At 44.5% G+C, this 71,078-nt stretch overlaps 3 protein-coding genes across 3 annotated transcripts; 1 reads left to right on the top strand and 2 right to left on the bottom strand.

Moving 5' to 3' along the window:
• Positions 1–9,100: 9,100 nt before the first annotated feature.
• On the bottom strand, positions 9,101–14,851 carry SDF2L1 (stromal cell derived factor 2 like 1). Its single transcript, XM_032199271.1, has 3 exons — positions 14,680–14,851; positions 13,671–13,867; positions 9,101–11,734 (listed from the first exon to the last, which is right to left on the bottom strand). Exons 1-3 carry the CDS (start codon positions 14,846–14,848, stop codon positions 11,456–11,458), a joined length of 645 nt encoding a protein of 214 aa, XP_032055162.1. The 5' UTR covers positions 14,849–14,851; the 3' UTR covers positions 9,101–11,455.
• A 6,293-nt stretch (positions 14,852–21,144) lies between these two features.
• On the top strand, positions 21,145–36,199 carry YDJC (YdjC chitooligosaccharide deacetylase homolog). Its single transcript, XM_032198680.1, has 6 exons — positions 21,145–21,204; positions 21,566–21,738; positions 30,863–31,022; positions 31,580–31,679; positions 32,425–32,602; positions 34,752–36,199. Exons 2-6 carry the CDS (start codon positions 21,581–21,583, stop codon positions 35,080–35,082), a joined length of 927 nt encoding a protein of 308 aa, XP_032054571.1. The 5' UTR covers positions 21,145–21,204; positions 21,566–21,580; the 3' UTR covers positions 35,083–36,199.
• Positions 36,200–37,364: 1,165 nt separating this feature from the next.
• UBE2L3 (ubiquitin conjugating enzyme E2 L3) lies at positions 37,365–56,355 on the bottom strand. Its single transcript, XM_032198831.1, has 4 exons — positions 56,276–56,355; positions 47,505–47,600; positions 43,586–43,772; positions 37,365–40,181 (listed from the first exon to the last, which is right to left on the bottom strand). The coding sequence occupies exons 1-4, from the start codon at positions 56,300–56,302 to the stop codon at positions 40,027–40,029; spliced, it is 465 nt and encodes a 154-aa protein (XP_032054722.1). The 5' UTR covers positions 56,303–56,355; the 3' UTR covers positions 37,365–40,026.
• Between the last annotated feature and the right edge of the window lie 14,723 nt (positions 56,356–71,078).

Genomic DNA, 71,078 nt, shown 5'->3' with positions numbered 1-71,078 from the left:
ATTAATAAAGGAGAAATTCACACGCAAGAAGAAGGTGAGAACTGGGGACAGAGGTACAGAAACCTGGGTAAAATCCACACTGGTGTTACAGACGTCCTGGGAAAAAGGGATGGTGTCCCCGCACCGATTCTGCGGGGCCAGAGGTTTACTGCTGCTGCACCCTAGCCTCCCGGGAGCACAGGGTGCTGCGATGCACAGGGCAGTGCGCTGCTTTCTAACTTTTTACCCCTTCCCCATTTGCAGGCATGGAATGAAGCTCCCTCCAGTCACCTGCCGCAAGACACATTGTCCAGCTTCCTAACCTTAAGGATGAGACCCTATCAATATTGCCTCTGCTTTTGTGCTCAGGGTAGTAGTGCAATATTGCTTATAGGGTCTTTTCTTTTGGGGGTATTCTTCATGGAGAGAAGACAGCCACAGCAGGAAAAACTAATCCTATGTGCCCATCGAGTTAAGGGGAAAGTTGTGAAATATCGAGCCTTGTTAGATAGGCAAGTAATGGTGTGGAGACGTTACTTGTGACAAATAATTGTGCTATTGTGGTGACTCAGGTTGTGAGTAATGGGCGTATTTTTGATGCTATCGCACAGGATTCAAAATGGCCTTGTGTTTAAAAAGCTCACGCGGTGACTGAAACTGGAGAAACCCATCGTGTCTCCATTTTAAATAGCACGAGTCCCGAGAGGTTTGAAGGGTGCCTATTTTACATCACGCTGTAAACACCCACCGAGGGATGGGAGGAGATACATAGCCACACTTGCTGTTTCCGCGCCTGATCCCAGCCCGAAAACCAGCGCTGTGCGAAGCAGGGCGCCGCACAAAGGGGCCGGGGCTCTGCTCCCGCTGACCTCCCCACGGCAAAGCTCTTGCCTCTGCCCGGCGAGCGTGGCCGGGCCCGCGGCTCGCAGCGGGGTCGGGCGGTGGAGCGGGGCTGGGCACGGCCCCCGGCCCTTCCCCAGAGCCGTTCCCGGAGGTACGTGGGAAAGGAGCAAGGGACGGGGGCGTTAAATCTCTCCGCTTTGTGAGGGATCAGCTGGGGGCTGACAGCAGCCGGGATGGCCGAGTGGGTGGCCCTGCCTTCCATTTCAGGTGGTCCCCGCGGTCCCTTTCGGGACCTCTGGGGCCCAGGGAAAGGGGTGGTGGGAGGGGACTTTGGGGCCAGAGCGGGGCTCGGCGGAGCAGCCGCTGCCTCTGCAGGGCTTCACAAACCGCTCCCAGGGCGGTGTGGGGCTGCTGCAGCACAGCCAGGCTCGGGGTGCTGCCGGGGCTGCACTCGCTGCTTGGGGCTTCCCCCCCTCACACACCCACCCAGCATCGCTCCGGGGGAAGGCAGCCAGCTCGGGGACAAAGCCAGGAAATTCCTCCCCCCCCCTCCACCCCTAAACCCGGGCTCTCCCTCTGTGCCCCCAGCCCAGCAGCCGGGCCAGCGCTGGGACCACCGGGCGGGCTGCCCCTCTTTCCCTGTTGCACTACTGTCACGGTCGCAGCGAGCAGTGCAATAATGAAAGGGCGTCAGTGCGCCGGGGAGCGGCGAGAGCCGGGGCCGAGCTGGTGACAGCGAGCAGGGCCGGGCCCCCCACCCAAGAGCTGTCTGACGGGGGGCCAGGGGGAGCCGGGATGATGACCCATGGCCAGGGGGAGCTGGGCACAGGGGCAGGGCAAGGTGAGTGGCCCTGCACAAATAAAGTGACTTCCCATGTCCCTGTCGCTGCCTTTTCTTCCTCGGGGGGGTTTCTTGCAGGTCACCGGCCTCCCCAGCGGCGGCGCACAGATGCGGAGCCCCCGCAACGTGGTTTTGTGGGGCCGGCCAGGCCTGTGCTTTGTGGGGAGAGGCTGAAGGCACTAATAGGACCGGGGGTCTTCCTGCCCTGTGGAGCCCGAGAAGCGGGCGGGAGGCATGCCCTGGTGCTGGGCTCGGCGGTGGGGCGGGAGGGGAAGGGGCTGCAGTAAGGGAGAGCAGATTGGTGCTCTGCAGCTGGGAAGGCCAGGAAATAGCCCCGTGATTATTAGTGGCCATGGCGAAATGGATCCTTCTATAAAAGAGGGCCGGGGAGGGTTATTTCCTTTAGCAAAGGACCTTTCCACTCTGGCCTTTTGAACCCGCGCTTCTCCCTGGCACTGTTTCTGCTTCATCATGACTTTTTGCAGAGGAAGGTGAGTGCAGAAAGCGGACCGGCTCGAGGCGAGGGCTGCAATCTAATCCTGATGAAAAGGCTTTTACAGCCTATGCTTCATTTCCTATTTCTTTTGGATTCTCTCTTCCGCCTCTCACGTGCACAAGCAGATAGAAAAGCCGAATCCTTCCCTGCAGTCTCTCTCCCGGGGAAGAGTCAGCCCCCTCCCCAGCTTCACCTCCAGGCTGTGCACACACAAAATGGCTGCAGCAGCCTGTGGGTGGGCATGGAGAGCTCAGGAAGCCGCTTTTCTTTTTCCCACCCTGCCTGCCCAGGAAGCCCTTCTGCTTTTATTTTCTGTGGCATTTCGCTCTCGCATAGCTCTGTGCAAATCCAAGGGGGTCTCCTATGTGTAAGCTATGCATGGAATGGGAGCTGGGGAGGGAAACGGCCAGTTTGCATGAGAAGGGGACCTGTCGGGCCCCAGTGTTTATTTTTTTGCTGACCTTCTGGGGATATGGTCAGTGAGAGCTGTGACAGCTGCTGGAAGCGGCAGGGGCTTTGAAGATTGTGAAGGTTGTGACCTCGAGGCCCCTTTCCTCTCTCTGTCCCAGGAGCTGCTGAGTCAATCAGGGAAAAGGGGAGGTGAAACGGGGGCTGCTCTTTAGCCATTTTTCAATCGGTGAATGAAACAGGAAAGGACAAATGCAAGAAGAAAAAAGAGCGATTACTTCCACTTTGGTGCATTACTGAGAAGGGGGGATATCTCTTTGGCAAAAGATTATAACAATAATGGGAAACCACTGTGCTCCTGAGATCCAGCACCTTGAATAAAGGGGTTGACTGGGCAAGGAGCTGATGGCAGATCAATAACGCTAAATTAGGGGGAAAGCCTACAAACTCCTCGTGGTTCAAAGCGAGAGGAAATCCACCTCTCATTTCCACCTGATACCAGCTCTAGATGTAGGGGGGGAACCCGGGTACCACTATCCTCCACCCCCTCCTGGACTTCACAGGACCACGGCTTCACCTTCACTGAGCTCAGCTGAACGCTGTGGCTGTTGTAGGAGCCACCGAGGAGAGCTGCACCGCACACGCCAAAATAAAGGGACAAAGTACATTGTGCTGCATCCCTGGGGTGTGCATGCTTTCTAAGAGCACGGGCTTGCTTAGAAATCCACGCTCCGGGCAGCCCACGAGAGGGCTCTCAGCCCCCAAGTCCTCTCTAAGCCCAGAAAGTGGGGTTTAAGTCTTTTTCCCCTTTCTGGATAACATGATCCTATGGATCTATCCTTTAAAATAGTAATCAGAACAGCAAACACAGCGCCTGGCTTCGGTTGACCAATACACAACAGAGGCAAAGAAGGCAAACAGCAGGCTTTTCAGTTAGTTTACACAGGGGGCACTTAAATACTGTATTGGTTACATAATACCATTTGGGGGTTGGGGTTTTACACATTCTTCTACTAAATATATCTGTGAGATTTGTTTTAAAGTGATCAACATAAATCCAGCCACAGCTTTAAGGGGGAAAATTCCTGTGATTAGACTTAATACCACTAGGTAGCTCACAGTGTATTTACTGAAAACCAACACAATAGATTCTCCCCCCAGCCTCGTGCTTTGCTGCGGTGGAGGGTGTTGCTCTCCTCTAGAAGGGCTGCCATAGACAGCCACTTCCCCGCAGGAAGCACAGGCTGCTGGTTTTAGGGCCATATCCTGCTACTGTTCCACATCCAGCCCTCAGGATTCATCCCAGCGCGGGCTGAAGGCAGGATATGGTCTGGCAATCTTGACAAACTAAGTGCTAAGCGAGAGGGCGAGGCATATAAAAAATAAATATCTGAGAGCCTTCTTGGCTGCGACTGATTATAAAAGCACAATTCACTGTTAACTCCTCCTGAGAATCCCATTCACATGGGATACCTGAAGGTATTTTCCCTTCCTGATGAGCCTTCTAGTAGGCTCATGTTCCCATCCAAAGGGAGTAGCAGGTGGCCAAACTGCCCCACTGGAGGCTTGACAATGGCATTAGCTGAAGCCTGGCTCAATCTGTACACAACTCCTCAGACTCCAGCTAAGCCCTTCCTGGGAACAGCAAGCGTCCCCGGGCAAGGCCCGGATCTAGCAGCCCCGTGTCCTTGCGAGGCACCCTCTGCTCAGAAGCGAACAGATGGGAAGAAGCGTCTCAAAGCAGCACAGCTTTAAAACCGTGCTCTTCTCTTCAGCGTGTTGTCACCAGCACCTCCTCGGGCAGAGATCTCTGCCATAAGGAGCGAGCAGAACGGCGGGTGGGCGGCTAATTGAGAAGGGGAGTTCCCCGGGGGCAAACCTGAAGTCTTTGCGGGTGCACAGAACAAGGTACGCTGCCTGCGCTCAGCACCAAACTCCAGCTCAGTACAAATCCTGCTTACTGGCTCACCTGGGAGGTGGGTGCGCCTGGTCCTGTAAACCTCCTCAGCCACACAGTGACCGGGTGGTGGCAATAAGCTGCTGTGCACGGTATAAACTCAAACCTAACAGTCTGCAGGGGTGTAATAAGCCAGTTACCTTAAAAGTCACCCTGCTACTACTACACCAAATGGCAGACCTCTACCTCCCTCAAAAACTGATCTGCTGAGAAGCACCACCTTTGCCAGGAGGTGCTACTTCTTTACCAGCAATTTACCCAGTTACAACCAGTAGGGAGTGACACTGGGTACAAAGGCACACTGCGCTAGAAGACAAACTCTGCTTTGTCCCTCCTCTGTGAATCCCCATCACGTTTCAGGATAAGTTTGGGTTGACAACAGTCGGTTTTACATAGCCCACTAGCAATTCTGTTGCTTAATTTTCCCTTTACAGCAGTTACACCTTTAACATGATCTAAATAATTTAAAGAGGGAGGAAGAAAAAAAAAAAAAAAAAAAAAAGAAAGAAAAAAAAAAGGAAAGAAACAAAAGGCAGACTCTGCCCTGAGAAAAGCAGAAAATGAAAGACTTCCAGACCTGAAGGAAATGGGGATCTCTCAACAGCCCTGGAGAAGCAGGGGAGGCCACCTCATCTGTAAGCTGTTAAGAGACACCAAGCACCAGTAAAGGATTCCTCACTGCCAGCCCCCTACACCCCGACACCAAGCAATTCATTTAGGGCGTTTATGGCAGCGTTTGGAGCAAGTCAGAGGGCAGTTTTGGCGTTTCCCTGTTGAATCTCTGGTCAAATTCTCTGATCAAAATCAACTCCTTCCCCTCTTCACACACAGACATCCACCCCACTAACCTACAGAAAGGTGAACGCTTGAAAAAAAAACAAAAAAAAAAACAACAACAACAACCCGAACCAATACAAACAAGAACTCCCCCCAAAACCACTACAGACACACCAGCAGCAGGAGAGCTTTTAAATCGGGACGCGAGGCAGGTAGGGGTGGAAACCGGGTTAATCCCGAACCGGGGCTCCCGCACCGCTTGCCATTATCCTGTACGAGGCAGCACCGGAGCCCCGTGCAGGTGGGGCGCAGCCAAACCCCGCAGCATCCCCGCCGGCTGCCGCCGAGCCCCGCAGACCCCGGGGGGAGCGCAGAAAAGGGGCTCCTGTGGCTCTCGAAAGGAGCCCGCTGCCAGCCGGCCCCGGCGCTGGGTTCCTGCGGGGTTGCCCTAAGTGAAGGGGGCCAAGGCCGGGGACGGGGCGGTGCGGGGGGAGCTCCGGCCAAAGCCCCTCCTTGAGCCTTTTTGGATAACCCGGGGGCACGCAATAAAACGGGTGTGGGGAAGAGAGACCGCTCGCCAGGCGGTGCCGAGGCTAGGCACTGCCACGCTTCCAGGCATCCCTGCCCCAAACATCCCCGAAACCCACGCACATCCCTCCCTGCCCCTACGCTCCTGAACCCTAAACCCAGCGGGGCGTATCTGCTGGACCACCAGAGAGCAGAAAATCCGTCCTAGCGTCAAGGTGCCTTTCTGGCAAGAGCGGGCAACTTTCCTAGGGAGAAGGGCACTAGAAAGCAGCCCAGAAGGAGCGCAGTCGATACACATTATTTTTCCTCCCCAAACGCCCTTTATCGCAGCACCCCGCTCAGCACCAGCCCCCCCAGCGCCGCCGGGCAGCATCCCGGCCCGCAGCCGTCGGAAGCTCCGCGGCCGGGGCTCGGCGGCGGGGTCTCAGCCGGGGGGGGTAGGGAAGGGCTGGGGACACGGAGCTCCCCCCGCCCGGCCCCCTCCAGGTCCCTGCTGAGCCCCACCGGGCTCAGAAAGCCTCTCTCCCCGGGGTACGTTAGGAACACTTGTTCTCCACCCCTAAAAGCCGCACGGGGAAGCCTCACGCCTCGGGGAGGGTCGGGTTTTCCTCCTTTTGCCCCCTTGCCCAGAAGCCCTGCAGGGGCTGCTGCCCGGTGAAGGCAGCTCCCCAAGGGCCGACCCGAGGGGCTTTCCCCCCCCCAGGGGCTCCCAGCCCGGTGCCGGGGCACTGCTGGGACCTTTAAGCAAGGTCTCAGCTAACCGCAGGGAACAGCCTCCCGTCTCACAGGGAAACCCGCGGCCACGCAGGAGGCAGGTAGATTTTAACATTTTACCCCAGAGACTGAATTTGAAGCTCGACTGGGAGACCCCCTACCCACCCTGCTTCTTTTGTACACGGTGCACCACAAACAGGCGTTTTGCTGCGCAGCTTTAAGTAAAATTCCCCCCGGCTCGCCAGGAATCACCTCCGCACCCGCACCCAGGGAGGGCAGAGTTAATGCACGCAGCAGGATGATTTCTGCAGGAGAGACAGCAGATGGTGCTCCCTCGGGAGCAATTTCGGGAGGAGCCTCGCTTTCTGCGCTTCCCAGTTTCTGCTCGAGCCGCGCAGGTTTGACGCTGCAGCAGCCGTGTACAAAAAGCTGCTGGCACAAACCAAGAATCCGTCCTCTTTGAGCAGGAGGGGAAGATACAAGCGGAGCAGGTCGGCTGTTACACGAGTGCCTCACCACTTGGCACCCCGCGAGTCCTCCGCATCTAACCCAGTAACCGCCCCAGCCCAGTTTGGAACAAGCTGGGAACTGCTGGAAGCTCGCTACGGGGCGCTCCCCCGCAGTGCCAGCAGCCGGACAGGGCTGGAAACCCTCTCCCTGAAGCCCTCCAGCAGCAGCAGAACCCTTCAGGTGCGAGGTGAGCGCTGGGGGCGCCTGGCAGCGCCCCCCCGGGGGCTCCGGCCGGCTCTGTCGGGCGGGCACCGGCGGGGCGGAGGAGGGAGCCGGGCTTTGCCCGCAGGCAGGAGCCGAGGGGGGGGACACGGGGACCTCCGGCCACCCCCCGAGGACGGCGGTGGCGGGGCTGGCTCCAAGCGCTGCCGCCTGGGCTCGCAGGAGGCTCCCGATGAAGAGCGGCTTCGCGCTGGGTGCGGGGGAATAGCGGCGGGTGGCTGACGCTGGGAGAAGGCTGCCAGGGAGAGGCACAGAGGGAAGAAAAAAGGAAAGCACACCAAAACCCTACGTCCACCTGGCGAACGAGCCCCGGCTGCCCTCCAGACGCCGCCGGGCCCCGCACAGAACCGGGCTGGCTCCGGGGGGGAGAGCATCGCTGCTGCCGGGAGCCGGGGCGGGCACGGGAGCGCTCCGGCTTCGGCTTTTGCTTTCGGAAGCTCGGAAAGACGCCGCGGGATTGCTGCATGCACCCAGGGAGCTCTTTTCTCCTCCCTTCAGCCCCCCTACACCGAAACCGGCACCTCCTTTTATTACGCAGCTAACTGCCCTGAACCTCTACCTTAAGCAAGCGGACCTCAGCCTTGGCCGCGCTCCACGGGCAGCCAGAAACGCCCGGCGCATCCATCCCCTGCCAGCCTGAGCCCCCCGCTCGCTTCCCTCCCACGCCAGCCAGGCACGGCTGAGGGCAGCGACCCCCGGGGGCGGCAGGGACCACCAGTGCCCCCCCCGGCCCCGGCCGTGCCGGGGGTGCGGGCTCCGAGCCCCCGCTGCCTTTGCCCGGAGCCGGAGAGCCCGGCACCGGCGGGGCAGCAGCGCTCGCTAGCGGCAGCTCGCGTCCCGCAGCCTCTTGCGGCTCTCGCAAGGCTTTAGGGCTTTAAAAAGGGGTAAGAGAAAAGACCCAGGACCTGCCCGACCCCTTCTTTCCCCCCCCAGGCACAAGAGCCCTGCTCGCGTGCACGCCCCACGAGTTTGGTGTAGGTAATTTAAAGCGCTGTTTCCCACGCAGGACGGAGCAGTCACCTGGATTCTGGTGTCGAGAACAAACCCTGAAGCGTATAAAGGATCCTACGGGTCTCCATGGGGTGCCTGCAGACCCAGGAACGAGTGGAAGGTATTGGAGGAAAGTAACAACATCAAATACCGCTGATTAAGCATCACTGGAACAGGGGTTGGTCATTTTTTTTCCCCTTCTTTCAACTTTTTTTTTTTTTTTAAATACTGGTTTAACTTAATAAGAACAGATATACCCACTTAGCATTCCCAAACGTGACGAAATAAAAACGCTGGTTTATCTTTAGCTTTGTCATTCAGAATTAAGGATCAGCCCGCAGTAAGTCTCTTCTAGCAATTTAAAGCAGTGAAAGCAGTAACAGATCTCATTTATACTGACAAAGAAGGCAAAGTATGCGGCAAGTGTCCATATGCTGAGCAGTTAAGACAAACCTTTAAAAAAAAAAAAAAATGCAGGAAATAAGAGAGTAAGAGTGTTTGCAGTCACAAGTTTCCCTATCCCCAAATGAACATGCCTCCACAACTGCACCATCCCACACTGAATTAGGTATAGTCTATATACACACATTTACATGAAATAAATGCAGCATTTGTCAGAATTTTCAAAGTAGAGAACTTGAAGCAGATTTCTTTCGGCAAATATTCCCACTGAGAACAATTATGAAGATCCCTCTAATGCTTTTCCCCCCAAAGCTTTTCTAGCTTGTTAAAGGCAGCGTAACACTGGCACACCTTCTCACAGAGCTCCTGTAACAGCACAACGAGCAACAAATTGCAGAGCTCCTACCAGTTGTTTGAAAGCACTACATTCTGCTAGCATCAGCAACCAAAATGTGTTTTTTTTACTTAACCTTAGAGCGCACACAGAGCTTTGGAAGGAGGTACTATAGAACTTACATTGCCACAGTAGAAAATAACAAAGGGAAAAAAGAGAAAGAAGCAAAACAGTGTTTCAAGCTTTCATATCTATATCTGAGTATTTCACGTTTTAGTCAAAGTCTCAACATCTTTAGGCAGATAAATAACACGGAAAACAAGCAAAACCAAAATCCAATAAAAGAATCTTCAGTTTCTGAAGTCTCTAGTCCTCAGCTGTGGAGGATGAACTGAAAACTTGAATTCTAAGCAGTCAGAGTAAATAAAAACACTTGAAAGAGATTCTGAAGTCTCAGTAATGCAGTTCAAAGCATAAAATACAACATTAAACAGATACTAATGGAGGTCTTGTAAGTCTAGGAGTTATATAAAAAGGGAAGCACATTAGCAGTTGTACAAGCCATCATTTTTTACAGCTACGAACCTCTGCATTTCCTACATTAACTCATGACTTTTATAGTCTGCATTTAGCACGTTACCAACGACAACAGTTATCTCAGCATTCCAATAGGCTTTTCCAAACTAAGAGGTACTTCAACTCGAGTTGTTTAACAGCATAACTTCTGTAGTGAAAAGAAGCAAAACAAACAAAGCTACCTGGCATGCAGACTGATGTGAGCCACACAGACCTACCCTTTCTCAGCTAAACCAGTATTCCATAAGTGCACCAACAAACACATATTTAACTCTTACTGACAGATAACTCATTGCCAAATTTATTTTTTCCTTATGTAAATGCAACACCTGCAATCCTTAAATAGCAACATTCAACTAAGATTCATAAGAAAACAAAATCTTACCTTATTTGAAGAATAATCAGGCATTGCAGAATGACAGCTACAGAGGAGTCTTGTTTTGTAGGATGTGAAGGGTCTTCCCTAGTATCAAAAACCCTTAACTAAAAACTGGAGCTAGCCTGTGAAGCACCACTGCATAAGGCACTAGATAAGAACCATACAAGTGTAGGTACAGCTAAAGTCTAAATGAAACCATGTTGGTGCGTTGCACCTCATCAACACAACTCTCTAACACAGCACCACATGACTGACAATTTAAAAGCAGCAAATCACTTTCCTGCTTCTTTAACTGATTGACTAATTCAAGACATAATTAGCAAGCTGTTTACACATGGAAACAAAACCACCTGGGTTTTCTGACTTTTCACACTCATTTAGCCAGCTTTCCTGTTTAAAACCAATAGAAAATGTATGGTACTTTAAATTTAAATCAGTGGTTCCAGCAACACTGTATAGCACATACTCAAGAGTTATTTTTTTATAGAAATAAAACACAGGAACACAGAAATTGATGCCTTATTCATTGTAGATTCCTTGCCAGCACTCTATAGCATACCTCTCTGATAAAAATCTAGAACCAAACCATTTCTAAAATTAATTATTTTTCTGGATTCACACAAAAGAACTCCACGTGGGTATAAGTCCCACTATTTATTCATCTGGATTCTCATACTGGTCTTGCGGTGACATGCAAGTACAATATAAATCAAATTCCTTCACATCAGTTTATAAAATTATAGTATTAATTAAACGAGAGTAGCTTCGTGCACCAGTTCTTAGAGCAAGACAGTCTTACCATTTGATAATTAGCAGTATCACCATTGCCAGAAAACCCGAACTTCTTGGGAGAAAGGAAACAAAAACTTTTGTCTTCTTATGCCAATATATACAACATTTTCAACTCTTTCATACATATACAACAGAACTCAAGAAAGACACTGGAAGCAATTTTCAGACAGGCTGTGATATTTTTCTGGAAGGCTGAGTAGCTGACTTCAAACCGTTCAAAAGATCCTACATTCCAAGCATTATATTCCCTTTCTAGACTTGCTCCAACTCCTCCAAAATAACATTCTCCCCATTAACAAGTAGAAGGAAGTTTCCAAATATTTAATGATAATTGGAAAAAGATTACAAAATACAAAGTTTTGCTGTATTTGGGACTACAGAAATGTATTACTTTTTTTTTTTTTTTCCATTTCCTTTGAATTTGAGAAAAAATAACAACCAAAACAAATGATAGTGAAAACTAACAGACGTATGAACTAGTTTCACCAAATAAGCTTGAAAATTTAGAAAGGATTTCTTAAATAAATCTCAGTGTCTGAACCCAGCAGATGTCATTCCCCACAGAAGTGCTGCATTCCTAGAGTGAACTAATGCCCTTCAGTAACACAGAAAGTCAGTCACTTAGGCAAGGCAGGATTTGTAAGAGACCAAGGGTTAGCATCTCCCAACACTGGAGTAAGCTGAAGCATTTTGGATCCTCTGTCAATTCAGAGCTCATCGTGTTTTGCAGGGTCCATACTGGGTTTGATGAAGACTCCTTCCATTGCTTTCCAATAGTTGTGGTGATTAGCGGTGGGCATGCCATGAACTTCCCGTTGGCCTCTAATCGGATGGCCATATTGCTCCCCCGTTATCGAAAGGAACACCTCAGTTCCTACGTGCTTGAAGCGCACCGCATCCTCCCGCTCCCAGTGTGTCCCACTGCATTGTACAATCCATATATCGAGGTCATCGCCTTCACCATCATCACCAAAGGCACTTACTTCCTGTTAGAGACACAAACTTCCTGAAGTGAAAATGTAAGCAAACACTCAACACGCACACAGAAGTATCAGCCACGGAGCCAGCAGAGTTTAAAGGCAGGGATGGAGAGGAAAGACAAATATGTTCAATTGCTTTGTCAACAGCGGTCAAATCCTGAAGCAGTAACTTTCTCACACTACAATCTGAAGATAAGATGCCAACAAACTCCAATGCACAATCTGAGCAAAGAGCCACCAAACCCCAACATATATTAGAAATTAAAGAGGACTTGAGCACAGAGATCAGAACAATCCTTCTGACAAAAAAAAAAAAAAATCAAAAGAAACACTAATGCTGATAGAAGTTTTCTCCACTAAAACAAGTTTGTAACTGTAAATATTTAGCATGACCACTTTCAGAGTTACCACTGCGACAGACTTTTTTCAGCATAATGTGTTTTTAATCACAACATTGCAACAATTTAGCCTAAATAATTGTATTCCTTTTTTACTTAATGACACCAAGATTACAACTGGGTTAACAATTATTTTGGTTTGCACTCTTACTTCAGACAGACAGTTGAAGGGCTCTTAAAAAAAAAATAATAAAAAAAAAAGATAAAGCAAATGAATTCCTGCTAACACAGAAATTAAAGATCAGATTTCATTACGCACCCCAAAATATTCCAAGAGTTTGCAGAAACACGGTAGGTCTCAGCTCAAACCATTTAAGACTCGCTACAGATTTTAATTCTTAAAAAATCTGATGACTAGAAGTGAATAACAACTTGAAAGTAGAACAGAAATAGTTTGTACCTAACAAGTTAATGTTTTAGGGTCATGTTATTCAAGTTTATGTAGTCCAAACAGTGTTAAAGGCAAGCTATTAATTGAAAAACAAACTTATTTGTTAAGAATATGAAATTAAAGTTTGTGCTCAGAACCACACCATGCTTCAGTAAGATAAGTCACAGTACTATCAATCTCAGGGAAGCCATGCAAAATCTCCTTTTGCTTAGAAATTATGCAAGCACATAGCTAATGCAAAGGGAAAAAAAAAAAAAGACAGTTGCTGAATATTTTTTACATTAATGACAGTGTTAAATTGTTAAATTAATTGTCTAAATTGACAAATGGTGGAAGTTTTAAAAAGTCCATCTGTTCTTTGAATAATTCTTCTGATATGTTATTTTTCCATCACTTCTTTTGTTTTGATAAATATGTAAACTAGATGTTCTAAACAAAACTAGACCTTATTTTTTCAGCCACCTTCAGACAAATCTGTTTCAAACAGAGTCTGGTCTTTCAACTTAGAATCGAATGGCCTAACAACTTGGCCTAAAGGAAAACTAAAATGACTGCCAATAACCAATAAATTTGGATTTTTATTTTTATATAGTGAGAAACAGTGTTCTAGAAAATTATAAAATGACAAATAAATGTGATTGTGAGATGATTTTTTTTTCTGGCAAAGTAGACAAATAAATAAGAATAGAGAACTAAAACAGGGACAGGGAGATGATTGAGACTAATGGATTGGAACTCCAAGAAACCTGGATGCAGAACAGCCTAGTGTCCTAACACCAGATTTGCTGTCTGGTTCTAGACCAGTCTTTATAATGCTCAGGAAGGTGCCCAATCTCCTGGACTGTAAAAGTCCTGAATACTTCAGAACAGCTTTCCCAGTATCAGTGGTGCAGAATAGAGAAACAAATACAGGTTTGTTAAAACTATTCTGGCAAACAAGTACTGGTAAATATTTCTCTTAGAATAACATATTAAAGTTCTTGACAGAGACAAAGATGCAGAGAAGAATCCATCTGGACTCAGCATATCCAGCGATACACTTTCTGGCAGTACACATGCCTGATTCTCCATTTTTCTTGTTTTTGAAGAGAGTTAGTGTCAAAAATCAGCCATGCACTGTTTACGCAAAAGCTTAAGATCTAGAACAACTTACCTGGTTATTGGAGAGCGGTGATGGGAAGTGATGAGTGTGTAAATTTTTTCCTGTGTTCACATGGGTAAGTCGTATTGCTTGCCCACATTTCACTGGTGTTCCACGTTGGCAACTGCCATCACTCTTCCCCCGAATCCGCCAGTAACTGTTAGCATCATCTGAAGCTTCAACTCCTGTCACTGACTGCTGCCCGCTTCCTGTTGGAATAGAATTAATGGCAAGAGACTTAACCCACTTCTCCAGTTCAGAAAGTCCTGAAAGAATTAGAGAAATCTGCTTTAATGTTCTCATGCCCTCATATTTAACAAATGCTTAGCTCCCACAGTCTGTTCACTTACTCCGGTGGGAATGCAGGTACCATACAATACTGCACATTGAGGCACTTCAACACGCTACATGTTAGCACATGCAAATTGCCAGAGCTCACAGTGAAGTTCTGACTCATGACAAAATTACTAAAAAGTTCTTCAACAAGGCACTCAGCAGCCTCAGTTTCGCCAGAGCAGGTGCTCCCCAGAAGGTGCTGCTGAGGCCCCAGACCCAGACCAGGGCTCTCCTCAAGGACCAGGCAGCACATCAGCACCCCAGGGCCCATGGGGTTCACCTCCAACGCCTTCCCGCGCCCAGGCCTCATTGTCCCCCTCTCCCTGCTGGGCTGCCAGGCCTCCAGCCCACCCCACAGCCCCACCTCCGGCCTGCTGCCCCCTCTGCCCCAGCGACAATCACCTCAGAGACCCCCAACTTCCCTCCCTGCTCCCCCTGCAACCTCCCTGTCCCCTCAGGACCCCCCCGGCCATCTCATTTCCCCTCAGCCCCCCCTCAGGATGCCCCCACCATTTCCCTGACCCCAAATCCCCCCCTCCCTGCCACTTCCCTGTCCCCTCAGGACCCCCCCTCACCTCCCTTCCCCTCAGGGCCTCCCCCATCCCCATTCCCCTCAGGACTACCCCCCCCATCCCCCCCCCCCCTTCCCTTTCCCCTTCCCCTCAGCGCCCCCCCCGCCGCTCACCGGAGCCGTACTTGACCTCGTGCGAGTGCAGCCGCACGCTGTGCCGGGTGTTGAGCAGCTTCAGCACCGAGCCGCAGGTAACAGCGCCCGGCGCCGGCTCCCTGCCGCGGCACGGCCCGCGCAGCAGCGCCAGCAGCAGCAGCGGGAGGAGGCGGCGGCCGCCCCGCATCGCGCCTCAGCCCGCCCGGCCCCGCTGCCCACAGCGCTTCCGCACCTCCCTCCCCCCTCCGCCGCCGCCGCCTCGGCCAATCGCCTCCCGCCAGCTCCGCGGCTGCCCAATCGCCGCCCGCCCTCCGCTCGGCTTCGCTCTCTCATTGGGCAGCGCCGCGGCGATCTCAAAGCCCGGGGACCCCCGGCACGGGGAGCTGATTGGGCCGAGGGGGAGAGGCGGCCAATCAGAGCGAGCGGCGTGGCGCCTCCCAGGGGAGGACGCGAAGGAGGACTGCGGCGCCGCGGGCGGGCGGGCGGGCGCGGGGGTTCCCTGGCTGCTGGGCAGCGCTGACGGGAGCGGGCGGGGCGGGCGCTGGGTGGCGGTCCCGGGCCCTCAGCGCCTCAGCATAAGTTTTCGGGAAAAACGAAGCCGGGTCTGGTCAGCGCCGGGCGGTACGCGCTGCCCGAGGAGCTAATGGAGACACTTAGCGTGTGGTGATTTCCTGGGGTTGCACCTGCCGCGGCTGTGTCTCTGAAAGACTTACACAGGTTGTCAGGAGCTGTCCTGTACAAAAGGGTCACCACACAGGTTAACACACGACCCTCACTGGTTTGGAGGCTGCAGGTTGGCAAAGGGCACGCAGCCCGTTAGTTTTGCCTCAGAAATCGCTCGTTGGGTTGCCCCGTGTATCGCATCACGGGCGGCCTGGTGTCAGCCTCAGGTAACACTCCCAAGAGTACAACAAATTTATACTTTATCAGGATTTTTATCTTAACAGCATGGAAACACTTAGGTAGGCACCTGCCTTGGGACTTCACTCTTTGTAACAACTGGATTCTGTGTGAGAACAGCACAGAACTGCAACACTGCACCATTACAGGATGGTTTAGAAAGTGCACACATGTCCCTGGCTAGGGGAAACATCATGCGATGCGCAGCTGACTCCTTATCACCTACACCGATCTGTGAGGCTTTTTCCTACCCATGTGATGCCGCCCCCTTGAATGGTTAGTCTTCATGCTGGCTCTGGCCTGGTTTTTGTATCTGTATCTCTGAAGAATCTCTGACTTAAATGTCAGGCCTGCATTAAACAAACGTGGCTCCTGAACCTAGTCACACAGGCGTACATGTGCACACGCATACACACAGGCTCAGTGTGTTTTTCTGAGGACTAAAAGTTCGTGGCCCCAGAAATGTTTTTATTTGCTCACAGAAACAAACACAAACCCCACAGATTCGATAGTCAAACGCCGTATTTCTTTGTCATTCTAAGAAACCTTGTTCCTAAAACTAAGACAAGAGCTCACATTTGCTGCCCTTGTTATAAACAGGGCAAAAACAGATGTCTGTAGTTGCCATTTTAGCCGTGGAAAATCAATAATATGGGGCTTTAGCTGGCACCTGTCTATCTTTCTGGGAGGTCACTCAGTCTCTGTGCATTTAGTGCCATTTACATGGTGCTCCCTACAATGCTTTTCAGTTGTACTTTAGAAACATAATTGGGTTAGAACGGTTGCCAACAAAGAACCCCATCAATGCCAAACACCCATGGCAATTAACAGCCACCTCACTGTGACAAAGCCCACTATTGTTTCTAGCAGGCTGCTGCAAGCTGCAGGTAAATTTTTTGTTGAAATTAAGCGATGGTGCAGGTTGGTAATGGAAACGACAGCTATTTATTTATTTATTTTAATAGGAATCTCATCATGACTCTTTTTTTATGCACACAAAATAATTGAACAACACTGTAAAAGGGGAGAATGCAGTATGTAACAAGGATGCCTTCTGCCTTCAGTCACTTAACCCTGCAGTCATTTTTCACATTTGGTTCTCAAGGACTGAATGCACCTACTATCCCCACTCAGGTGTGCTTCAAAGTGTGACCTGCCCCTCCCTGATAGGCAAGTTTTAGTGGATTTGGCAGGGCCAAACGCTTTCAGTGCACATGAACAGGAGACCTGAGGCACATGAAAACTGGCAAACTCAGAGAAGCACGTTACAGAAAAGGACATTCCTTCTTTTTACATTGACCTCTGTTAAACATGCTTTTGGTTTCTATTTATTTTGCATGACAAAAGCAGTGACCGACAACTAAGGTAGCATAGCAGGCATCTCCTGAGCTTGATCTACAACTGAAAAAGCGCTGGTGTATCTTTGGATAGAGACAGCCCCCAATTTATGAAGAACCTTGCAATAATATTGCCTGGATTCTCTTCCACAGACTGTCACTAATCTAAGACAAAATATATAGGGCACAGTTCTGACCTTCTTAAGACCTGATGCAAAAATAAATGTGTGAGCTTTTCCATCGACTTTTCTCTGCATCTAGTCCTTTCACTGATGTCAGTAAGGACATATTGTACTGAATTCAGGGAGTAACACTGGGGAATTAGGCCTGTAATCATTCTGTGGTTCTTTCTGTCTCCTTTCACCCCATGCTGATGAACTGACAATTATAACCTTACTTCAGATCAAGTATTTATATCCATTGGCATGCCTTACAACAGAGTTCTTCTAACTGTGACCTCTAAGCATGACCTAAATAGTAAGAAGTAGTAATAACAACAAAATGCTGTCACCCAGGGAGAAACCAAAATGGCAAAAAAAAAAAATAAAAAAAAAAATAATAATAATAATAAAAATATATGGCTTGCAAAAAAATTACATAATTACAGTTTATCATTTAGCCCATACTGTTTAAAGGATTAGAAACCCAAAATCAGATATCCAGAATTTTGCATCAGAAGATAAAAGTAGAATATAAGAATAAACAGAATGGAGGAGTAAGCAAAATAAGTAAGCAGAAGATATTTGGCAAAATATACAGATATTTAAAGTGAAGCATTTTTCATCTGGGGGAGTTTTTTGACTGCCATCTTCTGCTTCTAGACTGTGAAGAATTGAGGACTTCCTTAAAAGTTCTGCAGAGTCCTGGCAATCTGTGTGTGGTAACAGTCAGCATCTTTCATCTACTCTTCAGAACAATGCTTGTGCTTCAAGAAGATGGGATTTCTCCTCATAACTCCAAGGGAATTATTTTATGTGCCCATTCAATCAGCTGAGATTTTCCAGGATGCTTTCAGTGATGCTGAGAGATGACAACGCTTGCTCTAAGTGATCTGACGGATTCAATTCCATGTGTAGTAATGTTACTGAGAAGCAGGAATGAATGGGCTGACTTTACATTATCTCAAACTCAGTCAGAAATCACAGATGCTGTAGCTTAGGTCACACTCAAATATTAATTTCTACCCCACATTGGACACGCTGAAGGAAAATCAGCAACAGAGAGAAAATAACCCTCTGAAATAAATGGGAAGTGTCTCCCTACACCTCAACATGGTACCAAATGAGTACCAAAAACCTCCTGTCTGGGTCACAGAGGATTTGAGATTGGCACTTGAGCAGTACCCGATAATTTAATGCAAATGTAAAGTTTATAATAAGGTCGTGGGTCAAACCTCGCCTTTCACTTTGTGCCCCCATGCTAAAACTCTGCACGTTGAGGCATTGACTGAAGTTTGTATGTCTGTAAATTCAGAGGATTTCAGAAGGGAAGGTGACTGATACGCCACGTGTTATAGTGTAGGGAGATCTCTGAGCTCGTAGCAGACGTACCCTAGAACTTGGGGATTTCGCCCCTTTTGATGCGAGAACCCCCAGGGCTTTTCCCAGCGGAGGGGTGGCTGCGCACTGCTCCTCCCACTGGTTGGGGGGGGGTTGGCAGAGCACGAACTGGAGCAGAAGCGACCCTGCTTGGTCCTGCAGCAAGCCGAGGCCGAGGCCGAGGCCGAGCCCTCAGCCCCCTCAGCAGCCGCTCCTCGCCCCGCCGTGCCCGCTCCCCCCCAAAGCCCCGGCCCCTGGCCACAAAATGGCGCCCACGTGCCCGGGCCGCGTCTCCTCGCTGCCGGACCGGGGCACTACGCAAGCGCAGCGGCCGCCCCGCCGCGGAGCACGCCGGGAGTTGTAGTGCGGGATGGCACCACAGTGAGGCGGGAGGGGCCTCCCAGCAGCGGGGCTGGCGGCGGGGCGCGGCCCTCAGGGCGCAGAGATGTCCTCAAGGAGCGGGGAGAGGTGCTTTGCTGTCTCACCCAGCGCTGTGAATTCTATGAAGCCTGACCTGGAGTCCAGCTCTCCTCAGCACTATGTCCCTTTGCTCCTGGTCAGGTGTACTCAGCACAGATATTGCGAGTTACAGCTAACGAACACACGGCCCTACAAACACTCCTGCGTGCCCCATATCTCAGCCTTTCTGAGAGCCCACACCACCTCTTTCCCCTTCTGCATCTTTTTTTCCTCTGAAAACAGATCTCCTTAGAGGGATGAAAAGGCTTTAATTTAAAAATTAATTCACTGAGTTACAAGATTTTGTAAATATTCAAGACGGGGGAAGAGAAAAAAAAAAAAGTTAACATTCTTTCATTTAAAGAGTGGATTTTACTTCATCTCATTCAAACACCTTGTCTTTTACAATTCATACTTTCAACAAAATTTCACGCTCAAGGAAAAGACAAATGAAGTCCTACTGTGCTACCATTGTAATCCCAAATGAACTAACTCACTGCAGCTGAGGGAACAAGAAAAGCAGCATACATTTTCTATGTCAACAGCCAGTTTATTGGAAGCATTTGCTTTTAGGAAATGCTTTTGTGAAATACAGGAAACCTCTAAATCTGCTACTGAATAACTGGAAGTTCAGGAAAGAAATGCAAGCTGAAAACCGGTGAAGCCCTGTAACTTGAGGATGGAGAAAGTTCTTGCTGGCTTCTGTGACTAGGATAAGGTTGGTTGGGCTATGTTTTGTTTTTTTTTTTTTTTTTTTTTTTTTTTTTTTTTTTCAGAAAGCTGGAAGATGCAGCTTGTGCTTTGTACGTGCCCTGGCTCATGCAGTTCATCCAGAAATGCTGGCCAATATTCTCTTTTGTGACCTTAATGAAGAGGAGAGAGTAGCCAGATAAAACCTGCCTTGCCTTTCAGCTCTAGGTTGATTTTGTAAGCGGCTTTCCTCCAGACTACACAGAGGGTGGGATGCAAAGGCTATTTTGGCAGCCTGCAAGGGTGTGCAGGCTGCAGAGGAAACATGGTTCTGGGGTCTCAGGGAGATGTGGCACTGTGGCAAAATTTGCTTGCTGTGTTTGCTTCCAGTTACAGGAAGGAGAGCTAGATAAACAGGAATAAAATCAAAAAATAAAAGCCTCCAGGAATTGCATGCAATATTTAAGAAGGATGTTACTGTTAATAGCATTAAACACACACTAAGATTAAGAAGGCTGAGAAGCCAAGCTTTGTCTAAGATTCTTATGTAGCACCTCTCACCTGTGCAGAGGCAAGCAGCACTGTCGGTACTAGAAAGAGGCAAACCAAAACCCAAGTGGTTTGCATTGGCAAAGGCAGGATGTACTTGTTTTTCATTCATGACATTACTTCAGAGCCATGCTGACTTAATCTGTTATAGTAATAGCCTTCATCGGTAGATGAAGCCTTGAGGGAATGTGAGGTTCACGTCCCAGAAGAGGAAGCAAGCAGCAGTTGCACAAATATCCGCTCTGAAATGCCAAGGGCACTGGAAGCCCTTACAGAGCATCAAAAACTTGTCTGTAACAGAAACATACAATGTGAAATCATGGAAATACTCACAGGTATAGCCAGAACAGAGATTTAACAACTTCTCTAATGCATTTTAGCATGTTTCTGTTTGGTTTGGTTTTAATTTAATTCCGTGTAATTTTTTGATGAGAAAAAAGAGCCACTAAGGGGGCAGAAGGCTGTCTCCATCTGTGCCAGCAGCAGTGGCCAGGTACCTGGGGCTAACATTACAGCCCGAGAAGGGATGCGCTCTGCTTTGGTGGCACTTCAAGTTCTCCTTCCCCAGGCAAACCCGCAGGCTGGCATCTCCCCCACCCAATTCCTGAGGCGCTCAGCGCTTTCACTTCCACCCCGGCAGCCCGAGACCAGCTCCTGGGGACCCCGGGGGGCTGTGAGGGAACCCCTGGCTCAGGCCTCCCGCAGCCCCAGGCCTCGTTTTCCTCTCAGGAGCCTGAGGCAGCGCGGCCGGGTCCCCTCACACGGGGCAGGGCCGGGCCGGGCCGGGCAGCCTCGCCTCACCTCAGCGGGGCCGGGGGAGGCCGCGCTGCAGCCCGCGGCCGCCAGGGGCCGCCGGTGTGGCGGTGCTGCCGGCCGAGGGGGGGCCCGGCGGTAGCGGCCGGCTCCCCGCGGGGGCTGCCCGGCGGTGCCGGGGCTGTGAGGGGATGCGCGGCGGGGCGGCGCGGCCCGAGCTCCGCCGCCGGAGCCAGCGGCCCCCCGGGACGGCAGCGGAGGCGAGCGGGACCCGCACCTGGCGGCGGCCCCGGGCTCGGCAGCGGGCAGGAGGGGAGGTGAGCGGCGCCCCGCAGCGCCGGGGGGCGGCCGGGACCCGCGGACCCCGGGAAGGGCCCGAGCTCGGGGGCCGCGCCTCGCCTCTTGTACCCCGGGCACCGGCGAGGCGGCGCCCCGGGAGCTTTGCCCTCGGGCCCTGCAGGCCGGGAGGGAAGGGAATTTGCCCCCTGGGGCGTTCGGGCGGCCAGGTAGGGAGCGAGCACGGCCCGAGCACGCAGCTGCCGGCGGAGGTGAGGCAGGAGGGGTTGGCCACGAGCTGAGTCACGACGGGGCTGCCCCCGCCGAGCAGCGCCTGCTCCTGCTCGCCCCCGAGCTGCCGGCCGTGCTGATTGTGCCTCCTTTCCTTTTTTTTTCCGCCAGGGATGACCTCTAAGGATGGTTCAGGTGAAGCTCATAGTCACGGGAGATGACTTCGGCTATTGTCCTCGGAGAAACCAAGGCATTGTGGACTGTTTCCTGGCTGGAGCGGTGTCTAACGTGTCCCTGCTCGTCAACGGAAGTGCTGCAGCAGATGCAGCCAAGCTGGCAAGGAGGTAAGCTGCTTTCTTTAGCTCCTTTGTGGACAGCCTCCTCAGGCTACCCGAGGGAAGCCGAGCCTGTGAACTGTAGAATAGTGTAGCCCTAGTATAAACACTGTATCATAACCTGGATTGGTATAAGAAAACTGGATTATAGGCATCTTAACTAACTCCTCATATCAAAAACACCAACCTACAAGTCATACCCAAAGTGGCTTTTCCTCTGGTGTTAGCTCCTACACCGCTCATTTTGTTACGGTGATAGAAGGCCAGTTACACAATTTGACTGGTACGGTTTGGGTTGGTGGATTTTCTTTCCCCACACTTCTAAAAGATGTGCCATCAGAATGAAAGTCCACACTATCCTGCCAGACTAAACTGCCACCCCTAAAACTATTGAGGCATAAAAGCACTAATTTTTAAACCTAATCTGATTAATTTCAGCCAGACTGAACATGGAATTAACCAGATTGTTTTTGGAATCTGGAAGCAGGATTGTTCTGCAAAGGCTCACCTATAAAGCTGGGCAGTGGAAAACGCAACTTTTTCAACAACAAAAAAAATTTTTAAAAACACATCAGTATTTCTATTTATTCTAGACTTGATAAATCCATTCGTAAAACAAACAAACAAAAAACCTTCAAGCATAACAAGAGATGATACCTTATACCTGTCTTGTACCTATCACTTTTGCTCCTTCATGAACCTTTCAGAGGTTTCTGGCACGGTTTGCTCTGTAGCAAATCAAATGGCATGCATCATTCTGTTGGACTAGCCAAGCAAATCCTTTAACAGGAAGCATTACTTCAGTTTAGAAGGTAAAACCCAGCTAATACTATAGTTCCGGAGGGGAGGCACTTTGGAGCTGGAGCACATCCTGAAAAGAAGAAGAGCAGGGCTGAAAAAAGGGAGGAAACAAACTGTAATGGGACTAGATAAACGGAGACCTTATGCCTTATGTATATGGCTCCTGCAAGGGACAGTTTGATGGGAGTCATGCTGTCCTTGTTCTCCTGGAACACTTCTCCCTGATTTAATTGTACTTTTGGAGGTACTTAGAAATTGCCTGCAGCTTCCCTAGTGAAAATGAGTCTTGTGTAGTGCAGGAAAGTCAGGGTGCGGTGTTAGTGGCAAACTGGTCTTCTGTTAAAAGGGCTAGAAATGACACAAACACTGGGAGGGAACCACCTCTGGGCTGATAAGGGGAAAGGCAGCAGGGTAGGCACAACACTGCTGAGGTGTCTAAAAGCCTGTTAGTAAAACAAATGAAATGTAAAATGAAGAGGTAGAGGCAGCACTTCTCTCAGACTTGCAGGCACCATGAAACCCTTTAAGCCCAAAAGCTGCGGTAATGTTGTCTGCTATTTCAGCTGTGGTCTTTAGCAGGCTTTTAAATATAGAATCCACCTGGCCTCATTTCCATAGCCCGAAAGTAGGCTGTGCAGTCAGAGGTTTAAAAAGCATCTTTGAATCCAGGTCATGACACTTGTGCTGACAGCTGATAAGGGTATGAAAAGCCAGGTTGGAGGGCTGGTGACAGCAGAAGCTGCTCAACCTGCTGCTGCAATTTTCCTTTTTTAGGGGCGGTTTTGAATTGTATGTGTGAACAAAATGGATTAAAAATCTATTTCTGAGAATATAATCTGGGTGACTTCAGGAACATCTGTTAGCATCAGCAACCCACATTCTACAATTCCTCATTACTGAGTAACTCACTGCAGCTGTATTCAGGCCTACCCCTGCACTGGAGAAATATTTGCAGGTGTAGGACACAGGATTTGTCTAATGCAAAACCTCAATTCAGGTGCTGAATATACATGTACTAAATTGGCATCTGAACATGTAAACAAACTCGTGTCATCCCTCATATGTTCCCATCATGCAGAGATTTGCACAAAGTTTTGTGGACGCGGATGTCTAATAGGTTGGACTTACTAAAAACATCATTGAATCCTCATCTTGTGGTGCCATGATGAAAGGCAAACGGGAGTGGGAAAGTATCACTGTTGCTTTGCTGCCTTGCCACTGTATTGCCACTTCCCCCTGCTTGATGTTGTCTCCTATCCCACTGTGAATGATGATACCTTGCAGCATTTTATGTTTTAGGGGATGAAAATCTGCCCTGTTTTCCTATCCCATGTTCGTTTTCCCCTACAGCCACCCTGCTAAGCAAGTACCAAGCACACACACACACATATATACACACATGCTCAACTCCCCAGGAGTGCTTTCAGCCTGCAACTACACAGAGGTGTAAGCCGAGAGGCTGGATCTGTCACCAGTTGAAAAAAGGCTTGAAGCAAGCAGCTTCTGCTTTCTTGGGGTGCATCCCAGTGCTGTGGGATTTGAACTTCTGCACTCAGTGCCAGGATTGTCAGACTGCTGGCGTTTGTGACTTGTGGAAATCATCTGTGTGCTTCTTGGTTAACTATGTCCTGGTTGCTTGTCACTGAAGGTCTTGAGCTCTCCTCACCTGGTCTGCAGTTAATTGCATGCATGCAAAGCTAATTAGTAACAAAAAGGCTTTTCTTGCAGGATAGTCTTTTGTAAGCACCTTATGCTGTCCTGCAATGTTAGGACTCGCCATCCTTCAAAAACACAGTTCTGGAATTTCATTCTTCCCTTCATTTTCACAATAACTCTGTAGGCTTCTGGGTATGCCATCTGTTGTCCTGTGCTTTCATTAGAAGAGCTGGCAGAAATGTAACTGTAGTCAGCAGCTGTTTGTACCAGCTCTAACACAAACTAATTGCAAAGCAGCAGAACCAAGCAGTAAATAATATACCTTCCATCACATTCAGGCTCTGGATTTGGGGTTTTTCACACTCACTTTCACAACTGGGCTAAAAGAAAGGGCCCACTCACTTCAGGCAAGAGAGTAGTTTCAGCAGAGGTCTGATTCATCCTCAGATGACAAAACTATTGACAGCAATTGCTAGAGCAGTGTGTAACCAGAGCAGCAGAAGGGAGAACAGATTTCTATTGTTTTTTTTCCAGTAACTCAAAAGTTTTCTCTTTATGAGGCACAAGGCAACGTGATATCCTGGTTATCCAAAAAGGTAATCTTAATTGTGTATTTTATCAAGCCCCACCTTGAATTCTGGCAGTCATCTTGGTGCTTCTAGAGCCTTTCCCAGAGATGAGAAGAATTATTTTGTTAACTGAACAGGTCTCTTCATTTTTCCTTAGAAACAAATATGGAGATAGCAGAAATACAGAGACCTGTGAGTGTTTGCTGCCTTACTTCCCCCCCTTTTTATCACTCAGCTCAGTTGTGACTTTTAGGCCCATTTTCTAGATGATTATATCCAAACACTTAATAAAGAGTGGCATATTTTAGAACACAACCTCAGTTATCTTCTTCTTCCTTTCTGTTAAATGCTGAACATCAACTACACAAAAGCTGAAGCCCCCACATCTGGGTACATTTAACAGAAGAATCTAACAAAACCACATTTAATTGCTGTCTATGTTTTCACTTCCTTTCCCATCAACACTAATTGCAAAATGTGTGTGTAAATTGTGACTTAATTCTGACCCTCCCAGTTGACATCTGACTAATCTAGAAGTCTCTCATGCTTTCTCATCATCCTTTTATCTGACTGTTAATCACACAGCAGACAGCCCAACTGTGTTTGGATTAGGGTTAGCATGCTGAGACGTTAAACTAGAGACCTAGATCAAATTAACTCCACTGGAAACAGCACTTTTTGCTGATGTAAGGTTATGGATGTTAAACCTAAAGCCAATAAAGATGTAACTGAAAAGAAAGTCAGTTCTAAGCACTGTTATAGTACTGGTTCTTAATACAACAGAGGCTTTGGAGTGCTCCTCCCACCGAGAATAAATCCTTAGCAGTAATAGAGCAAGATACAGTTAGATAAACACATTTTGCTGTAGAGTGAAAGTGGGGGAAAAAAGTGTGCAAACATCCACCTGAAGAAACTGAGATGTGCCCTTCTTTGCGCAGAGCACAGCCTTGCTTTGACTGGACATTTACTGAAGCAGGATGTCTGCATAAAGATATTTACATGGGGCTCTTAATTGCATCACATGGGCTGAAACCCGGTGAGCCAGTAACTTCCCAGATAAGGATACAACCAGGATGTTGAAGGTGGGATCTATTTACCCAGCAAGGAAACGAGTAAGTGCCACGCTTATCCCAGAGTATGCAGCCTTGAGTGAAACAATTGGCAAGGTCTGGGCCTGGGGAAATCACACAATTTCCACAGCTATTGCAGCTGCTCGCAGGGACTGCACAGAGTCCTCTCTGTGGCCAGGCAGGGCACTGTAGTCATCCACCGAGCTCAGAAACGTGCAGCAATGCTGGCAGCATCATAAGGAGTGCCTCAGTACAGTGACACGGTCCCTGGGGACCCTTTACTGCTAAGGACATGAATGAGCAGGGATTGCAACTGCACAAAAGCCCATTGCCTCAGCTGGGCCATTTGTTCAGAGCACTCGTGTGGCAAAACAAGCAACTACTTGAAAAGGAAGCAGTTTAGCCGATTGTATTTCCTCTATTTGATAGCTGGGCTGGGCATGTTGACTGAGAAAGCTTTCCAGACTTAATTCCATGTTGCCTCTTGGAGCATTTGTTGCAAGGGTATCTTCTTTCTTCCCCCCCCTCTACAGGGGATGCAGAGCAGTGAGCTGCAGAGCTGGGCTCCCTTCAACAGCCAAATTGCTCTCAGTGGAAGCAGCTCGCCTTAGTGGCTGCAGAAGCTGCTGGCTTAAACTCCTCTCAGCAAGATCACAGACCCCAGCCCAACACTCCTGATGTAGAAGCAGGAACATGCATTTGTAGGCATTGTCCTTTGGGTTCATCAGGATGGAATTAAACCCTTGTGCGAAATTCACTTCACATCCGTGCATTCTCCAGGGCAGTGGGAGTGCAAACACCTAGACATGCACCCCTCCAAAGAGGGGGGTGGAAGGGTCATTGCTGCCTTAAAGAGCCACCAACAGGAGTTAAAAGAGACCAAGCCTCAGCATCGTGTTTTGGCAGTAGTAGCTGTTAACTGCAGCTCTTTTATTGCAGAGACCGGTGCTCAAACCTTGGTGCCAATTGTTTTGGATCAGATCTTGGGTTGAGCAGTTAGATTTGGCTGGTAAGGACCAGCAGGGCTCATCCTGTCCCATCTATAAGGGAAGCCTGAGGGCAAACCCACAACAGCTGAGCTCTGGTCCCAGTATGGCATCATGTGCCAAGCAGCTTGGGCTCTTGGTATCTGCTCCAATATTCTGTTAGCTTCAATATCTCAGTTAGTGCCTTTGGAAAGATCTCAGCAACTATCAAGCACATTGGTGTAGAGGAAGCAGTTACCTGCCCGCTGCTGAAAAAGGGCCCTTCCAGGGCGTTCCTCTAACTTCACTTTGCACCATGGCTTTCTTCCAGTGCCACGTGCCTTGGCATTGCCCTTTGGTTGCAGCAGCTACATTTCACTGGTGAGAGGCAGTTGAGAGAGTTAGTCCAGTGCTCACAGGAGTAGAGAAAAGCCTGTGGAATCAGTCTTAAAGGCCAAGCCTCCAGTCAGGACAGAGCATTACTGGAGCCCAGTTTCCTGGGGCACAGCCCAGCAGTTACCATAATGAAGTTTTGCTCATGTTTTCATCCTGTCACTTTGGGCTTCAGATACTTGTGCAGTGTCAGACTGTTAGGGACACTCAGCTGCAGGGCGTTTGGTGCTGATTAGGAGCAGCACCTGGCTCATTTCTTGTAGAGGACATGCACTGGCCTGGGTACAGGAAAATGCTAGCTAGCAGCAGAATGCTGCTGAGCCCACTGCGGTGTCCACCTTCACACGTCCTTAGAGCTCCTGGCATGCTTGCTTCTATGCATCTCCCACAGACAGATACTCACAAAGAAGTTTCTTGTGTGCTGTGTTTCGAGTTCTGGTTTCAGTACCTTTATCCCAGAGCTATTAAATGCTAACAGTTCCTCTTTAGATGCCTCAGTGTGGACAGTCTATCAGACCAGACCAGCCAAGACTAACTCCAGGAGAAAACTATTAAGATACTCAGCTGGTGTTAGCCCAAGCTCTGAAACACGCTCTAAAGTTACGGAGAGAGGCTCTCCTTACAGCGAGAACAAGGCCAGCTCTCTGCACTTCCACATTCTGCGCATTCCCCAGCTCCGGGGCTGGCTTCAGCTCAGGCAGAGGAGCGGCTCCAGTGTTCTGCAGTGCAGTGCTTGGCTCCTCGGTGTCCCACACCTGTCAGAGGGGCTTGCCTTTTCCTGGGGATCGCTTCACTCACAGCATTTGAGGCATCGCACAATTGGAGGCAGTTCATCTGATGCCCCTGGGAAGCCCAGCTGTTCATTTCTGGCTCTCCTGCAACACATGAGAAGGCAAGTGCTCCACAAGAGAAGTCATCCATCTGCTGATTCATGGTAGCACATGAATCCTTTTCTTGTTGACAGCAGTGGCTGTGATGCAAGTAGTGCTGTCAGCTGACGTAGTCAGAGCTTCCCAGAGACACGGTAACCAATCTGCAGTGGGTTTCCAGAAGAACAAGCTCCCCCTCTGCCTTTGGGCTCATGCAAGGTATGCATCAGGTGACAGGAGGGAAGGGATGCCCTCTGCCACAGCTCCTCTTCTGCACCGTAGCTGCCTCCTGCCCTGCCACCAGCTGCCTGTGAGCTCAGCAGAATGCCTCAGGGCCCCCGCTCCCAGTGGCAGCATCTTCCAGCGATAACTTGGACACGACCACGCTAACTCCTTCCATGTGCTCAGGCCCCTGGTGTGAAAACCAGATGGTCAATTATACAACCAGGTCCTGCTGCAGAATCACCAGATCAGAGGAGTCTGAGGACCTTTTCCTCCCTCCACAAGCTGTTTTGCTCCATGAAGCAGACATTCAAACTGCAGAGACATGGACTCGTTTTGTTTCACAGAGCTGTCCATACAGCTTAACACTTCTGTCTGCCAGGAGGAGGAGTACCTAGCAACAGACTACACCATCCACCTGGAGCACAAGACATGGAGGAGCCAGGAAGAAAATTTCAGTCCTTCAAGGACTAAAACCTTAAAACCTGGAGGAGCTAAATGGTTCTGATCCAGTCTAATCCATCCACAGTCCCTCTGCCCCCTGTAACTTGGTACTTCACTAACCAGCCTCAGGGCAGCAGACAGAAGGGGAGATCTGGTTTTCCACCAGCCCTTTGCTTGTCTTGGACAAAGTTCATGGCAGTCAATCTATCCTGGGGCACCTCTGTAGGTTTTCACATTCTCCTTTGCAACCAGAACATCATGGAGTGTTTCAATGAAATCACTCCAAAATTTAGCACCCTTCAGCCATCCTGTTTCCATTACTCTTCCAGAGAAATCTGTTCCAAAAACAGGACTGGAAGCAACCACTGCCACCAGAGATCTGTCCTCCCATAGGCATTTGGGATTATTGCAGAGCTCCTCAGAGGACCCTGAGAACATGTCTAAACAGGAATCAATTTATGATAACAGAACGTGGAGCTAGAGCTGGACAGGACAGTTTTCTGATCCCATAAAACTTTAACAGGCATTTCCACATAGAGATGAAAGAAATATCTGACTTGGAATAGCTCTGGGGGAAGGTCAGTTACTTGTAAGCTGGGCGTTAACTCTCCTGCCTTGCTTGTCATTTGTGTCTTGGGAAGGAGTTTGTGATGATCCACATCTCCTGTTGGAACTGTTCTGTTTTGCAGATATCCTTTGAGCCACGGGCTTGATGCAGTCTGCCAGTCTGATGAGTCTTAAAAACCCTGAACCAGAAAGGTCCCTCTTCCATGAATGCCTCTTTGTGTGTGGAAAAACTTAAATCAGCACTTACATCAACACAAGGGAAAATTAGCTCCTAGACTGGATAAGAAATTTTCTCATTAAAACTTCTTGTCCAAACACGAGCATTCTCTGAAATGCATCTGTTTCAGCTTCATCTGGAACCACCCTCTCTCTCAAGACAGCAGGGATAGAAGGGAAGTTGGTTGGCCAGAGAACTTGAGTTTTCCTAAATGGATGTTGCTTTTGGTCTCCTCCTTGTAGTACAAGCATTGCAACGGGCGCAGACCAGGCCCTGTTTTAGCAGCTCTGTGCAGAAGTTCCAGGAAAGATTTAAACCATAGACTTGTTGCCTTGAAGTTCACTTGGCACCGTGACTCAGGCTGGACAGCACAGAAGGGGCACTGCACTCCAGCTAGAGGGTGTCTTGGGAGAAGTCTCAAGGCATCATTTTGGTCACCCTGAGAGGATTTTGGGAGCAGCAGTGAGACTCGCACAAGGCTGAGCGCTCCCAGGTCCTGTTCTCATTTTAGGGGAAGCCACAGCACACAGAAGGAAGCACCAGCACTGTGCAAAGCCTGGTGGCTGACAGGAGCTCTGCAGATACACTGGTAGTTTTTGTTTTAATTTGTGGAGTGCAACTTTCTAACAACTTGGACCCTTTCATCTCCTTAACAAGGCCCTACACTTACCCCACTGACCTCCTGTGTAACTCTTCCTCTGTGCTGGAGATGCCACTTGGTACAACCCAGCTCTGTCATCTGCACAGGTAGACAGAAACCTAGCCACTGCAAGCAATTTCAGCTGCTGCCTCTCGGACCAGGTTACCCCTAAACTCTGGCAGTATCTACACTTGCAGCCTGTGCTGTTGCCATAACTGCTGTCTTTGGCACTGCTGATACATAGCTGGGTTCTGCTTAAAGGCAGCTTTAGAGGTTGTCAGATAAAACTCTAATGTCTCAGAAACGCAGCATCTTCAGTAGTGTGAACTCAAGGGAGTACCTGGGCTAATGAAGTGCTTTAGAACGGAGTTGCAAGGTCCAGATTTCTGTCAGTCACCAATGAGTTCAGCACCATGCAGTTAGAGCTTTTAGTGCAGTTACAAAATTTAGCCTGAAGTGCCTTGTGGCTGCTCTCCACTCGAACTAGGATGAGAACAGAATTGTGGGCATCTCAGAACTGGACAGGATTGTTATCTGGTGATATCCTGCTCTGGTCTAGTGTTCTGCTTTCTTTTCTAGAAGAGCAGAGGTCCAAAGATGTACTCGTGTAAGCACAACACTGTTTAGATCAGAGTAGCTCTTTGTCTGAAATCTCATCCTTTGGACCCAGTAAGGAAGGTAGAGGTGCAAAGCTTAACAGATATTTCAATCCTGTTACAGATACAACATCCCAATAGGACTGCATGCCAACCTCTCCGAGGGCTCCCCTGTATGTGAGGTGCTCAAGACAAACTCTTCTCTGCTCAATGAAGATGGATTTTTCCACGGGAAGATGGGATTCAGAACAGTCCTATCAAAAGGTCTCCTGAACATGTCAGAGGTAGGAGAAAGCCACATACAAGCATGCAACTGATAAAACTTAGCCTGCACTTATCCCAGAATGTAACAGTTGAAGGTCGTTGCCAGGTCCCAGCTGGGAGTACACCTACAGACAAATCTAGGTTGTGTTTTGGCATCTGGAACTGCCTGTGTCCTACACCTAATTTCACCACAGCCTCTGCAGCCTCTCATTTCTCCCATTCCTCCCTGCTTCAGTGACACACATGCTAATGTGCTGTTAGCTGCTTATCTGATAGGGCAGAAGAGACATTGGAACAGAAACTTACTAAGAACCTAGAAATCAATAAAAGGAAAATGTCAGAGAAGTGTTAAGTAGGCTTTGCATCACCTTGTCAGAGCCTTTTGTTCTCTAGGGAAGTGGCTGGTTTTGCCCCATGAACAAAGATAAATGTGTTCAGGTGATCAAAACTGCCTACAGGATTAAAGCTGCCTTTCATTTTAAAGGGAAAGGGACAGCAAAATCTGCAGGAGGCACTATGCGCTCTTCTGACCTCAGCCTACTGACAGGTCTTTCTTTAACCCCTTTCTACTGTACAGGTGAAGCAGGAGCTAAAGGCCCAGGTGGAGCTGTTCCAGGAGCTGACAGGCCACCTACCTCCTCACATGGATGGGCACCAGCACGTTCACGTCCTCCCAGGTAAGAGGGCACTCCTCTTCTTCCCAGCACCAAGCAGGTGAGAGACAGTCAGCTGAGAGATGACTCCACTTGCCATGGCTCCCTAGGCAATAAGCCTTCTAAGACCTTAAAGAGGTTCTACAATTGCAGTTTGAGCATTCTCACCTGGGTCAAGTTAGTCACTGAGACTGAAGCTGGTAGCTCTTTGAAGTGCTTCAAGATCTCTATCCTGTCAGTTGCATTTCCACACCAATCGTTGCAGGTCTCAGCATGCTTTCCATCGGTGGGCAAGTACCTGTATCCCTGCTTTTCAACTAAGGTCATTGTGGTAGAGATAGAAAACAGCAAAAATCAGTATTTCCCCATGTCAACACAGCTGTCTCTGGATGACACTGCTCTTAGTAATTTACTCTTTCAACAAATACATCTGTGCAGAGGCTTGGTGAAGAACTTCTTCCCAGCTGTGCAGATGCCTCAGTTGCACTCTACTACTAGGCTAATTTAGGAGAAGTTGGGGGACTAAATGCTTAGAGCTGAGGGGAAGATGAGGCACTTGTAGCAGGTATTGAGGGAGTAATGTTCCCAGATATTCCCAGTTTAGAAGGGGACTCCCATCAAGATGAACAAAACCATTTCAGCAGAAGAGAAGCCAAATGAGATTTTTTTTTTTTTTTTAAATGCAGAGAGGAAAAGATGTCTCTCTGCTAACAGGTTGCAGGGGACGTGTTTTGATTCCTGACTAAAGTAACTCTGTTTTTACTTACAGAGGTCAGGAATGTATTTGCAGAGGTGTTAGAAGAATATGGGATCAAATACACACGTGTCCCAATAGAGCCAGGCCTTCATAAGTGTGACTGGATCACACCATCCCTGATGGACTTCTATCTGGGAGTAGAAGAAGATTCTCTTAACACAGTGGATGTGTTTACAAGTCATGGAATAAGGTAAGACAGGCTTTACTCATCCTTTTTGTGGTAAAGCTTTAAGATCTTGTCAGTTCCTGATAGGATCTTTTCAGGGATGGAACAAGACCTTGCTCTCTTCAATTTGGAGTTTCCAAGGGGATTCAGCAGCAGTACTAAAGCAGTGGAGACACTAAGGGTAGCACGCAGTTTTGTTTGAACAGGGATAACTCACTTCTCACCTGAAAGGGATTGTTCTTTTCAGGGTTTGCTTCTCAGCCTTTCCAATCAAGTAGATTAGTCTGGCCTCTGGGACAGTAGGAGACTGAAGTGCTACTTCAAGACCGAAACTTTGTAAGTAAGATCACGGGGAAGGTTTCAAAAGATAACTTCTCATTTCCTTGGAATAGTGGAGAAAGGGTTTTAAGTAGCAGGAAAGAGACTAATTAAAAACAAGTATCTGCAGTTATGGGGAGACAAGGTCAGAGAGCTTGCAGTGCCACAGCAAGTGATCACTGCTTTAAGCAGTCTTTTCAGTGTCCTGCATCTCAAAACGCAGCACCTGCACCTCAGTCCCGCACCTCAAAAGCTCAGCCCTTCCACCAGTAACATACTTCTTTTACAAGCTTAAACTAGCTTTTACAGGTGAAAAGTTCTTTAGCTGAGATCCTTGCAGTCACCTGTCCTTTGTGGCACATTTCATTACTTTCTCAGTCTGCTGAGGAAGTTGTTTTCTTGGCTTTTACACAATTTATTTAGGGTATCAGTTATTCTCAACACCAACAGAGCACCAGCATTTCACTGTGCTTTTCCCAGGCAGAGCACACAGACTCTCCTAAAACAGCCAATTTCTGAGGAGAAGGGCATGGTAACTCAGAGTGGGAAATCAGGAGAGATTAACCTACCTTTTAGGGCAGCTTCGCACCAGGAATAATGGAGGGGAGCTTAGCAGAAATCCTGCATGCTCCAGGGCTCTCTGTGCTATATCACAGGACCTCCAAGAAGCCCCTGTTGCAGCACCCACCCTGCTGGTCCTCAGAGAAAGGGCTGCTATGGGAGCTGCATCTTTATACCCGCTGTGGCACTGCCCCAATAAGTGGGCATCTGCAGCTGCCTCCTGCCCAGAAACACTGCAGTGGGCCAGGCTCCTCCTCTTTCTCCAGGTGCCAGGGAGAGTGAGGAGGAATGGACTGCTACCAAAGAAACAAGTAATGTGAAAAAACGCAGGAAAATGTGGGGAAGGTGGTCAGCTGAAGTCACAGGAGAACAAGCTGCAATTCAATTTCTGCATCTGTGCAAGGAGGTACCACACCGAGCCCTCTGAGTACACTTAATGACACTGTAGAGGGCAAGACTGTGCTTACTGCGTAACAAGGCTGTCCTTTGAGCAAGTTTGATCAGTTTACAGTTAAAAAAAAATGTTAACTTTTTTCTTTCCCCAAGTGCTGCAAACTCAGATCTGATGAGGGCATTCAGCTGGGCTCATCCTTGAGCACATGGGTAGAGCATCTAGCTTGTTTCTTCCAAAAGCCTGCTCATTCTGCCCTCAGATACACTTGTACATCCTTCCTGGGCTTTTATGCACCAAGCTAGAACTGCAGTTTGCAGCCAGACATGAACAAAGAATTGTGCTGAAGCTACATAAGAAGCAGCCTTCAGCTGGTGTCCTCTTAGCTGTGTATGGTCCTTAGTAGTAACAACATTTTGCCCGGTGCTTCATCTTGTCCTTTGAGTTCTTGTGGCTCTTTGACATATACTAGGAGAATGATTTGTTAACCAAGGTTGTTTCCATTTTATTTCAGTCACTTCTTTTCCCTACATAGCTGAAGGTTATTATCTGGAGGTGGTTATTATACAGGTTTTAATTGGCCTATAAATAGTTATTTTAATCGAGTGGCATTTCTCAGTTTAGCTTCATTCTTCCCTTCTGTGCCAATGACGTGCACCTGTAAGCTCTCAGATGCCACACAAGGCCAGTGCTGCGATGCAGTGTGCGTTACCAGAGTAATAACAGAACCGCTGGTGTCAGGGCTCTGCTGTGCCTTTCTGCCAGACTGCAGAACTGCTGCGCTAAATAGTGGCTTGATTTTGATCAGGAAAGAAACTGTGATTCCTAAGCCACTGGACGTGACACACTCCTGTCTAATTGCTTTGTTAGCATTAATATCTGTGTTCCCACCTCTGACTGCAGGTGGCCAGACATTTACATAGGTTTGAGTACCATGGGCAAGAACATGTCCGTGAGCACCATCTGCAGTGCCATCGACGCTGCCGTTGTGGAGTTCACATCCAAGGCGCCGTCGCCCACACACCCGATGCCACGGAGCAGGACCGTAACGATTGAACTGATGGTGCATCCAGGGTACCCGAGCATCCCGCCCATCGGTGGCTGTGGGGAAGGACCAGACGATTTCTCACAGTCCTGGGAGCGCCTGCACGAACTCCAGACATTAATTAAGCCAGAGCTGCAGAGCCATTACAAAAGCAGGAACATCCAGCTCTGTTCATTCAAAGATCTCTAAGGAAGCAAACATACACACACACACCTACATTTGTATTTTGGGGGTGTGCAGAAGCCAGCCCGCTGCTGTGTTCGTGCTACCTCCCTGACAGGAGCCGGGGATGGCCTGGGAATGGCGTTAGGCCTTTCATGGAGGGTGCAACACCCTGTGAGCAGTGACAGTACCCCAAAGCCCAGTTTTTAGGTCACAGCAGCTGCTTTGAATGTTGCAGCTCTTTGCAGTGTAGCCCACTCGCACACCATTCCGTGGCACCAGCGTGGCAGCAAAGGTCAGCTCACACTACCAGAGGTCAGTTCTGGCTGATGTGATGGTAAACGGCATGAAGACATTTGCTGGGAGACCCAGGAGCCTGCTAGCACCCTGACAGGCACGATCGTTTCTGTTTCAGCAACATTTTTCATTTCTGGACTTATTGCCAAAACAAAAACCAAACCCACACGCTGGGTAGCAAATGCTTTGGAACAACCCATTGTTGCAGGCTGGCTACAGGGGAACTAGAAACCTGCAACATTTCATTTTTTTAACGCATGGTCTTGCTGCATGGACCCTCACCTGCTGCTCGTGCCTGCCCACGGTGCCAAGGGCTCGCTGCTTCGGAGCATTTCCCCGGTCAGAGCAGTCGGAGCGTGGTTTTAGCCTGACGGTGAGCGCAGCCATGCTCCATGGATGTCCCCGGCCAGCACCACTTAAAGCTCTTTCTATTTTTGTTGCCTCAGCATTGAGCCATCACAGGAGAGTAACCATCAGTGACAGCCCTTTCATACTTTTTTTTTTTGGGGGGGGGATGACTTTACAGGAACAGCAACTGTTGACCCAGCTGCTGTTTCAGTAGCTGCTGCATGTAAGAGCTCACCAGCACCCGTTACTGCGCTGCCCGCTGCCTGCCATGAAAAATGCACGGGATGGCCATCCACCAGCTAGCAGCAAGTTTTCAAGGGGACAAAGTTCTTGTACCTTTGTTCATTTTTATTCCAATCATGAAAGCATTTGAACTCCAACAAGCCCTAGTTAATCCCATGTTTAACTGCATTTTTAACTGTGGCCCTGTCACTTGCTCGTAACTTTCATGTGGGGAAAAAATATTGTTTACACTAATTTTCTGCACAAAAGCACTCTACTTAGCATTACTTTTAACTGTTTTTAAAATATTAAAAATTTCAATATGACCATCATTCTTTTAAATGAAGAATAAACTCAGGCCTTTTTCTATTGTAATGCTTCAAGAGACTTTCATTTTTACTTTTAGCTAAAAAACGCTCAAGTATCCACTCTAACTGTGATCACCTGCAGAATGCCAAAAGAACATCCTTTTGTACCATTAATGGGAACCAGTTCACCTTTCCTTCCTTTTGGACATCTGAGGGAGTTTTTGTTCTGTACAAATACAAAAAAGAAAAACATCACCAGGGACATTTTATGAATATTTTTTCAGGCTATTTCCTAGATTACTATCACAGAGTTAATTTTACTTTTTTTTTTTTTTTTTTTTAAACAAACATCTGCCACACCGTGCAAGTGCTATACAAAGCAGTTTCAGGTTACAGTAGTAGCTAGCATGTGGAATGACAACTTCTGAAGCTTGTCGCATTGGTGTTTGATGGTAAAGTTTTTGTTTCTGTTGTCAATACAACATATAAAAAAAAAAAAGATGGTAAACCTGTGGAAGGTGACTGAAGATCCTGAGCGCAGTTAGACGTGTGAGTGCCACCTAGTGACTGATGGTATCTTACGTACAGGAATATGCCCCACACCCATGCAGCTTAGCTAATAATAGTTCTCTGCTTTTAATGTAATGGGACCATATTTTGACATGTAATGTTTAACCTTATTTTTAACTTTTAAATTGCACCATATCCTGATTGATCAATTTGCTCTGATCACAATCAATGGGTTACAACACGTTGACTTGTGTGCATTTTCTGCTAGCTCAACACAGAAATTAACGTGATGACAGCAATCTTAACCTGAGTTGGCTCTGTATCGTTAAGAAAAACATACTATAAATACCGTATTTAAGTGAACAGCATCAAAACACAAATTTTCTTTTAAATTCAAATGAGTTTTAAATTGAAAAATGAATAAAGAACTACTAAAGGACTTCTAAATAAGAAACCTTTCAAATGCGTAAAATGCACAGGGTGAAGTTTTCTCAGCAATTCTATGAAAGCTTTAAAAAACAACACTGAGTTCAAATTAAAAATGCATTCAGACCACTACGTATGAATGACGCTGGATCAAGATACTTAAAAAGAAGTCTGAAAACAAAACCATGCCACACCACCTTTGAGAGCAATTTTTATTAGGGTAGCAGTATGGAATTGCAGAAAGCCTATACCAGTGCTCCTGGGTGTAGTTTCACCAGTACGTTGTTTTTATTTTGGATTTTAAACTGCATGTTTAGAATTCAGCATGGCTTAGGGAACCAAAGAGCACAAGAGCTTGATTTCCTGAGTTAACAAAGGATTTGACTTCTCCCCTGCCCCCCCACTTCAACCATACAGTACAGTATTTGATGTCTCATCTTTCTTTCCGAGGGCCACCTACAGACAAAAGCCATTAAGTATGTTACACACCTCATAGTTTAGAAATTGAGCTATGAAGAACACACAACGAGAACTGATAGCAACACCTGTCTTCTACATGATCTTTACAGATGAATTCGAGTAGCCGGTGTATAGCACTGCTAGAGGCCTGTATGAATCAGCTGCAGCTCCTTGAATTACACAGCCCTTCCAGTTCCCTTTCAATGGCATCCACGTCACACTGATTCAAAGAAATGCAGTCTTTAACCTGAGAGGCTTACAACCAGAAAGTATATTGTTTAGTAGTAACAATGGCAGCAAACTAGTGCCAGAATTGTTTTAAATAATAATGATAAAAAAGCAAATTTAAAGAATGGAAAGTTTCTATGCCAGCAGACATGATCGAAAGGTACAGTGACTCATCTGATGCAGAAGTTACACACACTTCAGTTTGACAGATAATTTGGCATTATTTTATTATGAATCCGAGTGAGCATGAATGAAACAAAATCAGTACCAACTTTCTGCAAATGAAGACACAAAGATGTGAAAATTTGGTAATAGACAGTGCTCTCACAAGCCTGAAAACACTTAGGAAATGCAAGTTTCCGTAAATAAGGTGAATGTGGTTTAACTTTATTTACCTGCCAAAGAATCTGTCTAAGAACACTTAAACATAAAATTTCTTAGCTCCCTAACTTATAAAAAAATTTACTTTCAACAGAGGTGAGGTACTGGGCTGTCATTGTTTACACTAAGTCTGAAATAAAAGCTGGCTGGATGAGAAGAGTGAATGAAGAAATAGCAAATATACAATACATTAAAAACCAAAAAAAGAGACCTACCGCTTGACACACTAGTTCTGAAAGGTTGCAGAGGCTGTATTAAAACTGAATTTAGGAGTAAAAACAACCATCTGGGTGTGAGGGATTTTCTAGTTCAACTTCCTGCACATCAGCGTGATATGTACTCCCAGATACCTATGGATTTCTGGAAACATGTTTGCTCATTAACATACCCCAATTCCACAGGTGGGGAAGAGAAGGCAGTTTGATTGTATGGCAGTTTGACTGTGGAGCTATGATCACACTTCAGATTTAGGACAGGCAGGCAGAAGAAAAGCAATACATGGAGTAGAGGGTGCTCAGTTTTGAGCAGAAAGGGCAGCCTTCAGCATGGGCGTGCCCTGGAGCAAAGGGAAAAGAGCTCTGCCTGATTAAGTTAGGGTGATAGAACAATACTTGAAGTAGTCATTAAACCATCTAATGTGTATTTCTAAAACATAGGAACAGCAGTAGTGAAGTGTACTCTATTACAGTTTATTGCTTAATCCTATTCTCATACTATTTTAAGTAAGAACTGTACAGCAACTGGGCAGGGAAGCAGCATGAGTGCCACCCCTAAAGCACAGATGTTCCATATGCATTCTGATGAGAAAACACACTAAGATAACTAGCAGTGCTGACAGATTTAGTATTTGGATTCAAAATAATTTCTAAAATCAAAATTATTTCTAAAATACTGACTTTTGACTCAAGAACAGTTTATTACTTTGGTACCTCTTGGTCCTCAGTTTCTGGAACTGGTAGCAATGTTCTGTGCATGTTTTCCTAGCTACTCTGCATAGGCATAAAGAATAGAAGTGAAAGGAGTTTGTAATCACGTTCCACTACTTGTTTGCTACAGATTAGTTTTTTCCATAGTTTTCCAAAAGCAGGACATAAGCCATATTTTAATTCAATCACGCACACAGAAACTTGGGTTTCCCCGTTTAATAAACATTTTGTGGTAACACCAGCCAGATTTACATAAGACCTGGACATTATTTCTGATTGTATTTGTGGGGTTTGTTTTTTGTTTATTATGTTACAAACTGAAGTTAAAGGGAACTTGCAGCAAGTCCCATAAAAGCACAGTGCAATGTTCAAAGAGAAAAGTAAACAAAACTGCCAAACACTCAATCATTTTCTGCCAGAACTGGGATATTTTTTTCTAAGACATCAGTTTGGGGAAGGAGAGAAAATTCAATGAAGAATTAAGTGAACTCAGGATAGTGGGAACTGCAAGGAAAAAAAAAAGAAATGACAGCCACAACCTTTTCAATTTAAGGGCAGAATATAAGTCTAAGATATTTTTGATAAATTCTGACAAGAAAAAGAAAACAGCATACTTTAAAGTATATTGAAGCAGTGATTTTTAAACAAAGAAAGCAGAACTAGAACATCTTAAATTTTTAATCCTTTCTTTACAGGTTACCTAGCCCACTTTTGATTAAGAAAACTGTAGAAAGTTAGTAACAGCCACAAGTTAACACCGAAAGGTGGCACTTGTCAATTTTCCATAGAGTCCTGCTTTACGGGGTGTCTCAAATGCACTGCTCCGATCTTCTATCATACGTTGCTGACATCAACTGTGTCAGATTTTAGTCCACTGGTCGCTTTTCACCATATTTCTTTGTAAACTCTTCAGCGTTCTTACAGAATTTTTTACGGTCCTTAGAGTATTCTTCAGCTAGGTCAGCCCGAAGGGGGTGCTCGGGCTGTGGATCATTCACCAGTGCTATGAGGGACTGGATTACTGTCAAAAGAAGTATAAATATTGTCAGATACTAAGATGGTTCATTTTTAATATCAAAATGTAAGCAAAATTCCCCAATAAGAAAATAACTTTAGCAGTATGCCAAGACTGAGTTTGATACAGTGAACGGGTACCAAAAAATCCTATCTGTAAGCAAGATCAACTACTTCAGCATAGATCACAATGCACTTCAAGTTATTTCCCATGTAATTAGCATCCTATCTGTGAAATACTTTTCACACAGCTAAGGAGGAAACGAAGTTTCACAGACAAGCTCATCTAAAATGGACTGGATGAAGTGAACACTGGGATCTCCATTGTGAAGCATTTTTTCCTGACACCTGTCACAATGAGTTACACGATTCAGTTGTAATTGGGTCTGCTTCGGGAAACCATTTCTTCAGCTTTATATCTTTCTATGACTCTTACCTCCCCTACAAACACCAGACAAGTCTTGTCATTATTCTGAACTGCCAAATATATCTCCTAGTAGAGAGATACTGCGGAAAACAAATGGGTAAGAACTGTAAGATGCTTTTTACCTTACTGTTGACAACTATTTCATCAGCACTCCTCATCACTGTCAAAGGAAGTCATTCTTACAATAACTACATCGCACTTCACATTTACACAATGAACCTCACATACTACGATGTCATTTATTGCTACATTTTCCTCATATACATTCTCATGACCATTTAAAGCTAAATTGGTTACAACAATCCTGAGATCTGATACCCATCCACTGAGAGGGAGGTACATAACAGGGCAAGCCTACAGACAGGACACAGAAAAACGCATTTCTCTGTACAAGAATAGCAACAACATTCCACTTGAAGTAAGTTTGGGCTATCCAGAGCAACACAAAGCAGTACCAAGATATTTTAAAGTAAGCGTACCACACCTGTTAACTGCATACATTACACACCACAGCCAGCCTCCTTCTGAACTCACATCAAATTCTGAGAGCCACAACATCCAGTGGCAGAGAGCTCCACAACAGAGCTACACATTGTATGGAAAGTCAGGTGCTATTGTTTGTTCTGAAACTGCTGCCTACCAGTTTAACTGCATTCTCCCTGGTTTGGCAATGTCAGTTCTTACAGTACCTATCACTCTGGTAGATTCTAGAACAGCTGCTTTCAGAGCACAAATCTCCTCACACTCGTACTCTTTTCTACCCTTACCTGACACAAAGGAGGGACACACCTCTCAAAACAAACTCCCAAGAAGTAAGGTTGTCAGTATATTGCCAAGCAGGAACCTTTCTTAACATAAATCAGAGTTTAAACTGTAACAAACTTTCTAAGGAACGCAGAACTGGTACTAGCTTACTTCACAGCAACTTGCCTGTCCTGTACTTCTGAAAAATGTCATCATATTGCTAGTATTTACTTACGAGACTAGGATCAATACTGTACGTAACCCTTTTCACTCAGTAAAACATAAAGCACTGTAACAATCTAGTAACACTTTATAGGAAGTTAGCCCACAAACCAGGAAAAATTAGCATTTTTCCTAATTCCCTAAATTCCTAAAACCAGTAGTTGTCTCAACAGCCACAGCATTTTAATACCATACTGTCACCATAGTCTTAGTATTAAGCTAAATTAATAAAGTTCAACTGTAAACACTATACAAAAGATGAGTTGATGATCTATGATAAACCTCATTTCTCTATCCTCTGACACTTGACTGATCAAAACCAATTATTTTGATACCCATAGTAATAACATTGCCTTATTTCCAGAAAAAGGCCTACACAGCAAACAACCTGAAGTTTATTTTTCTGTGCAGAACAGTCCTACAGAAGAGGGGACAGACACTTAAGCAGGGCTGTAATGATATTGTTGCAGGCTCATATAAGGATGAATTAACATCAGACATTGACACTAAAATGACTTTTTAAAGACGAAAAAAGATGCACAAAAGACCATAAAATCGCAGAATGAGAAATTTGAAATATTTTGGTACCCAAGATCTGTTCCAAATTCTAATTGTAAGGTACTTTGTATTGCTTTTTTCAGAAAAAGAGGATTTTACTACTTCTTCAGGAAACTCTATTTTCCACACACAAATGATTTCCTCAATAGTTCCAGCTGACACCAACTCACACTTCTAGCCAGGTGGAGCCAGTAAGTCATTCCTTTTCTTCAACTTAATTAGCTTTCTCTAGTTAAGACAACTACTAAGTTGTTCACAGAAACCTTCTACAGATTGCTTCAACTTCATTTCTCCAAAGGATCTTTGTCCTACATAATCTAAGAAAAATCCAGAACAAATTGCAAGATTTTCACTATCTACTTAACAGGTTCTTTTTGCTTCTGTCCCCACTTCCCCCCAACATTCAACTGCTCATTCTTTTCCAAAATACATTTATATGTGTGTATATATATATGTGTGTGTGTGTGTGTGTGTGTGTGTGTGTGTGTGTGTATACACACACACACACAGATATATATTTATTTTGTCATTGGGGTAAGATGGTGCAAACTAAGTAGTTTTATTAGCATAGAAAAATATACAGAAAAAATCTTAACTAGAGCATTGTTTACTATCAGGAACAAGGTTCACATGAAAATAATCCTAAAGAGTCTGGAAGATGGAAATACCTTTTCCTACAGACCAAGACATATCAGTGCCATTGAAGTTCTTGCACTGGATTAAACTGCTACAGATTTGCATTCAACTTGTTAAAAACAAGCAGTTATTGCAAGAATGCTTGCCTTTTTTTTTTTTTTTTTTTTTAAAAGTGTACAGTAGTAATCACTTAATATCAAATTTCTCGTTCCCTGCCAGAAAAAAAAGTGAAATTCTCACCCCAACAGGAACAACAACAGACAAAGCCTATTCATATCATACTCTCAGTCTGGCCAAGGACCCAATGAAACTTTTACCTTAAAATATTTAAATTCTTATCCAAAGACATTCTACACACTAAACCTCACAGCAGTGATCTTTTAAGAGCTAAGAGTTGTGTTATAATTTAGTTTTTGCTTAACCAAACAAGGCAAATGACACATCTGGATTATAAAGTCACTGTTTAAAATGAAACACGAAGTAATACCCTCACCATTCTCTCCTGACTACCAAGAGAAATGACTTTAAAAAAAAAAAAAAATACCATGAGCTACCACCTTAATAAACTCATCAGTCATTAAGTTTCGTGGTTTCCTGGAGGTGGAAATGCCACAAGTCAGTGTCATTACCTTATGTTCTAATAACAAAATGAGATTCCAAAAGAGTTGCACACTGTGCTCACATCATGTGATTCATGATGCAGAGCTTATGGAAACAGATACATCAGGAAAGCAGTCACTGCCTGACAAGGTGAAACGCTACTAGCTTCAAACACACAGTGCAAAGTCTCTTAATATCTGTTTTTTTCCCCCATGGACTCCTACCTTGGTCAGTTTTGGTTGCTGGCTTCCAGTTTTCAGCACTAATTACTGGCAGACAAACCTGACCCTTTTCATCGATGTTAGGGTGATAGATCTTCGTTTTAAATGTAATCTTAGGAGGTTTGAATGGATATTCTGCTGGAAAGTTGATTTCGATTCTGAAGGCTCCTTTGTCATATGGAGGATTGTCCTGCAACAAGGTAACAAAAATCAAGAATGTAGCATATTCTAACAAACAAAATTTAAGAAAAAGCAAGCTCCAGGCTTCAATCTATCAAATGACCTCGTTTTAAAGCACTTTTTTTCCCCAAACACACTGACACGTCCATGTGTCAGAACATCAGAACCAATTTGGTAAGAAAGAAGCAATACAACCTCTATCTTTGTATTCACCCTGGAAAAGGAGAATTATCACTGTTCTGAAGCAGGCTGACATTTCTACTGGTAGGAAAGCACCCAATACCATTAACTCCATGATCAGAGATCTATCTAGTAAGTACTTTTATTCCCACACCTTTGTATTTCAAAAAAAAAGCATTGTAAACCCTTTCTGAGACACTAACAGGAAATCTGGCAAGGAAATTGGTTTCTCTAAACCTAGTTATTTTGTGTGTCTCACAACATGGTGGTTCGAACAGCAAGGCAGTTTGATTTGTCAGATTTCCCTATACATTCTGAGAACCTTTTTGTGCTGACTACATAAAAATCTGCTGAGCATTCATTTGTACTAAAGATAGATATTCACTGCGTCTGCTGATGAGAACATTCTGAATTCGTATGCAGTTTTAGCACCCACTGTTATCAGATCATGTTTGAAGGAGTACGATGAAAGAACTGTGAAGGAGGCAAAGCAGATCTTCCTGCTGTAACAGAAAAAAACAATGCCTAGAACCTCATTTAGAAAACCTGTTAGACTATTGATATTGTTTCAAATACTAACTGAAGAAGAAAGGCAGAAGAAAAATAAGTTATTGCTACATTTCAAGCTGATAAAAATGCCATTCTGCAATGAAAACTAGAACTGTCATGAAGCCTTTCCAGATACTTGAAGAAAAACAGTTGAAGACTGAATGTTTCCAGGTTGTGTTAAGTATAATCACGCAGATCCTTCAAGACCCATCAGATAATTTCTTTCAATCAAACTCACCCACGAGTTAAAAAAAGCTTTACCAATATTTGGGGGTAAGGAGCATTTTGAAGTTTTATTTTAGTTTCATCCACGTGGGGAAGGCTGGCTGTGCATTTCTAAGAAATAAAGCACAACCTTTTGAGTCAAGGCCAGAGGTAAGTAAAGTGCCTTAAAATCACTTTATCAAAGCAATCATAAAAACCTGGTAAATTTAACAGGTAACTTTCTGGTCATAGCGACCATTTCAGTATTTAATGCCCTTTCCCCCCACCCTGTTCACTTGTTCTTACCTCCACCACATGCTAGAATTTGTGAAGATGTTCAATGAACTGATACAGGAACTGACCTGGCTTAGAAACATCCATTTTCTGCTTGGATCTCTTTCAGTCAGAACAGTTCTTCACTATAACTCACCAATAAATTTAACTAAAAATGTATGTAAAAGGGTTGCTCATCTTTTCAATGGACAAAACACAAACTATTCCAGCAACTGATTTCCAATAGTTTGTTACATTTATTCTGATACTGACAAGGGAGAGAATCAGAATTATAGTGAAACACAGATCAAGCAGTTGACTTACATTCACCTGGAGTATTTTGCTCTGCAAAAGTTTATCAAAACTGCTTGCTATGGACAGAGTAAAATGAAATTCATGGTACACCAACAGTCCCTCTTAAAAGGGCAAGGAGCCTGAAGTTTTGTATTGATGTTTGAAACCAACAGTGTACCTTCCCAACATAGGGTACATAAGGTGCCCTATTCTAGGATTTAGAACAGGAAAACACATTGACAAGCTGTCTCAGTTGAACACTCTGGAAAACTAACAGTTGTTCCAAAGAGCAAAATATGATATATAAAGGTTTTTAGAGCAGTATTTTTCACAGTAATTCTGCATGAACATGCAGAACTAACATACTAACCTTCATATCTTTTAACACTTTCATTAAGAAATTGACCAAAATAATGCCTAGTTAGAGTTTAATAATCAGTAACCAGTTAGTCCTACTAAAATATGAGTAGTATGTCATTAAACCCTTACCATGCACAAAAATGGAAACAGCAAGTAAAACTTCAAAAGCAACAACTCAGGAAAAGAAACAAAACAAACCACCTATACTTGCAACCAGTTTGTATTTGACATTTTTAAGCCACCAACCCCAAGAATGCAATAGCTAAAAAATTATGCTTCATAGAAAGCATTGTTTTTAGTATTTCCTCTGAATAGTCATCCATACTACTCTTTCAACACTTACAACACATAATTATTAATTACTATAATAAACGTAGATTTCGTGACAAAATTCCCTCTTAACTATACCAGTAATGAATTTATTTATGTGCCCTTGCAACAGGGCACAGTATAAAGCAAAAGGCAAGCATAAAGTGTGGCTCATTGCAATGATGCTCGAACACTTGCAATGTGAATCTCTGCAAAGAAAACAAAGTTCATGCTCATACCCTGGTGAGCAGAAAGTATTAGAAATAGAAATAGTACACCATGTACTGCAAATATTAACAGGAATAAACTTTCTGGTGTTTTGCTTTATTAGCCACATTAGCGTATTATCAGAACACTATCCTGTTATACATGAACCACAAATAGCAGAGTGGCTTACAAAGCACACCATTCCTCAGTTATGCCAAATCCTAGTGTCAAATCCTGCATTCTTTATTTGCGAGAATAACCTCAACCACTAGAATTATTTGCAGAAATGCATGTAAAGAGTAAACTAAATCTGTTTTACAGTACCTCAAGTTCAAAAGCCTCGCAATTATCTCAGCAGAGACTGCATGATCCAAGTTCGGGAATGCCCTTCAGCTAACACAGCACAGGCACTGCCAGACTGTTTCAAAGTGTTTTAAAAAGATTTACGCTGGTCAGGAGACCTTTTAGGTAGTACTAAAGGAAAAGCAGAACTGATGCTCTACTGGCACAGCTTCTATTGCTGCAGACATTCGAGTAGCTCATGTAACTAAGTAAGCGTGAGCCATGGCTGTGGAAAATAAAGGAGGTGAAAATCCACATGACTTCAATTTAAAGAGTTCAGTTCTGGGAATCCAAACCTTTTCCTTGCATCAAACTTTTTCCAATACTAAATTTTGTTCTAGAAATACAGTCAGTTACAAACAAAACAATCCAACCAACCAAAAAAAACCGAAAAACAACTGAAAACCGAAACACACACCAAAAGCTATTGAGAAGTAAACGAAGTATTCACAATTCAGACTTTATCCTATGATGTAGATTTTGTACTTTCAGATTAACGTAACAAACCACAAAATGAACCTGCCTCTCTTTTACAAAACCTTTCCATAGTAACCCAGTGCCATCACTGAGCCCCAGCCCTTGCCAGTTGCAGCTGTCTGTTGGACCAGGCCTACAGCTGCGCAGCATCCAGCCAGGTATCGATCAGAGAGGTCTAGAATCTCTTTCAATTACGTATGGATTTTTCTTCACAGGAGTTATGAGAAACACCGACTAACGTAATCAGACATGGATAGAATAAAACCACACAAGACATTCAAGTAAAATGAGACAGGAAGGTCACAGTATTTGCCTAAGATCAGAGAAGTCTAAAGAGAACCAAGAATTAAGTCTAGGGCTACATTAAATGCCCAGAAAACCAGAACTCCAAAAGCCAGTTCTTACAGCAGTAAGAAATAGTCTTGTGAGGGTGCAAAACTAACAGCACTAACAGTCACTAACAGCAGTGCTAACCTGTGCATTTGTGATACAAATGGTCGTTGCTTTATTTTAAAGCTCATTAGAATAAGGAACCATCTATACTCACAGGAACAATAAGCCCTTGCCAGGTCAATAAATTAGCTTCATCAACCTGGATATTACGGAAGTTTTTCATTCCACATTTGCGGATTTCTTCAAGCTCCTGGAAAACAAGCAGAGTGTAAGCGAAAGTTAATAGTAACATCAGACAAGATGCTCATATCAACATTTCAGAATGCTTGCAGGTCAATGTGGGTTCTTTAATACTAAAGAATATTGAGATTTCAGTGGTGGCAACCCACATAAAACAGAAAATTTTGCCCCTGTGGGAAGTAAAATTTTCTGAGACAGGGTATTTAAAAATAGTTGTTTTTTGGTAGGTCACAGATACAAAAAATGCTTTGTTAATAACACCACTATACATACAATGAAGTAGCAGTATAAGAAAAAGTATATTTTTAACTGTTTTTACATCTCAAATGCAAATCAGTGCCTTTGATAACAGCAAAGAACAAAAATCAAGTGCAACTGAGTTCTTTTCTGAATGAGAACTATTGAGGAACGGCTGAGGTCACTGGGCCTGTTCAGCCTGGAGAAGAGGAGGCTGAGGGGAGACCTCATCGCAGTCTACAACTTCCTCGTAAGGGGTTGTCAAGAGGCAGGAGACCTTTTCTCCATTAACACTAGTGACAGGACCCGCGGGAACGGGGTTAAGCTGAGGCAGGGGAAATTTAGGCTGGACGTCAGGAGGGGGTTCTTCACAGAGAGGGTGGTTGCACACTGGAACAGGCTCCCCAGGGAAGTGGTCACTGCACCGAGCCTGTCTGAATTTAAGAAGAGATTGGACTGTGAACTTAGGCACATGGTCTGAACTTTTGGGTAGACCTGTGCGGTGTCGAGAGTTGGACTTGATGATCCTTAAGGGTCCCTTCCAACTCAGGATATTCTATGATTCTATGATTCTATGATTCGGAAGAATTACTTCATAACAGCTTTAAACACTTAAGTCGCTAGACAGACCCATTATTTCAACCAAAAACTAACAGATTCCTGCTAGATCAACTTAAACTGATGCAAATCCAGTATCCAACCCAAGGTAGACTTATTTAGATCAATAACTCAAGAAGATGCTTCTTCATCTTTGGTTCATACCTCTGAGTTAGCAGCATTTATTAAGATGCCGCTCTTTATAACTACATCACTCTTGAACAAAGCATCTTTCTGCACCCATCCATCACCTGTCAAATTATTTTCGATTGGTTAGTGATCTATCACCAAAACAAATATTTTTAGCTATTTTCATATTTAAAGTCACCTATAAGCCCTACTGTAGCAACTGTTTTCCAGAGTATTTCATCTTGAAGCTTTAAGACCAGAAAAAAACACCTCAAGGCTCCACTTTTTTTTTTTTTTTTTTTTAATTATTATTTTTAAACCCGGTAGTGATAGGCCTTTGCTGTTGAATTAAAGAGCTTGACCTTTAATGAGAATTTAAGTGAATTCAAATTCAAGTCATCCCCAGTGAAACGTAAAATCTTCCCGATGATTTCAAGACTGAAGCACATGCCTGTATGGCCACACACATTAGGAAAAATGTTGCTTCTGTGCACTCTGCCAGCACACAATTCTTTGCTGAGTGCAACCACATTCGTGAAACTAAGCTGTATGTTATGATAGGAACTCCAACTATAAACTCCAAAAACACTATATGCCGGAAAAAAAAAAAAAAAGTCAGGTTTCACAGTAAATGGGTTTCTTTTTTTTTTTTTTTTTGGCTAAAATATTAGTATTTCATCATAGAACAACCTTTTCTGCATCTGCCTGGCAGAGATTTAATACTTGCAGTGATCTCTTCCATAAACTTAGCAACATGATAAAACACAAACACAAAGGGGGAACAAGATTTCCAAATGCACAAAGAAAATAAAAAAAATCATGACAGCTACACACTAGAAGATGAATATTTCCACTTCCACCCACTGAAAGCAGGAGCACACTCAGAACACAACAGTTTAACCTTGGTGTCTCGGATATTGAACTGATGCCCAACACAATCTTCATGACACTAAAACCAGCTGCTTAGTCTGGATCTCTGGATTAATCCCCAAATTCCACTGCTGTTAGATTTGTGCAATATCACAGACATTTTTGTTGTTGTTATTTTGCTTTTTTTTAAAGGATAAGAGGATTATCTTATTTCCTTAATGCAGGAAAACATACGGAAAAAAAATAATTCCATGAAGCACATTTAGAGGGATCCAGAGCAAGCCAAAGTACCCAGATGAAAATAACCTTTATTATCACAGGTATGAGAGATCATTTTTGACCTCTGAAACTGCAAATCTGCACGCTGCTTTACAGCTGGCTTTGAATGCTCACTGCACAAAGCATCAGCTCAGGAATGACCTGACCAACACTGCTCATCCTGGCTGGTTCAGGAAAGGAACTAACTCACAACACTGCTCTAAGCCGCTTGCTGTCTACACTTACAGAACTGTGAAGGCCTGCAAACAACCCCTCCACAGGGTGTAATAGGGATAAACCCCCTTCTACACCAGATGTAACGCACCAAACACCAGGACTAAAACAAGCCAGATTAACCATAAGGCATTCAAGCATGAATAAACAGGCAACACAAGTAGTTTGCCTCTAAATCACGGGAAGAAAAACGGGTTTGGATATTTTCTAGTCAATATATTTAAAATGTTACACGTATATGGAAACCTACAGAAATCCCCAAAACATCCCAGTGAGGGTGCAGCTTCCATGTGCAAATTATCATCACAGGTTTGGAAAAGTCGCATGAAAGGAAGAAAAAATCAAATATGCAAAAATTATTCCCTGTTTTCCCTCAAGTCCACCACACGGGAGAGGGAATTAAATAGCCTGGAAGACACAAGGGCAAAGAGCAAGCAGAAACTGTGTTCAGGGCACCTTCCTCTTTTAAAATGACTTGCTAAGCCTATGCAGGAGTTCCCTTTCATAATCAAAGAAGTGGTAAATTACTGCAGTGCATTGGGACTACATTCTGTGCTTCTGCTGCTGCCTTGGGTCTTGAGGTAGTAACTAATAACTGAAAAAGGAAGCAGAGGAGTATAAACTCAGCAATTCCTCTCCTCACACAGATATGACTTGCATGAATTATTTGCTTAAGACGAGTTCTAATTTATCCTAGAAGTGTATTTACAGTGTAATACTATATTTGCAATTCATATTTTTAGGTTCTTTTTTGTGTGTAATTCATCAGGAGTGATAGAGATTCAGTACTTGGGATTAAAAGGGCACAGGGGGTGTTTGTGTTTTTTTTTTTTTTTTTCCTGGCAACTGACAAAACCCCTAATAAAGATCTAAATTACCTCCGAATTACAGAGGCAGACACAACTAAAGCATACACATACAGTTAGGAGTGAATGAGCTACTAAATACCATCAAACAGCACAGATTAAAAGTTCATACTGTATTTAGCATGAGCTTGAGTAAGTCCAAAGAGACAAAAATTACTTGATGATGTTAAAGGATATAGTTCAAATATTTACTTTAAAATAACCCTTAGGAGTTTAGGCAGACAGTGAATGGATTAATTCCTATTCCCATTCTCTACCCCTTAATTTTGTCAAGTAACATAATTAAAGGCGCACAGAAGGAGTGTAACTAGAGGTTAGAACACTGCAGTAAGAATTTAAGTCATCTTTCATTACTCTGTTATCAACCTTGCACGTGGCCTGCCTGCACTGGTTTGCCCGTTTATAAAACAGAAACGTCTTCTTATTTCAGGGGGCTCCCTTGGGACAGGATGTTTGTAGTTTGGAGATGTTCAGAGAAAGTGTTACACACAGTGCGTGAAACGGGGAAAATGTTGTTTTAGAGGCAATAACTGGTCTGAAGGCAGTCCTACAAGTATGCACTACCCTTCTCGTATATAATCAATCAATAAATTGTTAAAATTTTAATTTTAGCTTTGAACAGCACAAATGATTACGTGCTATTGAAAATAAAATGTTTGAAATGAAGAAGAAAATTAAGTGGCATCTGCTTAAAACATACTCAACTCTTAAAAAGAAGGTTCAAATATTAAGTATACACCTAAATCCATATATTCTCGTTCTAATAATTTTTAGAATTCCCAGTTCCTCTAAATTCCATCCAGGACTAGGAAAAAATGGTTCTGAACACAGGCCTGCAACTGCTTTGCCTGTGCATCTCTGAAGTTTGGGGTCTTGTCTAAAAAGAAACAAACCTAGTATGAAAACACAGCGAAGACTTAACACCAGTAAGAGTTTAATCCAAGATATGGGGGTAGGGGGTAAGGGCTTATCCTGACTTCACCAAGTTCTGCATCAAGCCCAAAATGCTATTAAATTCACAGAGAAAAATGAGTTTACTGAAACAACTCCAAACCTCATTTGTCTTGTGTTTACAATTTCTGTTTACCTGGTCATAAATAGAATCTCTAAGAGAAGTGTGACAAAGTTAAACAAGGCTCCAAAGCACCGATAAGGCGCTGGCCAATTTTACTCTCTGAATCTTGTATACTGCTGAGAAAGGTCAAAAAACAAAAACACACATTAAAACCAAGTATAACAGAAAACAAAACAAAACAGATTCTAGCTCTTATAGGAGCTATTATTAAGTTTCCACTGTGACATTACAGCCTGTATACACACCATGCTTTTTATTTATTAATTCTACTTTTTAGCAGAATATTTTCCATCTGATCTTTATTCAGAAATGTTTTCTTAAGATGTTGATTATAAATCCTTTTGCCACTCTTCAGTTTCCAAATAGGAAAGTAAATCAGTATTCTCACTTTTCCATAGGGACAACCATAGCTGCTCAAAGCCAGACTTCCCTTGTTACTGAGGACCAATGTCTGGATCCACGTAGAGTAGTTTTTCAATAGCGAAGTTGGTCAAAACACCTTTATTTGGAATGGTTATACTGTTTACAAGACCACAGCATACTGCAGATTGCAGGCCATCTACAGCAGGTACATGGGTGTGGCTTTGTTTTTCTGTTTTATCATGAAGTTCAATAGTTGCATAAATGTTTGCCTATGCAATCATGGCAGCAGAGTGAGAACAGCAAGAAGAAAATACCTGTTACTTATTATTTAAATCTATTTTCAGTTCTTAACGCTAAAAATACTTTTGATATCTAAAAGCCAGGAACAAAAGCATGGATCCTACAGAAACCTTGGCTTGCTCATATTGCAGATGAACACAAAGAAGCAGCTCCAAGCCCGGGACCAGCCAGCCTCCTCAGATGTTGCTGAAAAATACCAGTTGAAGGCCCATGTCGGTACCACACGCTACTCAAACCCCAAGTACTATGACTATCCAGCCCTGAAATAGCCTTCCCTTTGCAACTACCCACTACCTCTCCACATATCATTTAGCTCCAGATCTCCAATGGAAAGCGGCTTGTTTTACATCAGTGGGTGGCAACTGTGAAAAGCACTCGAGTGAAATCTCTGGCACGTCTCCTGGAGATCTGTGTTCCCCATCAGAAGTGTTTGGAGACAATTTGATTTTTACGAGAAAGGGTCTTGAAGCAAAGCAGCTCCCTTGAAAGAGAAAGCTATGCTGCTTTACTAAATCTAATTACTCTGTATTTGCCGTTTTTTTTTTTCCCCCCCTCGAGAGATGATCCAAAACAACAAACCCTTGTTGAAGACTGCCTTATTCCCACCTCTCACATTTCATGAGGAGCTGATATCTGACAGCTGTGGCTCTTTGAAGAGGTGTAATGGTGGCTCATAGATCAAAACTCCACCTCAAATGTTGGTGGAACGTGATTCATTAGCTATGAATATTTCACATTTTTACTAACCTAGGTGTGCTCCTGGAAAGACTTGAAAAAACAGTAGAGAACACTTGAGTTAGACTAGTCAATGGTATAAAGTCAATGGCATAAAGCTACAGGAAGCCATAAATAAGGTCTCTGGCCCATGAAATGTAACTTGTGCACACAAAGCCTGATATAACAAGACAATCTTATGCATGTTATAACTTGACTTTTTTAGGACTTGATTTTTTTTTAGTACTTCTTTCACAAGGAGGCTTGTGAGTTGAAGATTCCACCATCAGAAAAGGACATCCACTTCCACCTGCAAGGTGGCAACAAGGCTCCTGTTGCCAGTTTTCTGTGTGCAGGTAGCATGTTATTACAAACTTACTACATCCAGTCTTTGTGCCACTGTGATTAATGTGAGTAACTATGCTGCATGACACGCATCCAGAAAAAATTACAGTACTTCAAAATGCTGGCAAGAACTTACGGAAATGGGAATTACTTTATTTTATGTGACCTATAAAAGGTTCAAAGTTTATTCTCAGCTACCAAAGACAAACTTGATATTTAGCCCAAAGAAAGACAGTTAATGCTTATCCTAAATTATTTTAGGAAATGGAGTGATGTGCTGAAAAACTATTTCCTTTAGTTACCATCTCTCATCATTCTATGGCCCTGAGAAATAAACACCACATACCCTTCAATATTGCAAAACTTTAACAGTGAAAGACTTTAAAAAGTCATTTGCTGATCTATGAATTTCCACTTTAGAACTTAAACAATGGTATCAGGTTGATACAGATGAGATCGGACCTGCAAAACACCATGCTGCAGAGATCCGCATTACATCATCTGCACAAGAGCTCTGGTTTGTTCCTACCGAGATGAATGAAGACTCAAAGCATGTTGGACCCTGCAAAAAGCAGAAAGGTAGCTGCCTATTTAACAGCACTGACACAATAAAGCATCTCACAGCTGTTGAACTCGCATAGAAAAGCACACAACGCACAGTCCATAAATATAAGGCAATAAAAATGAAAGTAAAAATGTAAGAGGGAAGTTACCAGTGCCTCCTTCCTTCCTAAACCACTCCCTCTGAAGAGCAATTGCCACACTGTTTTTCTAGAAAAGAACATCACATTATCAAAAGTCATTTTTACGGTATGCTTTCAGTGGAAAACTGAAGTATTACCTGATGGTTAAGAAGCATAGTGAAACTGAACGGGGGCTGAAAAGCAAGAGGCACTGTAAATATTAAGGACAATTTACTCACCTCCTGGATTTTTATGTCCTGTGCTATTTTTTATTTTTAAATAATTACACTTTTTCCCCTCTAACAAGAAAGTAGCAATGCTCTTTTGAACAATTAACAGATTTTTCAGAACTAGCATAGAAACTGCTTTGCAAAAAGATAGTTAACAACAGTTCAGTTTATCTGAAACAAAGAACCTTATCTGAGTACAAAGGAACAGGCATATTGATGATTCTAAAGCTGTGGCAAGAACAACTGCTATCAAAAATGAAATAAATGAATGTCATCTCACCGGGATCCTTAAGGACAATTAAAGGCTTACTCCTATTGATTCAATATATATGAATGACTCTGCACATAATGTATTTACTATTTAATTTGTGATGTCTACATAGCACAATTAAAATGTTAAAACTACTCTTATGGAAGCAATACTAAGCTATTGTTTTCTTCAAAAGTGACTGAACTTCAACGGTTAATTAAGCATTTGCACACTTAAGGAAATACAATTTCAAATATCTACATATCCCAGCCCTACCGGGGGTCTGCATCCTTGCAGATGCTTCTAAGTCCTGTATTAAAAGGCTAAGTTTAAAAGAATCACCCATATATATGCCAAATCCTAGTGCACGGTTACGTTGCACTCCACAGGGAGGTGGTTTCTAATCAGGTTAAAGCACTGCCTGACGGTCTGAGGGTCCTTCCCCTACGTTTCACAGCACTAACCTGTAAAGTTCATTGATTTATGTTCCAGGCATGCAGATACTGTAGGGTACTGCCACGGCATTTTACAGATGACCAGATTTTATGCCACTAAGTACGCGTGTCCTAGGCAAATTCCACTGCAAACAGCTTGTGACATGAATTGGCAATTACATACAACACACAGAAGAAGCTTGCACCTTTTGGGGACAATGAGTATCTTTTTGTTTTTAAGAAGTATCTCAGCCCTCATACAAGACGATGATAAAACAAGCCCCTCAGACGAAACGTCGGTTTAAAACCGACGTTTAAAACCTGCCTTTGTCGAAGCCGAGCTGCAAACAGCCCCGCACTCGGGCGCGAGCCGCCGGCTGGGGACGCAAACATCACCGCGCCCGGCGGGGCTGAGCAAAGTGCTGAACCCGGGTCCAGACTTCACCGATAAGCCCCGGCCTCACCCGGCCGCCGGCGCCCGGAGCCCTCCCCGGCAGCCCCCGAGCACGGCACCCCCCGGGCAGAGCCCTCCCGGCCCCGGAGCCCCGCTCGCTGCCCGGGGCAGGGCTGGGGCAGGGCAGGGAGGCCGGGGCGCCTCTCCTCTCCTCTCCTCTCCTCCCCTCGCCCCCTTCCCTTCCCTTCCCCTCCCGTCCTTCCCCTTCCCTCCCGGCGCTGCCCCGACCCCTGGCAGCGCCCCGGGGCTCGGCCTCTCCCCGCGGCGTCCCGGCAGCGGCGCTTCCTCCCCCCCGGCCCTTCCTCTTTGCTTAGTCACCGCGGGAGCCCCCCGCGGGAGGGGACCCGGCCGGCCCCCGCCCAGCGCCCCCGCCCAGCCCCGGGCTCTCGGCGGGGCCCTCGGCGGCGCCTCAGAGCCCGGCGGGCGGCGGAGGGGGGGCGGGGGAGCCGGGGCGGCCCCTGACGGCCGCGGCCTAGGTGCCGGCTGCTCCCCGCCCGGCCGCCCCGGCCCGGCGAGCGGCGACGAGCAGGGTGGGAGCCCCGCCGGGCTGGGAAGGGGCTCCCCGGCCGCCGGAGGGGCGCTGAGGGGCAGGGGGCGGCGGCGGGCGGGCGCCCCCCGGCCCGCGGCGGCGCGGCGCTGCTGTTACCTTCATCAGCCTCCTGCTGGCCGCCATCTTGGCTCTGCTGCTGCCGCCCCACAATGCATGGCGGCGGCGGGCAGGGCGCTGCGGGACGGAGCTTCCTGGGGCGGCGGGCGGGGAGGGGCGGGGCGGGGCGGGGCTGGGCGCGGGGCAGGAGCGGCAGCGCCAGGCCGCGGGGGGCAGCCCCTGAGGGGCAGCCCCAGCGCTGTCAGCTCCGGGTCCGGGCACCTCAGTTGCTCCCCGAGGGGTTCTCCCTCGCCCCAGTGCGCTCAGGAGATGGTCCAGGATCTGTCCTGCCCCTGGCTGGGAGCTTGTTTCCCCTTCACTCTCCCTCACGGCAGCCAGTGGCCTCAGCTGATCTGACACTTGTTCTACAATAACGCCACTTTTATCACCCAAAAAATCTCCCAAGTTTTAAAATCAGCTTTACAGACTCAGACAAAAAATTAGGTGTAGTTATTAGAGGAGGCTTCCGGAACTCAAAAATGCAACAAAAGTTGATCGTAATGAACAACAAGCTCATTATTCCCTGAACAACTATTTGGTAACAAATATTTTGCATTTATATAGTGCTTGTTGCTCCAAAACCCACTTAATGTTTGTTAATGAAATAAGCTATACAGGAACCAACTTAGTATTCCCCACTTCATATGGGTGTTGTAAAATAGTTTGTAAACATCTTTGAAGATCATAATGTAAAATGAGATCATAACTCTAATGAATGTGATACATTCAAAGATTACCACATCCATTTTACTCAAGGAAAATGGAGTCAGAGGAAGCTAAATGAAAGGGGCAGACGATCTGGCTGAAGTAGCGGACAGATGTAAAGCAAGCAAGTGTGCTGGCCAGCTGGAGAAATTCCAGGTGTGTCAGGCAGGTGCACACAACGTGGAAACAGAAATGCAGAGACTTGAAGGAGTAGTGATGTGCTGCTGAAGTGGGTTGCTGGTGCTATCGATTAAAGAATTCTGGTCTGATAAAAGGGCTACCTCAGATTATATGCTATTGAAGTTCAGAAATACCTAAGTCTGATACCATGGTAACTTGGAAGAACAGTTCTTACAAATTATTTTACAGATCTCTAAAAATAATAAAATAAAAAATACAAAAAAGCTGCTTTAGTTATTATCTTTATGTGACTGAACTCTATTCATATCTTAATTCAACTCTTTAATTTTCCATGACCAGCATACGTCTGAAATATTCTTTAATTTTTTTTGTTCAGAAGAGTTACTCAGGCCCTTGCCTATACCTGCACAGAGACACGTAGCCTCCATGCACAAAAGATAATACTAAAAGCAGCACAGGGAAATCTGCGTTTACTATCTATAATTTTAATCCATGATTTTTACAGCTTGTAAGAGAGTGTCAGAAGTATCTGGGATAATTACTATGATAATCCGCATTTCCTTTGACAAGAAAAAATACCACCCACAGTATAACTAACAATAGCCCAGCCAGTTCTTAAGAAATCATTGCTGAGTGTAGCTGTCCTCACAAACTGCCACTTGATGTTGAAATCCTTTATTATAGCAAGGTGTTTGAGAAGTTTAGGCAGAACTGTGCACATTTCACATACCTGCCACCAGCATCCTGGGTCCTTTCAGTGTCCAGTTTTGGACTGTATACAGAGCAGATGCTGTGATGCCAACACTGTTGAATGATGCCTTGTTTATTAGCAAGGGCTGAGCAACCATGTTCATATTGCTGGATCTCTCCGGCATGTCAATTACTGGCAGTCATGCAATGCTGTTGTTCAATACTGAAATAACAGGAATTTCCCTTCAGACAGAATTTCATCAATCACACCTCTTACTTCCCTGCTAGTGACAAGAACAGGTCATTACTTATACTGACTTTTGCAGACAGTTCTGCATTTTTGAACTTGTTGTTGTTGTTTCCAGGTTGTATCATTTTAATTGACAAGAGTACCCAAAAGACAGGTTTTAGCACTTGTCTTGTGATGTCTTCAAGGGACTGGCAGATGTTACATCTATGCCTGCCCACTTCTAAGATCATTTTCTATGATCTATTTCTATTTAGATAAGGGACATAACCGTTCAACTTCAAAAAGAAGAAATAAAAAAAAAGAAATTGTGTAAACAGCTTGAACAGGTGAACCACAACATAGCCCAGTCCTTGAAAATTTTAGAGAAAAGAAAATTTCTGTGAATATTTTCCATTAGGAAATGACTGTCTGAAAGAAAGCAAAAGAAACAAACAGAACTTTGTTCCCTTTGCTATTCCTCTTTAGTTTTCACAAATCTGTTGCTGTATTAATTCTGTCTGCACAACTTGAATATATGAGAAATATGCTGATTTGCAGAACAGAGACAAAATTCAGATGCAAAAGTTAATTAATTAATTCAGAACACAATAAAGGGATCTACCTGTGGTCTGCAAGGGTGAAGTTCACCTTCAGAAGCAACTAAGATAAAAACATAAAATAATTAATATCTTAAATCATTATATGGCTCTAAATTGGAACAGTTAAAATGGATTAAAAAGACTTTTTTCTTTTTTTTTTTGAGAATCCTCTACCCTATATTCCTGTACAGTTGCCAACAAATTTAAGTTTTTACACAGGTTTTCTTGTCCCATCAGTCTCTTAGATCTCCAATGATAAGCATTTTAGAGCAATCAACTACATATTGTGATAGAACAAATATATGGTAACTATCGTGCATCTAGTAAAGAATTATAAACTCATTTTCCTCCTCCTGTGTTTTGTATTTTATGTACATTATTAAATTGATTCTGCCCTTTATGGAACCCTTTCCTCTTAAACACAAGATTCCTTGATTATTTACAGAAAAAGGAATACATTAAGTCCCCTTTGCTCCAAGGTAAAAGGAAAAAAGAGCTCTGTTGATTTCTTGTGTACTAAGAGTAAACTTAACAGAATCTGGATCAAGTTAACACTGCATTGCACATACCATTTACCAGTTTGTGACCAATTTCTAACTCTGAATTACTTCCACTTCCATCCATGATCACGTAACACCCAGCTGACTTATTTAAATAACTCAACTGGCTTATTTAAATGAGTCACATATATCACTATGTTTTTAAGTTGCTTTCTAATGAAGCATAGCAGCAGAAAAAAAAAAAAAGGGAGAGCCTGTATCCATGACCTGGTCAGCACTGCACAAATGAGCACGAAGTAGAGAAAAGCACTGCGAGTTGCTGCTCTTGCAGCAGGCAGGAGCTCATCTCAAACCTCACTCACACCTAGCGTCTCAGCTCAGTTCTTCAGTGCTGTGAGACAGTTTGAGGAAGGTTTCCCTTATAACTGCATAACTGTTCTGACAAGGTGGTGGTAGAAAGACATTTCAAAACAGCTTTAATAAAATCATTGCCAAATTACACCATGTTTCAATAGCAACTGTTTAAGTGTGCTGCTGGAAACCGACACACAGATGGTGAGGGAAGCGTATGAACTACCAAAGCAGCTACACCATGAACTGCAAATATCCCAGTACTTGAAAGACTGCTAGCAACGCACGCCTTCTGTTCAAGTTGCATTAGCATCTATAACCTTCAACCAGAGACGAGGTCCCACAGGTCTAGAGACTCTTCATTATCACAGTGATAAAGACAGATCTCTCACTGAAAAAACTGAGAAGTGAGCGGTGCATCCCTCTCTGAATAACTCAGGAGACAGGATGGCTGGTAAATGCGTGTGCCATTGCTTGGAAGATTATTGAAATGTACATTACAGCAGATATCTTGATGTCTCTTCTGAATTCCAAAGCTGGGCAGGTCCTAGTTCCCGAGGAGTTGTTCTCCTGTCCCAGTTTGGGGTGGGGGATGAGAATGGGGCTGTCCCAGTGTAAGGGTTTTAGATGGCCCAGCAGCATTACAGTTTGGGTAACAGACACATGGCCAACAGCTTTAGGGATAAATTGTTTCTCTCTAAGTAACAGTACAGTAACAAACACTAATCAGTCGTACAATTATCCATGTTGTTTCATTAGTACAATGAACTGTATTGGAACAACAGCAGATCCAGTAATTCTCTAGTATTAGAGTTACTGCGGGCTAAACTTCACATCCAGGTGCACAAAGACTGACAGGAAGCAAGACTTCTTCAGGCAAGTGACTCAGACTAGCCACCAGGCTTTGGGAATTCCCCGTTCCCGGATCAGACTGACCTCTCTTGTTGGTGAGTCACGGCAGCACGACCTGGACTTGTCAGCCAACCGTCACATCCCACCTCTGCTCCTCCTCTGTGCCCTTTTTGTCCCTGGTGCACATGGGGCCTGGAAATAACCACTGCTATGGGCTGACCCCGGCCAGCAAAAAGGGAACGTGATGAAGCTCAGGTGAAAGAACTGGAGAATCAGCATCAGAATCAAACAGAATGATATCAGTCACCATTTCAGGAACTTGAACAGCTGAAAAAGAGGGAAAACACAAATGTGTAATTTAAGAGCTGCCACATTGCATGTTCTTCCATGGCACAGACCTCGGCGGAGGATTCCAGTGATCTTTATAGCATTAAAGATAACTCTGACACTTCTGAGAAGAGCCCTGGCATCCCACGTCAGTACCTCAGAATCAGATTCTGTACAAAACAAAAAGAGCCCTAGGTTTTTCCTTCTTTCAAAGAAGGACAATAAAGGATACAGAGAACCATTAACAAAAGTGTTCCTTAATAGTAGAGTTGCCAAGACAATCTCCAGCAAAGCTTAACCGAAAACTTAGCTGAATACAGCTGTGATCTTTCTGATGATCCTAAAAAGCAGCCTGAAGCAGAGCTTCCTCTAATGGCTAAAGAATAAGGTTTATTCCTTTTGAGGTATGGATGAGGCTGGTTTCTCTGAGGAAAAGCTGACAGGCGGCAGAAGAGGACTGGCTCCCTCTAATTTGATAGTTTCAGATGATCTGATGACAATTTTGCCTCCACAGCCAACTGATTTCTTGCAGAACACAGATCATGAAGTGAGTTTTTGCAGCAAAGTGTTAGTATTAGAGGAAAAGGGGGTAGTCTTGACAAAGGAATCTGTGTCAGTGTTGGCTGATAGACGAGGAGACAGAGATTCCTCTTCATCATGCAGCAGTACCTTATCCAAGAAATCTCATCCTAATCAAACAATTTGCAAGAAGTATTATTATTGGCTGGGAGCCTCCACTTGTGCTAGCTGCGTGGGAGGAGGTGCAGAACTATAACATTTATGTAGATACCAAATGTAGTTTATATAGCCAGAATGTGAGATTTAGCTCAGAGACTCAAACAGCGACTGAAGGCTCGGATTTAAAGAAATAAGACCTACTGAATTTCAGCTCAAAGCATAAAATGGAAATGAAATTCAGATAAGAGGCAGCATACTATCCTGGTAGGGAAAGACTTCCAGACAGCTCCAAAAGGTTTGAAGTTTAGGAGTATCATTCCTACTTCAGAGGTCACTCAGAAGCCAAGCAGCAGCAATTATTTGCATGCTGTGTACCTTAATGAAAGGCACTGTGATGCAGCAAAGCCAGGGTTCTACTGCTCTGCTTTCCAAAGCTTGCAAAGCAACACACAGCATGAAGCAAAAGTGAGAGTGTGGCCTAAAGACATGAAATAGCACATTAACCAGAAGAAGCAGGAGGAAGAATCAGCAGCACTGAGACTTGTTACTCCACCTGCACAACCACCGCATGCTCCACTGGGTGTTCAGGTGGTAGCCTGGCTTCTCAGCTGTACCAGTGTCAGTTAATTCTGGAGGCTCTTCCAATGAAGACTGCTGTTTATATCAATGGATAAAGTGACAGAAGTTGCATCTCCAGCACTGGGAGCACCCTGGTGGTTCTGCCCCATTAACAGGTGCTCCACATACCTCAGAGTTTTCATAATTACTTTGTCTCCAGAGGAAGGATCTGTTGTTTCTACACAGAACATCCTACACTGAACGTCAGGAACAGGAGACTGCAAATTGAATCATCCTAACTATCATAGTCATAGTTATGGTCTTTCTTTTTGGAAGAAGAGGGTCTAGCTTCAGGTGTTTGGGGGAATAAACAGCATAGAAACAGGAGATAACAATAATCCTACCTTGCAGGAATCTCTCTTTCCCTTCACAACATGTTTACATCAGAACAACATTGAGAGCATAGGCCAATTCCTGACATCTTTGCTTTCCAGCCCATTCTCAGGGGAGATAGGTAACAACAATTCTCTAAGTACATCTGTGGCACTTTTTGACTGTGATCCCATATCTATGTCACCTAATCTTGAGGCAGCTGAAGGTAAGGTGTCATGTAAGAGAACTCATTAAATACATGTGGAAAGTAAACCTCCATGTAAAGCTCAAAGTATTTGAGTCTGTGAATGATGATGGATTTCTCCTGCATGTGCAAGGACAGGGGCAGAATTATGTGGCATATTGGGTATAAATGGCAAGGTTTTGGAAGTGGGGATCTGCTTGGGTGCCCTCTGTGCGAGGTGGTCTGAGGTGACCTGTGCCAGTCATGGTTCCAGCCAGCTCTGCAGCACACCACAGCTGGATGAGCTTGTGGTACCTCTGTGAAAACACATTCAAAAGAAGGCAGAAAATTCTGAGGAGAAGGGAACGTGGGAATGACAGAACAACAAGGTCAGAGCACTATGAGGTGCCCCGTAGTGGAGCAGGCACACCCCTGAAGGGACTGCAACCTGTGGAGCGCCACGGTGAGCTCCAGGATGTCCACAGCAAGCTCTGCTGGGATGCCAGTGGTAGCCAGGCCACCCATACTCACCAGGCCAAAACAGTTGCAGCTGGAAGTGTCCTCAAACACATCCCAATGTGGTTTGAGGAAGAGCTGCCTGAGGGCCAGGGGAAGGTGAGCAAGCAGCTGGGGGCGGCCTGGCTGCTGGCCGTGGCCGGCCCACCACAGGTGGACAGAAGGGCCTTGGCCCTTCTGACTTCCTAAAAGCTTTCTCAAAGTAGGAAGACAGTAATTTTAAAAATATAATTCTATCAAAGAGGGACACAGCTTAAAAGCAAAGCAAAAACAAGACAGAGATTAAAAATGTGATTGTTACAAAAAACTAGTATGATTGGTATCCATAAAAAGCCTCCAGCCAATCTGTACATCTACCGTTACATGTGGCAGAAGAGACCACAATGAAAATCAGTTCCACTTCAAGTTTTAACCATTAAGGTAATCTTGCTCTTTTTTTTTTTTTTTTTTTTTTTAATGAAAAAGACAGAAATGCTAGTCCTTAAAAAAAGGAAAAAGGAGCTCTTTCATCTCTTATTAGCCATATGCATAATATCTAAATGGCTGTTGCCTCCACACCAGGTAGAAGTTGTAGCAACAGACATGAACTTCTACTGCTTTTCAGGTCTTCTGCAAGATAACACTCACTCAGTTGCCTGTTCCTTCTCCCTCTGATTTCAAGTTCTGTTAAAATGGAAGGAGCAGCTCCTTACCAGCAGTAAGCAGAATATTGCAGCAGGAGACAAGCCGCAGAGGCACTTCAGTTAGTACAGAGCCCTTTCATAGCAGAATCCATGTGACTTAGACTCATGACATTCTCATACAAATCCTGTTCATCTGAGATCTTAATGTGAAGAAAGACACTGCTTTCTTCAACCAGCAGAAGAAAACCCCACACAGCTGTTCTCACTAAACTTCATTTTATCTGGAGTGAACTTAGGAAACGTATATTTTTTTACCATTATTATTTTTAAATACTGCAACTTTACCCTGTTTGTTAACCCACAAATGTCTCTTCACCAGCTAGGTGTGTATATAGTGTCTCTATTTTTGTATGTAGAAGCCAAAAAAAATGAACGTATCTTGTCCCAATTGAACTGAGTGTTTTTTTCCACTGACTTTCAAAGTATACAGTTAATGCTAAAATTCTTGTCCACTTCTAGATAGAAACACAGACTTTTATACCAGAAATATGTCTTAATTGATACATCACAGAGGAGTGACTGCCAAAAACAGTCTTCTGCTAGGACATGAATGAAATACCTATGAACATCGTAAGTTCTCCTATACTCAGAAAAAAGTTATTCTTAGCTCAGATTTCAAAATGCAGGGTTCTGCTCAGTTAGCACTCAGGTATCCAGTTTTACAATGACTCCATCCATGTTGACAACTCCACCAAGTTACATCCAGAATCACCTTTTGTGCACTTAATATAAGGTGTTTCCCCCCTCCCCCCATAACTGATTAAAGCATTTTCTCTGTAGATACTTGTTTGGTTGCAATGTTACACTATTCTACTCATTAATGTTTAAAAATACACTAGAAATAAGGCAAGTATTTCTATATGAAAAAAGTATGATCGGATCTGGCTATGTTACATTTAGGGTATTTTAAATATGTAAGTGTTAATATATTTAAAGAAAATTCTTTATATTAAAGATAATTTATTTAGACCAGTGGAAGGCTTACTTTATTTTTTTTTAATAGTATTGTTTGTCTCTTCCCATATTTCACTTTTTAAGATACAAATTTGTTTAGTTTTTGGATGTTGGAGATGGCTTGTTTTTAAGTAAGCCTTTATAGCAATAAAACACTCTTTTCAGCATTTGCTCTTGTCCTTCACCGAATGGTGTTTTCAAAAGTATAACTTTAATAAAGTTATTTAGCCCTTCTGATGTATTTCATTCCATGACTAACTGATAAATCAATCTCTTTGACGAGCAGGGGATCCTGTGACTGGGAGGGGGGAAGAAAAACCCACAGTATTCCTTTCCAACATTCAGTCATTTCCTAGAATTCTATAACTGAAAAACAATTGATAACGAAAGAAACACTTGCTTCTAAAGCAGAATTAGCCACGCAGAAAGCAATTTAAAATGATTGACTTCAGAAATAGCGATTAAAGCCATGAGATGGCAGCAGAGCCCAAGAAACGAGTACCTTATGGACAGCGACACAGCAGGGATGTCTGCGTTATCACCTCTGTCCTAAATGACTTTCCTAAGTGCCTCTGCTGTTACTTGCAATAAGAAGTCCAGAGAATGCTAATCAAAGCGCCTGCTCTTCATTTGTGAGTTACATTTCTTTTTGTATTTCTCACAGCTGCGATAATTTGATCAGTAATCAGATCTCTATTTTAAATAAGTGACTTCTCCCCTATCCCCCAAGTTTATGCACATTCTTATATCTGCCTCCACTTTGGAAAAGCCCGTTTCAAAAACAAGGATGAATTTTTAAACCAAATCTGAATTTCTAGTATTCATTGCTTTGACACAAGTAAGTTTAGGAATACTCCATTACAGAAATGTAATTGTACTTAAAAGCATGTATTTTTTTTAAAGATATGAAATATTACAAAGAAAGGTCTAAATTGAATATAATGGAATGGAGAAGATTGCAAGACTCAAGGCACTTAAAGGAAAAGTTAAGAAGCACTTTTACATCAAATAAATTGCAGAGAGATTGTCTCCAACCCTTAAAATACTTTAATACTTCTTCCCATATCCTGTCACTCTAAATTACGTCACTTTCATAGTGACCAAAAAATGTTTAAATATCACTGTCATATGGGGAGAAAAAAGGGACAAAGAGACAATCTTTTACCACAGTAACTGTTAGTAAAGATAGATATGAACTCAAGCAACATAGAAAGGATTGAGAGTGCTGTCAGAAGTCTGTCTCTCTAGTTGTATAGCTACAAGTTTGGGAAAAAAACAGAAAAATGAATAATCCAGTGGTCTAGAACAAGCACGGGTCCTGAAGATTGGGCCTGATGAAGTCAGGGGTGCAGGACAAGATCAGGACAGTTTGGGGATGGATTCTGTCTCATTTGTGGGGAAGCCATGGGGGTAGCAGGAGGCAGCGTGTCTGACGGCTCCTGCTGGGAAGGAGGGAGGACGTTGTACGGCTGCTGAAAGCCTGGATCAGCCATATCCTTACGGATCCCCAGCCACAGGTCAGGTTAGCTCTCAGCTTGCAACAGCCAGCAGGAAAGTCAGCCGGGCACTGCTGCTGAGTAGCAGCTACGAACTGGGCTGCCTGCCATCGTGGGGGGCACAGCCTGGGTCCTCAGATGGAGCTCACACTGAGCGGTGCTGAGCCAGGCTGAAGCAGAAAGCAACGCAGCAATAGGTGGAGCACTGGGTTTTCCTGGGGCATCCTGAATACCACTAGGTACAGCTGTCTGAGATATCACCACCTGCATGTGAGCTGCAAGTTCACTGAAATATTAGGCAGCTGAAGGACAAAGGTGGTGTGTGTGTATCATTTGGCTGTGGACCTTGAAGGTGCTGAAAGGATGACTGGCAGGTCTTATGCCCTAGGAGGTGTTGTTTTAATTAAAATAACTGAAATTTCCATGAGATGCACAAAGACAGACTACTCAAAAGGACTCAAGATACTATAAAAACAACTGCACATTCACAGAGAGATGGCATTATATGACTGATTATTATTTTAATGTCCAATTTCTATGTTTAAGTAGGGCCATGAATGCCTAATTTAATATTAAAGATATATTCATTCACATCCAGGGTTTAATTTGAAGAGCTATTGAGGGGTAACATTTAAATGAACCACCCTCCAGAAGCTGAACACGTATTTTAATAAATCAGCTTTGAAAGAAGGCGTCATCTCTCAGCAACCATGTTCTCCAACAAAAATAATAAAAATCAGAGGTAATGATCCAGACTCCTAAGTCAAGCCTTTGCCTACACCTGTGCCCTCAAAACTAGATTGCTTTGCTGCCCAGGCTGTGAGCTTCTGAGCCCGGGCTCAGGCATGGGTGAAATTCAGCCCTTCAGGCACACAGGTATGCAACATGACTGGTGGATGAGTGGCACTGGCAGACACACACACAAGTCCATAGGGTGGTTCACATGTCAGTCCTGTAAAATGCAGCCAAAAACATAATGCATCACTCCAGAAGTATTTCCTCTAAGAAATACTTTTTTTTTTTTTTTTTTTTTTTACAGCAAAGCTGACACAGGCTGTGCACAAACAGTCACCCTTCACAAGAAATGCTTAAACATTCTTAGTTTCTCAGCTCAGTTACTTCTGCACACATTTGATGGAACAGATCCTGTGGAACAATGCCACAAGGCCAAGTCTAGTTTTATTAGATTCCAGTATTTAAGAAACAAAAAACAAAAACAAAACACAAAAAACTAACAAAACAACACCCTAATATTATTTTAAGCAATGAAAAGTAGGAGTGGCATCCACTTTAAGGGGATATATTTTGCTATGACTTTTACCCCTGACCTTTTCCTGCACAGCATGTTTCATCCTCATGGCCCGAGCACAACTGGTGCTAGTGACTCAAGCTGTCACATCCATGTAAAAGGAGGAAGCAGAGCTGGCATTATGCAACTCGCCACTTACTCACAGAGTGAATGTGAGTAAAGACAAATCCATGAAGTATGTGGCAGCCTCAAGGACTGCATCCTTCAGAGCACATTAGTTGTCTGGTTCCCCTCCACATGACCAAAAGCATGCTGTTAGTGTTCAGAAAGCTCCAGCACAATATGGTTTATAACAACTCATCTATGAAATATGGGGACCAAAAAGCTGTCTTTTTTTTTTTTTAAAAAAAACTAATGTTATCCATCCCATAAGAAGAACATTCTTAAAGGTTTGAAAAATCAAATCATAAAGTAGGAAGACTGAATTTTAAATTAAACTTATACATTACTTATCATCTCTAAAAAGGCAGGCAGATGATAAGAAGTATGACAAATGCAGAAATCCGTATTTTTAGCAACATTTCTTTACATATTGTATTGCAAAATAGCCCTCCAAATTCTAATAGAAATCACCATGACTTACTTTACCCTAGTAAAGAAAAATAGAGTCTAGAGAAAACACTGCTTCCATGGCTTATAGCTTTTAGAAATTACCTGCCAAGTGTGTAATTTTAAAGTGATTGTCTTCCATTAGAGCTACAATAAACAGCATGGTGGAAAATTCAATCTGATTAGCTTTTCTAATGAGCTGCAGGAGGTTGCGGAGGCCAGAGCAGAAGAATCTTAAACATTTCATCACTGATTACAAACCTGCCTCTGAATTAATCAGATAATGAAGTGCATGGATTTAAGGAACCTAATGCTGATCAACAAATTATCAGTGATCCTTGCAGATTTTTGGCAGGCTAAACTCTTTTTTTCCCCTAAGATTTCCTAAATCACCAAGGTTACAAAAAGCATGTACTATGTATGTAGCTTTCTCTGCAGTGACCAGCAGATTCAAACTTCATAATTTACAGAGCTATTTAATTTACTCACAACCTGTTCAATTTCCTTTCAGTCTCCAGGAGGGCTGTTGATATCACAGGTGAAATTTAATTGAGACAGCAGCAATTAAGAAGATAAGATAAATCCAAACCTCTTTTAAGTACAGTTTCACTGGAAAAAAAGAAGCTCTTGCTCTGTAAATGAGAGCAGAAAGGGTTTCAGGTATTGCTACTGCACATTGTGCAAATCCAGATTTCTAAACAGAAACTAGCCCTGTCAGTAGAACTACTTACCACAGTGAGCATTCAAACTATGCTCGGGCTGACCTGCTGTTGTCTGTGCTGCTGCTGCATTCCTCTCCAGCCAATTCTTTCCCTTCTGTGTTGCTGGAGTTTAATCGTGCGCTTCCATTTTGCAGCAGAAAAACTGGCTGGAGGACCCCAAAGCAGTTGTATCTACTGAGGTAAAAGAACACAACAAATCAGTGCCACTGGTACTCAATATTTATATTTCAGCAACCCCAGTGCTCTCTGTAAGCATGTGTAACACCTCATGGTTCGTACTTCCTGTGAGACCTTGAGCTAGGTCTGAGGCACAGGGAGAAAGAGATTCACTTGCTGTTTCTTCTGAGTTGTGGAATACTTTGCTCTTGGGATTTCTTTTAATTTTCTGCTTAGTCACCAACTTAATACTCACTGAAAGATCAAAGCCATTACCGTTAAAATCTAATATACTGCTCTTGGCTACTGCCAAAATCAGGGTATGGACTAGATAGACCTTTGCTCTGATCCACTATGGCAGGTCTTATGTTCTTATTATGACTTAAAATTTACTTTCCCCAAAGGGATGTGCTTGTAGAAGTACATCTGTCAAGTGATTCATGAGAAGTGGACATAAAAGAGAACTGAATATGACTAACTGAATACATTAAAAAATTTAAACAAGTATTCCTGGCAAATGAATACTTGAAAGATCTTATGTAAAAACCCTGAATAACAACTTGAATTTGTCACTGCTGTAGTATCTGTTTTACACTTTAAATGGTTGCACCTTTAATCAAACATTTTTTTAACATTATGTATTGCCCTTTTCTTATAAAGACATATGGGTTTTTCCTTTCTGTCTCAGTTGTTTTGGATTAAAGAAGAAGAGGCAATTACAGGAATATCAAAGAAAGAGACAGAAGCAATCGCATGGATCAAATTATTATCTCATTGAAATCCAGGGGCCTGTTACTTTGTGAGTTCAGTCAGACTAGGATTCATCCTCGTTGCTTGAAACAGTGGCAAATTTGTTTTAATCTCTGCACATCACTCATCTGTGCCCAGTATGACCTATCCTGCAAGGTTAGATTTTTGGTATTTGTCTGAATAGCTTTTAACATAGATAGCTCTGGAAATCAAAGATACTCTAGATAAAAATGCCAAAACTCTTTTGTAAAGTAGATTTTATAAGAAATTTCATTTCTTATTTCAGACTTCAAATGTTCAGAGTTACTGTGAAAGTAGAGGTGATTGATAGATTACTTTTTGAAAGCACGTTTTATTATAACACTTGTTCTTGAGGAGTAGGAATAAGCTCAGTTTTATGGGAATAACCATTTTATACATTACTCCTCACATCAGTGTGTATGCTTTCAAGTAGTGGCATGCACATGTTGTAAATAAGGTGTCTTTATGATTCCGATAGCGCATAATCCAAACAGGTCAGCCAAGGAAATAGAAATGGGACTGCATCTAGAGATGGAATGGCATAACACTGACACTCATATTAAACAATCTCATTTTTCTTCCAACTGCAGACAAAGCACTGCTCAGTGTGGTTTTGAGGGTGACACGTTGTCTCTAAAATGTCTTTTTCTAAGCACAATTTTGAACATCAGCTGTCTCATTGCTTTGGAGTTTTCATGACAGGCTCCATTTATAATGTTAGAAAACAGGACGCTGGAGCACCAGGAAGCCTTTCAAAACATCCAAACCAACAGGAATTCTGTTGGGTGCCATCTTAAGTGAAGTGGAAAGACGGCAACACCTAAAAATAAACAAAGATGAAAACTCTCTTTAAGCTATGATCAGTGGTGATTCTTGAGACATAAGAAAGGGTTTTCCATATCCCACCTACCTGTACAAGCAGACAGCAGAACAGAGTTGGGAAAACAGGGGAATAAAAACAACAATTAGCTCAGACCTGGCAAGTGACTAGTTTAGTTTAAAAATTTTCCCCCTCTGGGATTCCACATCCTCCCTAGATAACCTGGTCCACTGCTTTGCTGCCCATAAACTCAGAAAGGAAGCCCTACCATTTAACCTAATGTACCTGCTGAAAATTAGCCAAGTATTTTTTGTTTTATGTTAGTAAACCTAAAGAGTGACTGATTGACACTTTAAGACATCAAATTAAAACACCATTTACATTGTTGGAGAATTGTAGTTTCCCCCATCACTCTTCTAAACTCAGAAAAGACATTTCTTTTAACCTTTCCTCCTGGGTCATGTTTTTTAAACCTCTTATCACTTTATCTCTCCCTCTCTTCTCTCTCCCCAGTTTTGCTCTTTTCAAACTGCAGAGTCCAGAACTAGAAACAGCAACTGGGCTGAACTCTAACAAGCACTAAACCGATCACAGCAAGTTTTCCATATGTGCTTTTTGTAGACACAGTCTGTGATAGATGA

This window comes from Aythya fuligula, chromosome 17 (genome assembly GCF_009819795.1).
Source record: "Aythya fuligula isolate bAytFul2 chromosome 17, bAytFul2.pri, whole genome shotgun sequence".
Taxonomy (NCBI): domain Eukaryota; kingdom Metazoa; phylum Chordata; class Aves; order Anseriformes; family Anatidae; genus Aythya; species Aythya fuligula.
Note: the sequence above shows the minus strand (reverse complement) of the source record. Positions and strands in the feature narration are given on the sequence as shown.

Bases quoted from the DNA above. Each gene is read 5' to 3' on its own strand.
- SDF2L1 (XM_032199271.1), bottom strand. From the start codon at position 14,848: ATGCGGGGCGGCCGCCGCCTCCTCCCGCTGCTGCTGCTGGCGCTGCTG. The intron at 13,868-14,679 runs GTGAGCGGCGGG...CTATTCCAACAG, and splicing joins CGAGGTCAAGTACGGCTCCG to GAAGCGGGCAGCAGTCAGTG. The intron at 11,735-13,670 runs GTAAGTTGTTCT...TGTCTCTAACAG, and splicing joins CACCGCTCTCCAATAACCAG to GAAGTAAGTGCCTTTGGTGA.
- YDJC (XM_032198680.1), top strand. From the start codon at position 21,581: ATGGTTCAGGTGAAGCTCATAGTCACGGGAGATGACTTCGGCTATTGT. The intron at 21,739-30,862 runs GTAAGCTGCTTT...ATCCTGTTACAG, and splicing joins GCAGCCAAGCTGGCAAGGAG to ATACAACATCCCAATAGGAC. The intron at 31,023-31,579 runs GTAGGAGAAAGC...TCTACTGTACAG, and splicing joins GTCTCCTGAACATGTCAGAG to GTGAAGCAGGAGCTAAAGGC.
- UBE2L3 (XM_032198831.1), bottom strand. From the start codon at position 56,302: ATGGCGGCCAGCAGGAGGCTGATGAAG. The intron at 43,773-47,504 runs GTGAGTATAGAT...ACCTTGTTGCAG, and splicing joins GGCAAGGGCTTATTGTTCCT to GACAATCCTCCATATGACAA. The intron at 40,182-43,585 runs GTAGGAGTCCAT...TTCTTTTGACAG, and splicing joins AGCAACCAAAACTGACCAAG to TAATCCAGTCCCTCATAGCA.